This window comes from Mytilus californianus, unplaced genomic scaffold, assembly GCF_021869535.1.
Source record: "Mytilus californianus isolate M0D057914Y unplaced genomic scaffold, xbMytCali1.0.p SCAF_20, whole genome shotgun sequence".
Taxonomy (NCBI): Eukaryota; Metazoa; Mollusca; class Bivalvia; order Mytilida; family Mytilidae; genus Mytilus; species Mytilus californianus.
The window spans coordinates 10,776,785-10,848,873 of NW_026262669.1; the positions used below are offsets into that span (position 1 = coordinate 10,776,785).

At 37.5% G+C, this 72,089-nt stretch overlaps 2 long non-coding RNA genes across 17 annotated transcripts; one reads left to right on the forward strand and one right to left on the reverse strand.

The window, feature by feature from the left end:
• Positions 1–27,307: 27,307 nt before the first annotated feature.
• Positions 27,308–30,657, forward strand: LOC127731779 (uncharacterized). 3 transcript variants are annotated; one of them, XR_007995765.1, is made up of 4 exons: positions 27,308–27,894; positions 28,453–28,588; positions 29,883–30,258; positions 30,449–30,657. It is a non-coding gene; the product is annotated as an uncharacterized LOC127731779 (long non-coding RNA). The 3 variants fall into 3 exon arrangements; XR_007995763.1 differs by lacking the exon at positions 30,449–30,657 and having other exon boundaries at positions 29,883–30,293; XR_007995764.1 differs by lacking the exons at positions 29,883–30,258; positions 30,449–30,657 and adding an exon at positions 28,773–29,349.
• An 8,541-nt stretch (positions 30,658–39,198) lies between these two features.
• LOC127731780 (uncharacterized) lies at positions 39,199–46,253 on the reverse strand. 14 transcript variants are annotated; one of them, XR_007995767.1, is made up of 6 exons: positions 45,838–46,253; positions 44,417–44,933; positions 43,278–43,462; positions 41,380–41,569; positions 40,065–41,188; positions 39,199–39,487 (listed from the first exon to the last, which is right to left on the reverse strand). It is a non-coding gene; the product is annotated as an uncharacterized LOC127731780 (long non-coding RNA). The 14 variants fall into 14 exon arrangements; XR_007995766.1 differs by lacking the exon at positions 41,380–41,569 and adding an exon at positions 42,143–42,327; XR_007995768.1 differs by lacking the exons at positions 41,380–41,569; positions 45,838–46,253 and adding exons at positions 42,143–42,327; positions 45,306–45,321.
• Between the last annotated feature and the right edge of the window lie 25,836 nt (positions 46,254–72,089).

Here is a 72,089-nt window from a genome sequence, read left to right on the forward strand (position 1 = left end):
AATAAGACAGATATGTAAGGACACTGCTATTTGAGTAGATATTAACAAATAAGAACTGGTAAACATTGAAAAAGTGTCATATCTGTCACTATTAGTATCCATATGGAGTTTTCTTTGTATAACGCATATATTACTACCAGTCCAATTTGAGCTTGAATTCAGTGATATTGTGTTTTGACTAAAGCTTTATGTGTTTTTCTATGCTAGAAATAGATCATAGAAAGAAATTAAGTCAAGCAGCAGTCAATATAACAAGTTAGGTGCTGTTATAGGTATAGAACCACTAATTAAGGCCCGGTCGGAAAGAACATACAAGAAAGTAGTACATATTTTAAACAAAATAGTTCCTACGCATAGCTGTATCTTTGTCAATAGGTGGAATATTTGGGTAGTTTTAGTATCAAATGAAAGCTTGGGGACTTGGGATCACTGTAGAACCCGTGTTGAAAGTTTCTTTTGAATAATAAAGAAGTATATACAATTTTAATAGGAGGGCACATTTGCCCTGTTGTTCAGATCAGAAGTACCTGTTTTTGTACTATTAAACTTCCGGGAACCAGTACGCTCTAAAATGTAATTAAAGGTATGTTGAATTTTTCAGCACAAGTCAGGATAAGGTATAGTTTTGACATGAAATAACTGCTACTTTATTTGAACTTAAGACAAATTAGCCATTAATGCTTGAAATTGCAGAATTTAACATAGAAAGCAATGGGGCTATGAATTAGTGGTTTTATACCTACAAGCAATGCTGAGAAGGGTTTTTACAAACTCATGAATAACTCAGTGTTTGGAAAAACGATGGAGAATATTCGAAAGAGGGTCGATGTTCGACTGGTGAACAGTGAAAAACAAGCCCTAAAACTGGTGTTGAAGCCCAATTTTGATCGCCGGGTCGTATTCAATGAAAATCTGGCAGCCGTTCACATGAAAAGAACCAAGCTGAAATTCGACAATCCATAAAATTGAGAATGGAAATGGGGAATGTGTCAAAGAGACAACAACCCGACCATAGAACAGACAACAGCAGAAGGTCACCAACAGATCTTCAATGCAGCGAGAAATTCCCGCACCCGGAGGCGTCCTTCAGCTGGCCCCTAAACAAATATATATACTAGTTCAGTGATAATGATCGCCATAATAAACTCCAAATTGTACACAAGAAACTAAAATTAAAAATAATACAAGACTAACAAAGGCTAGAGGCTCCTGACTTGGGACAGGCGCAAAAATGTGGCGGGGTTAAACATGTTTATGAGATCTCAACCCTCCCTTCCCCTATACCTCTAGCCAATGTAGAACAGTAAACGCATAACAATACGCACATTAAAATTCTGTTCAAGAGAAGTCCGAGTCTGATGTCAGAAGATGTAACTAAAGAAAATAAACAAAATGACAATAATACATAAATAACAACAGACTACTAGCAGTTAACTGACATGCCAGCTCCAGACTTCAATTATACTGATTGAAAGATTATGTCTTCATCATATGAATATCAGGCACAATCCTTCCCGTTAGGGGTTTAGTATCATATCATCATAACATATATGAGAAGAACATAACCCGTGTCATGCCAACAACTGGTTTTTAAATCTCTTTTATCATATATTTTAGTATTAAGCTTTCCGTTAATGATATAGATATCAAGATCGAGGAAAGGGCAGTGGTCATTGTTAGTATTAGCTTTATTTAAAGTAAGTTCAACAGGATAAATGTCTTTAGTATACATACTGAAGTCGTCATTATTGAGAGCCAAAATATCATCCAAATATCTAAAAGTATTATTAAATTTGTGTATCAGATGTTGTTTCGATGGGTCTTTGCAGATTTTTGTCATAAATTGTAACTCATAGCAATACAAAAAAAGGTCCGCAATAAGTGGTGCACAGTTAGTCCCCATTGGAATTCCGATAACCTGACGATATACGGAATCTCCAAAGCGAACAAAAATATTATCTAGTAAAAATTCAAGGGCATATATAGTATCAAAGCATGTCCAATTGACATAGTTTTTTTGTTTCTTGCTACTAAAAAATGACCTAAAAGAGTTTGAACATATATATTCATATTCACAGTCTACTTAGGAGCATGTATCCTGGACGTCTCAAAGCTTCTGATGTATAAATTCCATTACGGTTTCATACAGGAGACGTATGGTGATAACGCCCGGCTACTGTTTACCGATACAGATAGCTTGGCCTATGAAATTCAGACCGAGGATTTTTACAAAAATGTTACCCCCATGTTCAGGAAAAAATCGATACCTCGAACTATCCAGCTGACCACCCTTCAGGAATTCCATCCGGCGTCAACAAGAAGATAATTGGAATGTTTAAGGACGAATGTGATGGTAAAAGTATGACTGGCTTCGTGGGACTTCGACCAAAATTATATGCGTACAAAATGGATGATGGAGACACTACCAAGAAAGCAAAGGGAGTTACAAAGGCTGTCATCAAGCATCATATTACCTTTGACGACTATAAGAGATGTTTTGACACCCAGCAGGAAATATACCGATCGATGAATGTTTTCCGAAGTTACCGCCATCAGATCTACACTCAGGAGATCAACAAGATTGCACTTTCGGCTAAAGATACCAAGCGACACATTCTCCCCGACGGAATTAGCACCTTTCCTCACGGACATTATAAAATTGAGGAGCAACACCGCCTGCAATAAATAAAGTATGGGTAAAACTCAGAAAAGAATGAAATACCTCGAGGTGCACAATGTAGTTCTTCCCCACAAGCCTCTGTCGAATAAGGAATTGGAGAACGCCGTCACAGCCCTAGGAATCCCAAGTTTTAGAGGGGTGTTTATGCGAGATACCCTACCACCCAGTCCGCGCCGCATCGAATGTGGAATCTTGAATCATGATAGCTGGGAGGGTCCTGGAACGCATTGGACTTGCTGGTATAAACGTGGACCGGTAAAGTATTACTTTGACTCTTATGGATTGGCACCGCCTGCAGAGATGGTGAACTACTTACAGCCTGAAATTCGATATAGCACCGACAAATTACAGCAACGAGGCTCGGTGGTGTGTGGTCACGTTTGCCTATTCGTGTTGAAAGTGTTGGCGACTGGAAAATCGCTGGAAGATACAATCTTCTCACTCTTTAAATAAAAGGATAAGTTTGGATCTCATGCAAGAAAGCGCGCATCCCTTTGGCGAATGCTACAGGATTTGGATATGAACGACAATCTCATTACTAGCCTAGGATATCCCAAGGACAGCTCGGATGCCGTGACAAAACGGTGATTGACCCAACAGTTGAACGATGGTATAAAAGACAGCAATGATCTAGAGGCTGCGCTCGAAGCAATCTCGAAAGAGCTTGAGGTGGAGAAGAAAAGTTTAAAAGGCATCGAGAAAGATGTGACGAAGTGCTTGCCTTCGACCGGGGGAAGGGTAAATGGTGAAATAGATATGCTGGGACACCCAATCACCAATCTCCCAACTCCAAAATCAGCCAATGAACCTGTGACTAAAGGCTGGTATGCAAAGAACTGGCAGGAACTTGTCATGAGCCTCACCGGTAAGATAAACGATCTCGAAAAGAAGATTAAGAGAGGAAGGTCACGGCGCGAGTTTGATGTTGCGTCTGAAGAGGATAAACACATTAATAGGATTAAGGAACTCTTGGGGTAACCTCAACAACCTTTCCCGTCCTGATTGAAAGGATGGGAAAGCTTGAAAGCTTGACATTATTGTACATCTGACTTTTTGATCCAAGAGTTACCAAGAAGATAACCCTTCCACTTCACAAACACCTCATTAATCCTGTTCTTGGTTCGCCTGCGGAGGATCTTTTCTATGCGGTAGACGTCCTGATCAGTCTTCTGAAGTTCGGGCTCATAGAAGGATCCCTGAATTTCCTCCCCATTTAAATCCTTGAGATGAGTAGTGGGTGGCTGGGTGGAAAGAACTTGAGACACCTCGAAAACTTCCTTGGTCCAGCACGGTGTGTGACCCTTCTCAAATGTGCCTTTCTTCTTGGTAATTCGAACCTTATCACCTATACGAAACCGTGCCTGCTGCATGGGAGGGAGGTCTCCATACAAATTCCAATACACCTTGTTTTCATGTTTTTTGAGGCTTGCAATCACAGGAGTCATTTTAATGGATCTATGTTTGGCGGTATTGTACTGGTGAACAAGATCATCCAACACATTGATGTAGGTGTGTGTAGAGTAGGCTGAGAAATATTTGAACATATTCTCTCTCATGGTGCGATTCCAGCGCTCGACAACACTCGACTGCTCCTCATTCTCAGTAGAGTAGAGCTCAATATCAGGCTTTTGGAGCAGCTGCTTTACATCCTTGTTGTAAAACTCAGTACCTGTGTCTGTCCACAATTTTTCAGGAACGCGCTCCTTGAACATCGCTTGAAAGGCATCCCGCACCGTCACCCCCTTCTTGTTTTGAGTGGTATCAACCAGCCATATTTGGAGAAGACATCGATGATGCTCAGGATAAACTTATTTCCCTTGTTGTCCCTGGAAAAGACACTCATATCAACAAGGTCGGCCGCCCAGGTCTCATCCACACCACCCACTACCACACGACGTTTCTGAAACTTGCGTCGAACTGGTTTGTGCAACTCCTCAGCTAAATCATCGGTCCAGCGAACTTATTTTTTTTTAATACCCAGACCAAATCGAGCTTTGGTACCGATGATGGGTCCGATGATGCTGCGGTCCATGCGTTCGCGTGTGGTAGGGTTGGGAATGGTGTTAAGCGAGGCTAGCATAGCTTTGTCACAGATGGAGTTGCGTGCGGCTGTATCCTTGTGCTGGGCATAACAGAGATCGTGGTGATATGCAGCATGGTGAACTCGATTAATGGGTTTTGACTAAGCCTTCGGGGTGCCATCGGGGAGTAGCCGCTTGCTAAGTTTAGTCCCTGGTCCGGTGAAGTTGTGTCCGGGCGGATGCATTTCCATGGGTAATCGGTTGATTAGTTTGTTCATGAACCCTGCACCGGTTGTAGCAACAAACTGAGACCTCTTGGCACCGCACACCTTGCAGTTGCCGAACTTCCTCAATCGCCCGTTGCTGGTAATTGTCTCGCCAGGGTTAACTGTGTCCGTCTTCCTACGACATTTCACGCAGAAGATCATCGCTATTTTATTTAAATAAATGAACGTCGAAGACATTTCCTTCAGTACCAACGCCCCCAAAAGGAGCAATCACTACCTCCTACCGCAGCGGTCGATCAGAGTGTTGATCATTGGGAAGTCGGACTGTGGTCAACGCTGTTGAACAACCTACTCCTGCGCGATGGATGGCTCGACTACGATCGATTGTACGTTTTCGGAAAATCGCTTCACCAGCCCATCTACCAGCTGTTGCAGCAAGCGCTGGGAAAAGGAAGATATCCGAGACCTCCTACAGTGCAAGGGCAAGTCACCCTACTCGTTGATCGATGTGGTCAACGCCTTACCACAACCACGACACCCAAATGGTATCGACACTTTTTTCGTCGAGCAAGGGAGCGATGTACCAGACCCCCGGGAACTTGACCCCAGCCGCAAGAACCTCATAGTGTTCGACGACTTGATGCTAGGCAAACAGAACACGTATGAAGATTACTACGTGCGCGGTCGCCACAACAACGTCGATTGTTTCTACCTGTGCCAGAACTACTTCAAACTGCCCCGATAATCGATCAGAGAAAATGCAAACTTTATCTGTCTCTTTCAGTAAGATGCTAAGAATCTCGATCATATCCGGCGTGACCACTGCAACGATCTAACCAAGTAACAATTTGACGCTCTGTGAAAGCATTGCTGGTCCTAACCGTATGGATTTGTAACCATCGATCTCACGAGCCCCAAGTCAGCAGGGAAATACCGATACAAATTAGATGAGTTCTATGAGGTATAAGATAAAGAATGGATCAGTTTGAAGATTTCTTCCTGCAAATGGAGTATGAAGACACAGAGGAACCCCAGCCCTACAAGTTTTAGTGGCACTGCAAATGTAAGTTCGAGTGGGACTCAGTCGATATGAGGAGTATGTGTTGGAAGTGTGGTCGCACGATCCCCCGCCCGATCGATAGCGGTGTAGGTGATTTCGACGCATGAAACTCTGGCCGCCAGTATGGTAAGGTGAGCGCTTTCCTCTACCCCAATGCCCTACCAAGACGATTCGAGGCCACCAGTGTACACACCCATGCCAACCGCGTAAAGACCTATGCCTAAGACACTTGAAGCTTTCGAAGAGAATACAACCATACTCGTTACCCCCATTGTTTCAACAACTTTTTAAACGCTAAATGAGAGATATTTTTTCAAACGCTATAAGGTGTTTGGAAAAACGTCTATAAACGCTATGGGGCGTTCACACCAACGCTATGGGGCGTTTAACAGCGTTCGCTCCTATAAATAAATGACGTTTATCAAGATTACCGACCCTAAGCAGCGTGAGGCGCTTGCCAGGGAAATGCAAGACACCAAGCGGAAAATTCAAGCCAGTGATATGCAGCATCGCCTCGACAAGATTGGACTTAGCCGAGACCTTTCCAAGGTGTTTAAGCCTGTGGTTGAGGCTCAGCGAGAGGTAGCTTCACAGATCACCAAAACGATCGCAGACCTTCCTGCAGCAGTGCCAGCCCTTCCTCCTCCACCGCCCGAGTTTGCCGACCCACTACCCATCGCACCAGCTACATACACCGTCCTTGGACCCCGAGCCCGGCAGTATTTGCAGCTCAGTATGACTGCTTCCGCCGACCACACCTTTGGATTGCGATCTGAAAACGATAGTATCTTTATCGGAAGCTCATTAGTTACTTTTGACGGTGATGATATTTTCGTGGATGGTGTGAGGTACAAAGGAACCCTTGGTCTCTGGGAACTCATGGTGAAAAAGAATCCAGAATCGTTCGAGCCCGACGACCTAGAGGACTATGCACAGATTCTAAAAAGTTCCGGTGCCATGTATCAAGGCAATTCCACCCTTTCGAGAACCCCGAAGGCGAATAAGGGTTACAAGTGGAAGGAAATCGTGTCCCACATCTACCAAAAGAATAAGTTTGGCAGTGGGCTGCAAACCGTGTTTGACCTTCAAAATTCAAGCAGCTTCTCGATCGCTTGGAACTGTGTGCCGCAGCATACCGAGCAGGAAATAATGGTGTGCGCAACGAAATTGTGTCGATTATTGATGCTATGAGAAAGGGTAGACATATCAGCATCGAGGAATATAAGGCGCTTCATCATAGCATCCTATAAATAAATGTTGCAAATCAAAAAAGGTTACGCTCGAAAGTACGCCTACGGTGGTAGAGGACTGTTTGACACAATCGCCAGTTTGGCTGGACGCATGTTTACTTCCTCTGCCGCCAAAACCCTAGGAAGTAAGGCCGTGAGTGCTGCTACCAATGCAACCTTGAAAGGTGTTGAAAATGGGGCCTTTAAAGCCGTCGACCATGTGGTTGATAAAGTGAAACGCAATAACCCCCCCCCCCTTAACAGTCAAGTGTTCAATGCAAGAAGCCAGAGCAAGTTTGGTTGAACAATCTTATCTCCGGCTCTGGTATCAAAACCATCCACGACTTCGTCCAACGCTATAAAAAATTACATTATGTCTGACATCCTTACAATTACCGAAGGGTTGACCTTCCACGAAAGTCTCCAGGAATATCAGGTTCGAGAATACGAACCACAAGCCGGTGCCCAGCTGAACAGTGCCGGTTTTGAAATCCGAATCAACATCGAAACCCAGGATTTGTTCCTACACCCCGACGAGAGTTATCTCTTGGTAGAAGGACGGCTCCTAAAGAACGACGGCACTGCATATGCCGACGCTGATCTCGTGTCCCTCGTCCATAATGGTATCATGTATCTCTTCAGAACCATCAGCTATCGACTCTCCGGCCAGCAAATCGAGCACATCAACGACCCCGGCATCGCCACCACCGTGATTGGAATGTTGACCTACCCCGACGACTTTTCCATATCACAAGGTCTCAACCAACTGTGGTTCAAGGATTCCTCCATCGACGCCCATGCAAACAACACCGTCTTTGTAGCACGCCGTGGCTACATCATTGCCAAGCCGGCAAACAAAGGGTCGTTTCATTCGCCATCCCCCTGAAGCACATTTTTTGGTTCGCTGATGACTACGACAAGATCGTGTACGGGTTCAGGCATAAAATCACACTCGTGCGCGATTCCACGCCGTCGACGTGGGAAAAGTTGTCCTGCGTAAGATCTCATGGTTCGTCCCCCACGTCACTCCTTTAGACGAAAACAAGATGCAGCTATACAACACCATTCAGAGTAAAGCGAAGATCAACTGTGGATTTCGAATGAGACAGTGCGATTCCATAGCCGTCCCCCAAGCCTCACAGTTCAGCTGTCGCTTATCTGCCAAGGGCGGTCGCGAGAAGCCCAGGAACATCATCGTTGCCTTCCAAACCGAGAGAAGTGGGAACCAGGAGCGCAAAGTTGCCGTGTTCGATTTCTGTCGATTGCAAAACATCCATGTCACTCTCAACGTTGGACTCTACCCGGCCGTCGACTACAATGCCGTTTTCACCGAAAACAGGGTAGCTAGAGTGTTCAAAGAGGCTGCTGACTTCAGGAAGAAATAACACAACATGGACACCCTCCTCAGCAACGGTGGCATCAACCCCTCTGACTTCATCGATCTGTACCCCTTGTTTGTCATTGACGAGAGTCACCAGTCCGAGTGGCTGAAAGAATCCACGGTGGACATTCTGATCCGGGCCCTGTTCGAGCGTAACGTGGAGGCAAACACCAGAGCATTTGCACTGATCATTTCCGACAGAATCCTACAGTTTGAATCCGATGGACAGAAGATGAACGTTGTGTTCTAAAAGTAAAAAATGGATAAAATTTACTCCTCTTTGCAGCCGCCCTGCCGAAGTCTATGCGATCGTGGTGAAGGCTGGTAGACAACTCAAGGAGCAGTATGACGGTATCGAAGAGTGGAAGCAAAAATATGTGACAATGGTGTACCATAAATAAATGGATAACACATTTTTGCGACGAATTGCAAACAACACTGACCCCAAACAGGGGTTCTCGTTCATCGTCTCTGGAAACGATAGTCAAATCCTTACCTGGTTCAACCCCCTACTGGAACTCAAGGAATCCAAGACCTATGAGATGGCATTAGTGAACCTGGAAACCTATAACTCCATTCCCAACATTCATACAGGTAACAATTCCTTCCGCTACTCCCCCGACGATGGTGCCAACTGGTTTCCCATCGCACTGAGCACAGGTTTCTATGACATCGAAGACATCAACAATTTGATCCAGCGGCGGCTACGGCTCAACAAACACAAAACAAAGATCATCATCGATGTCAAACGGGCGACCCTAAGAGCAACGCTAACCCTCGCCAGACACTATCAAGTATACTTCAACGTTGTCAATAGCATCAACACCGTCTTGGGATTCAAGCGGCAGATTTACACATTCGATATGATCACAGATGGCTATACAGAAGGGGAACACATTGTAAATATCATCAACATCAACAGCATTCTGCTGAATAGTGATATCATCCATGGAAGTTATGTGAATGGTACACAGCAGTCTACCATCTACAGCTTCTTTCCTGCAGACGGTCCTGGTATGAAGATAATTCAAACCCCCAAGAATCTAGTATACTTGCCGGTGACTTTGCGAACCAGCAATCGCATGCAAACGTATCTCACCGATCAAGATGGTAGGCCCATCGATTTCAGGGGTGAACATCTCACCATCCGCTTTCATCTTCGTGAGGTATAAATAAATGACTTATCACGAACATGGTTTGACCTTGACAAAAGGTCAAGCTGATAAACTACAACGGGCTGTCAAGCAAGGTTGTCCGGTCTCCATTCGTTTGTCCCACGCAAACCTGCAAGGTGAACACAAGATGTGGCTCACCTCTCGGCAGGTTCAAAAGATTATTAAGCTTCTCCAGAAAGGTACTGGTGGTATGAATCTATAGCTGAGTGCCGCCCAAATGAAGGAAAACATGCAAAAAGTAGGTGGATTCCTACCCATGTTGGCAGGGCTAGTAATGAGGGCACTTCCCATGGTAGCTAAGACAATTCTATCTGCCTTGGGTGTTGGAGCCTTGAGCGGTCTGGGTGATGTAGCCATTAACAAGGCCTTAGGGTCTGGATTGTACCTGAAACGTGGTGGGTTTGTTTATACCGTGAAACCTAATGGCAACGGTCTCTACCTCAAACCCTCAAACGCATGGATCACCTATGGTGATGGACTCTACTTAAAGCGTGGTCAACAATTCCATGACGGAGCCGGTCTGATCTTAGGTGCTAACAGCCCTTCAAAAACATTCCCCTCCTCGGTATGCTCCTATAAATAAATGGATGATTTAGATTCTGGATACCGGCAGACCAGAGTCGAATGTATGGAAGACCAACTCAACGCGGATATTCTTAAGTATCAACGTACCTTGAAGATCTACAAACGACTCGATAAAGTAGTGTCTATAGCACAGGGTGTGTGTTCCGTAGCCAGTTTGATGTTGACCAGCTGCACCATGGGTTCAGCTTTGACCGGTATAGGTATTATAGCCTCCCTTCCCCTAGGATCCCTTGCTTGATTGAGTGCCACTGGCGTGATGGTACTCACACTGATCTCAGGGCGTATCATGAAAAAGAAGAAAAAACACAGCGACACCTAGCGATTGGCACAGTCCACAAAATCCTTGGATGAACAATGTATTAGTACTGCTTTGGCTGATGATGAACAAATTGATGATGCTGAGTTGGTAAGATCGCAAGAAAATTCAGCTGCGACAACCTTCCACCACTTTTAGTGAGGACCATAATGCGCATGCGCCGTAAAAACGTCACACATCATTCCATTACGCTTCACTACACACATCGTTTCACGATGTGCTCCGTTCTGCTTCATTTCACGATGTGCTCTGTTTGAAGCATAAAAAAAAATAAAAACAAAAAAACTTTCCGATCCGGCAGAAATGTCGGATTGGAAAATTTTTTTTGTACCCCACCCACCCCATTTTTTATTTGTTTTTTTTTTTTTTTTTGAATTAATTTTTTACAAGATCGCAAGAAAAGTACTCCTGTTTGGTCTTTTTACTAACTTTTAAGCCTGTACTTCTCACGAAGGCTCCTTCCAAGGGTTCCTTCTCTCTGTTCAGACTACTGCAGGCCCATACCCTTGTCGTTTCTCCTTCTTTGTTTTTCAAGGTGAGGATCATACTCCTCCCAAACTTCCCATCTACTTCTACCACTTCTAGGATTTTATTGGTTGGGGGTTCCTTCCATTTTAGGGTTTCCAGGCTCTGGTCCTTTGCCTTTTCCTCGAAAACATTATCATTAATAAAATCGTCGTCTACGATTTTTGAAATTCTGAGTTCCTCTATCTTTTGTACGAAAGCCATATTTTTCTATCTACCCCTAGGATAACATCCCTTTAAGGTGTCTCTACCATTGTTTACAAAAAGCCATATTCTTGTTTCCACCCTTAGACTAGTTGAAACACAATGCATTTGCATTTTTTGTTTGAGGTTGGGGTCCCTATGCAGGATTTGTGCTTAAAAATGGCAAGTGCGGCAGAATCCCCCTTTTTACACTACTACCCACCATTATTTTTCTGTAGAAGCCATGGAATAGGCCAACCCCCTGTTTTTAACATTTTTTTTTTTAAATTTGAGCTCTAGTTTCAATTTTTTTAACATAGCGCCCTTCGATACCTTGAGCAAAAGATGCACCTGTTTCTCTCCTACAAGACCTATATAGTCATATCCCGTGACACTCCTCATTATTTTTCTCTAGAAGCCATGGAATAGGCCAACCCCCCTGTTTTTAATAATTTTCTTTCAAATTTTGAGCTCTAGTTTCAGATTTTTGAACATAGCGCCCTTCGATACCTTGCGCAAAAGATGCGCCTGTTTCTCCTCTACAAGACCTATATAGTTATACCCCGTGACACGCCTAATTATTTTTCTCTAGAAGCCATGGAATAGGCCAACCCCCCTGTTTTTAATAATTTTCTTTCAAATTTTGAGCTCTAGTTTCAGATTTTTGAACATTGCGTACTTCAATACCTTGCGCAAAAGATGCGCCTGTTTCTCCTCTACAAGACCTACATAGTCATACCCCGTGACACTCCTCATTATTTTTCTGTAGAAGCCATTGATTAGGCCAACCCCTGTTTTTAACATTTTTTTTCAAATTTTGAGCTCTAGTTTCAGATTTTTGAACAAAACGCCCTTCGTTACCTTGCGCAAAAGATGCGCTTGTTTCTCTTCTACAAGACCTATATAGTCATACCCCGTGACACCCCTCATTATTTTTCTCTAGAAGCCATGGAATAGGCAATTCCCCCTGTTTTTAACAATTTTTTTTCAAATTTTGAGCGTTAGTTTCAGATTTTTGAACATAGCGTCCTTCGATACCTTGCGCAAAAGATGCGCCTGTTTCTCCTCTACAAGACCTATATAGTCATACCCCGTGACACCCCTCATTATTTTTCCCTAGAAGCCATTGATTAGGCCAACCCCCTGTTTTTTAACAATTTTTTTTTTCAAATTTTGAGCTCTAGTTTCAGATTTTTGAACATAGCGCCCTTCGATACCTTGCGCAAAAGATGCGCCTGTTTCTCCTCAGCAAGACCTATTTAGACATACCCCGTGAAACCCCTCATTATTTTTCCCTAGAAACCATGGAATAGGCCAACTCCCCTGTTTTTAACAATTTTTTTTCAAATTTAGAGCTCTAGCTTCAGATTTTTGAACATAGCGCCCTTCGATACCTTGCGCAAGAGATGCGCCTGTTTCTCCTCTACAAGACCTATATAGTCATACCCCGTGACACCCCTCATTATTTTTCTCTAGAAGCCATGGTATAGGCCATTCCCCCCTGTTTTTAACAATTTTTTTTTCAAATTTTGAGCTCTAGTTTCAGATTTTTGAACATAGCGCCCTTCTATACCTTGCGCAAAAGATGCGCCTGTTTCTCCTCTACAAGACCTATATAGTCATACCCCGTGACACCCCTCATTGTTTTTCTCTAGAAGCCATGGAATAGGCAATTCCCCCTGTTTTTAACAATTTTTTTTCAAATTTTGAGCTCTTGTTTCAGATTTTTGAACATAGCGCCCTTCGATACCTTGCGCAAAAGATGCGCCTGTTTCTTTTCTAGGAGACCTATATAGTCATACCCCGTGACACCCCTCATTATTTTTCCCTAGAAGCCATGGAATAGGCCAAACCCCTGTTTTTAACAAATTTTTTTTTCAAATTTTGAGCTCTAGATTCAGATTTTTGAACATAACGCCCTTCGATACCTTGCGCAAAAGATGCGCCTGTTTCTCCTCTACAAGACCTATATAGTCATACCCCGTGACACCCCTCATTATTTTTCTCTAGAAGCCATGGTATAGGCCATTCCCCCCTGTTTTTAACAAATTTTTTTTCAAATTTTGAGCTCTAGTTTCAGATTTTTGAACATAGCGCCCTTCTATACCTTGCGCAAAAGATGCGCCTGTTTCTCCTCTACAAGACCTATATAGTCATACCCCGTGACATCCCTCATTGTTTTTCTCTAGAAGCCATGGAATAGGCAATTCCCCCTGTTTTTAACAATTTTTTTTCAAATTTTGAGCTCTTGTTTCAGATTTTTGAACATAGCGCCCTTCGATACCTTGCGCAAAAGATGCGCCTGTTTCTTCTCTACAAGACATATATAGTCATACCCCGTGACACCCCTCATTATTTTTCTCTAGAAACCATGGAATAGGCCAACCCCCCTGTTTTTAACAATTTTTTTTCAAATTTTGAGCTCTAGTTTCAGATTTTTGAACATAGCGCCCTTCGATACCTTGCGAAAAAGATGTGCCTGTTTCTCTTCTACAAGACCTATATAGTCATACCCCGTGACACCCCTCATTATTTTTCTCTAGAAGCCATGGAATAGGCCATTCCCCGTGTTTTTAACAATTTTTTTTCAAATTTTGAGCTCTAGTTTCAGATTTTTGAACATAGCGCCCTTCGATACCTTGCGCAAAAGATGCGCCTGTTTCTCCTCTACAAGACCTATATAGTCATACCCCGTGACACCCCTCATTATTTTTCTCAAGAAGCCATGGAATAGGCCAACCCCCATTTCTGCAAATGTGTATCTTAGTTCAATTAAACAATGACATCAAAGGTGCTGTATTTTACAGGGAAGGACTACTTTTACATACGTTCTAAATGGAAGTGGGTGCATTGGTGGTTTTATACCTACAAATAATCCGTTGACAGATGCAGATGTACTGTGGTACTGAATATTAGCCTAAAAAGAGATGTGACTTGTTTTATCAATGGATGGGATAAATACCATTTCATTTTTGAGTTGAAATTGCAATATTTGGACGGAATTTCTGCCTGTTTAAATATTTTTCATTTAACGGCCGTTGATGTCTTATTCATTTTTTCGGTTTTTAGATATATCGCCTTATTGTTCGCTGGCTTATTGTTCGCTAGTTATTGTTCGCTAGCTTCAGCCTGGTAAGCAAAGTCGTCCATCGTCGTCTGTCGTTACGACCATATTTATTTTATTGTCTCTCTTGTTTAACTTAAAAAATCGAATAATAAGAAGATGTTGTAAGATTGCCAGTGAGACGACTTTTCAATAGAGTCCAAATGACATGAATTTAAGCAAATAGAAGTCTGTGTTCAACAATAAAACCTAACAAAATTTGATACCATTCTAAGGAGAAAAAGCGGTTTAAATTTATTTTTACTCAAAAATTTCTAACTATTTCTTTTATTCCGTTAAACAATTAACAATAATTCTTCAGTTATATTTATTGAATGAATATTTCATTCTTAGAAATGTAGAATACTTGCTGGTATAGTCAACACAGGGTTTGGTAGGCGTAAAATAGACAATGGCGGCGTCAACACGAGATTTCAACGGAGACGGATAGACAATAAGGATGTCAACACGAGATTAGTAAGGAGACAGATAGATAATGGGGATGTCAACACGAGATTTCAACGGAGACGGATAGACAATAAGGATGTCAACACGAGATTAGGAAGGAGACAGATAGATAATGGGAATGTCAACACGAGATTAGTAAGGAGGCAGATAGATAATGGGGATGTCAACACGAGATTTCAACGGAAACGGATAGACAATAAGGATGTCAACACGAGATTAGGAAGGAGACAGATAGATAATGTGAATGTCAACAAGAGATTTGAAAGGGTGCAATTAGACAATGGCGATGTGAACACAAAATTTGAAAGAAAACAGATAAACAATGGCGACACTGATTTGTGTGAGCAGTGTTGTAACAACACAGCTTTATGTAACACTAAAGGAATTTGTGGCGTTGCAGGTCAGTCTTCTTCCAGATGTTCTATGCAAATCACGTTGCTGATTGATAAATTGATTGATTGATTGATTGATTGATTGATAGATTGGTGAAGGTTTCACGCTACGTTACAACAGATTGACATTTTGGCAGCGAGATAATTTCAAAATCAAAAGTATCTACGATTTAAAATTCAGTCGTATAGTTAGAATTGTTGTTTGAAGCAATATAAAAATTCACAAATTGTGACAACAACATCTGAAATACAGAACACGAGCAGATTTTCTCAAATAATTATAAGAAAATAAGAAAACATATTTAATTCTTGATTACCATATATTATGGATCTGCAAGTCCTGTCAATTAAGTTTGTACTCTACTACGCAAAAAATGATGTACTAATACATTTATATTAATGAAAAAACGAGTTCGATTGACTTATTGGTGTTGCTGGTCAATTTGAAAAATCACAGATATCGAAAATCAAAAAGCAAATACTACATCACATATAGCTATATTTAAAAAAAGGCGGGGAAAGGCTGACTCGGACTTTTACCTTATATTTGCATTGGTATTATTTGGGTCTAAAATCGAAAGAAAAGAAATCTAGAATCTGCTTAAATTTTGGTAAATGGCCTTTTATGAGCTATTGAAGTCTTATATGAAAAGAAAAATGTGTTTTATGGAGCAAAATATTTTACCCTGTATCGTAGGAAAAAACCCAAGGAGTTCGAACATCTGACAAAAATTCCTAAACATCACCTAAGTACATCCTTAAGGTGAATACTGTAGTTCGATTAATTGAATGACACTTAAACAGGAGTTTTTTTTATGATCAGAAGACAGTATCCACAGCAAAAGTTTGAAATTTTTTATTTTCTTATTCCGTATTTTACTGATAAATGGGCTTATCTTTTTTAGCAGTAACATTTAAATACATTTGTAGAATTTGGGGTTAAAGTTTTTATACATTATGAACTTTGTCAAAACTTCATGGACTTTTATGAAATTTTGGGAAAACCCTTTTCATGTTTAATTAAGTATCTGAGAAGCATAATTTTTCAAATATTAGTTATCTACATTTTAGAATTTACTGATAGATGAACTTAGTTTTAACCAGTTAACACTTACAACACAGTCTGGGATTAAGTTTGTAAGACAGCAATAATTTTGTCGAACCTTTTCACAATGTTATAAAAATTGAAAAGAAGTTTCTTCCAGATCACGAAATAGCATCTAAATATAAATATTTTTTCTGTTTTTTACTGTTTTACAAGTAAATGGACTTTGGTATTCAATATCTCACTTTTACTCTAACAGCAGCAATAGTAGGCCAAACATAGGCTTCCGTGGAATCTTTTAATATTTTTTTTTAATTCATTTTGGTGTATGAGAACACTCTAGTGTTGATATACACTGACGAGGATCTAGTGTCACGTGATATACACTGACGAGGAGCTATAGTCACGTGTTATAGTGGTGTATGAGAGCATTCTAGTGTTGATATACACTGACGAGGATCCAAGATTTTGAAAAAGGGGTGCACAGGGGCCCGAACTAGGCTAAGTTTAGAGTGCAACAGGTAATAAGTCTGCTTTAACCATAAATGTAGCCCCTCTCCCTCCTTGAATCCGCCTCTGAAATACCCTAGATGCGATCACGTTTGGTTTTCCGCCACTAATGAGTCAAGTGTAGACAAAACGTGCGAACTGAAGTATAGGCTAAGTGTCTTTGGTTAGTTTTTGCAGGCCTATATATATGCACTTCTGATTTATATAATTTAGTATCTTTTCAGCTGTAAAGAATCATGGTCCACTATGTTTTCAGTGCCAAGACGAAGCGACACCTGACGGTTGTGATACAATAACAATGTGCTCTCAACATCAGGTGAAGACAATACTATAATGTTATTTAAATTCATAACCCTGTTGTTTTCTATGTTACAGTCTGCAATTTCAACAATTCATAGCTGTTGTGTTATAAGTTCAAATAAAGTGACAGTCATTTCATGTCAAAACTATACTTTATCCTGACTTGTGCTGAATAATTCAATATTTGATTAATTCCATATTTGCCATATATAACACCGATCCCAGAAAGTTTGATAGTACAAATAAAGATACTTCTGATCTGAGCAACAGGCCCTCCTATTTATTTTCATATATGTGTTTTATTAATCAAGAACAAGTTTCAACAAGAGTTTACAGTGATCCCAAGTCATTAAGCTTTCATTTGATACCAAAAACTTCTCAAATGTTATTACTTTTTGACAAAATTATGCGTAGGAACTATACTTTGTGAAATATAAGTACTACCTTCTATGTTATTTGTGACCGGGCCCGAATTAGTGGCTCTATACCTTAAAATATAGATTGTACAACACCTCCATATGTTTTATATACTAGTAAAGTTCAATTTGTCCAGCTGAACATTCTCAGGACAGCTGGTTTTGTTCTGACTATGGAGGTGTAATGTTATATAATGTATGAATACTAACTATATATCAAGTTACATCTGTCTTGTTACAATAGTTCAGTTAAATCAGGTTTATATTTTGAGCTAGGTTCGTTGACAGGTCTCACAGTAAAAGCTTCTATTTGAAGTGTGTTTCAGTGTATTGACGGGTCTCATATAATAAGTTCCTATTTAATGCAGGATGCGGTTTTGACAGATCTCACGGTAAAATTTTCTTTTTTAAGCAGCGTTTTGGTGTAGACTGGTCTAACAGCAATAAGTTTCTATTTTAAGTAGACATGTCTAACGGAATAAGTTTTTTTTTATTTTAAGCAGGTTTACGTGTAGACAGATCCCAGGGTAAAAGTTTCTTTTTTTTCAGCTAGGTTTGATGTAAATATTTCTAACAGTATAAGTTTCTTTTCTAACAGTTTTCGGTGCGTACAGATTCCAATATATAAATTCCGTTTTACTTAATGTTATATGTAGACAGATCTCCAGGTTTAAGTTTTCTTCGGAAGCAGGGTCCGGTTTAGACAGATCTCACTGTATAAATTTCTGTTATAATATTTTTTTTTAAATTTTATCCACAGAAATGTTTCTTGCAACGTAAACTGAATTCCTTGATTCATGAGTTCCAGTGGTCTTCTGGATGTGCTTCTGAACAACAGGTTAGTGTAACTTTATACGCAAACAATTCACAGTCTGTCTAGCATTTCATTTGTCCGTCTGTTTGTCTGTCTGTCCGAAATAACTTTTCAGTTTAAATCAGACTTTGTACAGTACAGATTAAGGTCTGTCAACTTTGCAACACTCAAGCTTTTTTTTCCATTTAGTATTTCCGGAGTTGTGCCCTGAACTTAACAAAATAGATACTGTTGTGGACGAAAGTCCAAGTACATGCTTTATCAGGTTTTCGTGAAACTTTGTGCATTGTAAGATTCTGACATACAAACGCGCATAATAAGTCCTTTAACTAATGATTGAATTTATTCAATGTAGACGAATGAATGCAGGAATAAACATCAGCAACATTTGAATTTCCAAACAATTTATCGAAAGCAGGTACTAAAATAAATGCATACTTATTTTTGAAAAATACAACACAAATAATATCTTCCACACCGATGTAATAATTACTTTTGTATTGTTCCGTTCGTTAATTTTCAGTTCATTCAATTTGATTTTAATCATCTTTATATTACTTTATCATTATATATTCAATTATAAACTTTAATTTCCAGTGTAAAATATTTGAGTTGTATCAGTCCGGTGGACAGTTGTGTAATTATTGCTGTGGCGATGACATATGTAATGTCAGATGTAGGTCTGGAAATTCTTCGTCATTTATCACTATGTCAACCACCAAAATCTCTACAATAAAGCCAACCACAATATCTACAATGTCAACCACTAAAGTCTCTACAACTATTCCGGCCACTACAATCCGTACACCTTTGCCAACCACCGTACATACAATACAAATTAATACAGCAACTACATCATCTGCTAAACCACCAATAGTTATAACTTCACTTTCACCTACGCTTTCTTGTGTTGAAAATGCTCTCATTTGTGGTTCACCCTCACTTATTCACACCATTTGCACGGACGTTAAACTTCGACTTGAATGTCCTGTATCCTGTGGATTATGTTGTAAGTATTCTATGAATACCATGTATACTGTATGTAATTAAACCATTTTGATAAGAATAGATAAAACGTACCGGAAGTTGATAATAAATGTCTCATGTCATTTCACGCTATATCCATTCGAAACATGCTAGACTCAAGCTAGCAGCCACTCGCTAGCAGCCACTCCGCTAGCAGCCAGTTTTCAGGTATGTCTATAAACCCAAAAGTTGCATAAGATTCAAACTAACTAAAACTTTTTAATTTTATATTACCACTACAATATTCGAAACATTGAAGTTGCCATTTTTCATTAAATCGGTTATAAACTTCCACTTTTACCCATGACTAAAATACTTATCAACTATTTTTTTTAAATCTTAAAATGCTTAAAAAACCTCTCACTTTTTCGAAATTTGAAAATATGACTGCACACATATCATAAGCAACGGGGTATAACTAGTGTAGAATTCATTATTTTAGATTAATCAATATGATAATTATTTATTTCATTTCTTCCGGTACATTTTATATGAAACATCCATAGACATACATTCTCTTCCACATAAAATGTTTGTATCCCCTCTTCCTCGAACTCATAGACTTTTGTCTGTTGGTCACATTGTCATGTAATCTCTAATATGATTTTATTTTGAAAATATTGTTACTTGGAATATATAAAGTAAACATCCCCAAGTTATTTGGCAATGTAATATGATAAATTGATGACTGTTTAATGTCCAGTGACAAATATAACATGAATGCTTAAGACAACAACATGTCAATGTCACATGGTATACTCAGCTTTGTACTAAACGGACAAATTGGGTTGAATCTTTAACATGCAAGTTTGCAATCAGACAGAAGATATGTCACCCTTCTAATGTTATTGGGTTGTTGTCCTATTATCGTTTCTGCAGCACATCCCTTGAAACACATTTATGTATATTTTAATGGATAAATATAACCACAGTAATACTGACTGCATGTAACATCTGGTTTTATGTGAAATTGTTCAATGTAACCACCATTAAACATGAACGACCGAATACCGATCTATATAAACCATTGTAAGCGGTAATATCAATTCTGTGATACTTTATGATGACTTATTAGATATAAGAAGATGTGGTATGAGTGCCAATGAGACAACTCTCCATCCAGGTCAAAATTTATAAAAGTAATGACCAGATCTAATTTTTTTATAGAAATATCCAAATGCTTAGCTATCAAATATGCTATCTCAACGGCAAAAAGAACAAACACAATTTAAATCTTGGTATCGATTGATTGATTGATTGATTGTCTTTATTTCCTCCAATATATGAAGATTGACATATAGTTAATACATACAAATGGAAATTAACAAGCTATATACAACATATTATGAACACAATATGACAATAAGGTCATTACACTACATGATGTTTATAATGTCCAACACATAATAAATACAAAAAAGAGAGAACAAATGCACATACAACTTTGCCTATTTAGTGACCAAAATTAAAATTATGGTAAAATAAAACACTTTTGAAGTGATTGTACAATTTCAACTTAGTAAGGGCCACTTCGTTTTTTTTCTGATACAAAGCCTAATCATAATTTCCATCTGCGGTTGTAAATTAATAACCACGTGACTTGATACAAACTTTTCCTTATAGTCTGAACCAGTAATGTAATAACCACGTGACTTGATACCAACTTTTCCTAATCGTCAAAGCCAGTAATGTAATAACCACGTGACTCTATACAAATATTTTTCTATCGCCAAAATCATTAGTGTAATAACCACGTGACTTGATACGATTTTTCCTTATTGTCAAAGCCCGTAATGTAATAACCACGTGACTTGATACAAACATTTTTCTATCGCCAAAATCATTAGCGTAATAACCACGTGACTTGATACGATTTTTCCTTATTGTCAAAGCCAGTAATGTAATAACCACGTGGCTCGATACAAACATTTTTCTATGTCAAAATCATTAGTGTAATAACCACGTGACTTGATACGATATTTTCCTTATTGTCAAAACCAGTTTATAGCAAGTAATGTAACGACGTGACTCGATATAAACCAGAGCCATTAATGTAATAACCACGTGACTTGTAATAAACCTTTCCCTTTCGTCAAACCAGTAATGTAATAACCACGTGACTCGATATTAACCCGTTCATTTTGTCAATGTAATACAAATTTTTCTATCGCCAAAATCATTAGTGTAATAACCACGTGACATGAAACAACAACCCATGGACACATTTAAGGAAAGAACGTCTATCAACTTGTAGACTCATCAGTTAGGGCGTAAATAACTCCCAAATATGAAAAATAATATAACTACTGTAATATGTTATCTTTCTTGCAAATACCAATTTATAAAACTTTTATACTTATGGGAATTAAACTGGACTTTCATACACGTTTTCATAACACTTTCATATCTTCCATACCAAGATAAGACTAATATAAAGAATATAACGGACCTGAATATAAAGAATGGTTTCCAGAATAAGAATCATATATATATCACAAAAAAGTGCCAGTGTTCAATATCTCTGCAATGAAATTGAAAAGAGTGCCTCAGTCTTAAAGGAGGGAGTTCACAGAGTAACCAATCGGAATAAAGAAATAGAAAACTCAGGATGTAAATATCAACGTGAATAGAAAATCAAAATACTGTCATACTATATACTCTGTCAAAGTCATTCAATGTTAATGCATGAACAAATATAAATGAATACTATGCTACAATAAATTATCTAATTCAACCTGTACTTCAAAATAGACTACTAGTCTTGTGGGCCCATCTATCATCTAAAATATATGTGTTGCCCTATTGTGGGCCCATCTGTCATCTAAAATATATGTGTTGCCCATCATCAAAGTTTCCTTCAAATGGCAAGTTGGTCAACATCCGTACGTTATGGGTCAATGTGATATAACTCTTTGATTGACCATATAAAGTTTTGTACCATGTTAATATAAAATTTTACTTAGTACTAATTATACAAAATGTGTGCTCGAAACAGTAAATCTTATATTTTGATTAGTTGATTTCTGAGTCTGAGTACGATACGCATACTCAAAATTTTTATGAATGTAACCCCAGATATCAGTGTATTTATATAGTTCAGCATAGAACAACAATAGTACAAACAAGCACACACGCACAATCAGGAAATCCTTGGACAACAGGATCGACAACTCCTGCACAAACAAGCAAGATCGATCCTTTCTCAGCATGTAACGGACAAGTACCAAAAGGTATACTCTGAATCATATATTGTCCACATATATTATGTCCATTTAAGTTAGCAACAATTCTGGAAGTGCCGAATAGTTAAATTCACTTTTAAATTATGGACTTTGTTTCCAATTTGAGAAATGCTGGCATGAGAAGACAACTGTTAGGTAAGTGTACATGTAGCTCTAATTGTGTCATAAGTGATATTTATTTTGTTAGTTGCATGGTACCACGTTTTGGAGATCGTCCTGTATTGGCGTCTGCTATGATAACCTTTTTTGCAATTGTTAATTGACTGTGATCTATACTTTTATCCCTTCTTAATCTCCACACGTTTAGAATGCATGTTTGTTCATCTTTGACGCAGATTGAATTTTGACTGAAGATTGAAAGCTGTCATGGGAAGCACGTGCAGTCGTGAGTGTTGTACTTTATTTGAAAATAAAGTATACTTTTGGAATACCTCGTGAATGTTGTTTAATTGATTATATACCTATGACGTGGATGGGTACTTATACATCCCGCCATTGTGTTATTGTGCTATGGTCAATTTTGATTTCTTGTCTTTCATTTTTGCTTATGTACTTTGTCTATAGAGTGTCTTTATGCCATTTTGTTGTTTCTTTGTTGAAACAGTTATTTGTTTTTATAGTGATTAAGATTATAACACAATGTTGACTGCTGTACCCCAATTTTTGACGTTTTTACCTATTATGTCTGTTAGTTTTGCTCACACATTGTTGTCAATATAATGGAATTATAGGCGACTGCCATACAAGTGAGAGGTTTAGCTAGCTATAAAACCAGGTTTAATCCACCATTTTCTACATAAGGAAATGTCTGTATCAAGTCAGGAATATGACAGTTGTTTTCCATTCGTTTGATGTGTTTGAGCTTTTGATTTTGCCATTTTCCCTTGGAGTTCGGTATTTTTGTTATTTTACTTTTGTCTCCCAATAATAAATACGGATTTTAATGAAACACACATATCCTTTCTTTTTTATTATATTAACGGAGTTTGTCTCTCGTGCTTTGTGGAGGCCGTAGAAAGTTTCCCCGTGCTTGAGGTGTAATGAAATGGCGTATTTATTCTTGAGATAACTTCTCTGATGTGTGCTGCAACATTCTCAATTTAAGACAACCGGTGTAAATAAAATTTTGATAAGACACACACCATCTGTTCTTGGCCCCGTTGCTTTCTTCGTTAAATGTTTCCCTTTCAAACATTTATGGAGGGCGGGGTCAATGAACCGATATTTACACATCAGACCGTACTGGTTATCGGAACTTTGGATACACCAAACCAGGTACTTCATATGTGAGAAACAACTGACTATACGGTATGGGTTTGGCTCATTGTTGAAGCCGTACGGTGACATATAGTTGTTAACTTCTATGTCATTTGGTCTGTGGTGGAGAGTTGTCTCATTGGCAATTATACCACAATCTTCTTATTTTTATAAATATATGCCCTCAATTTTAGAATTCATTCATACACTTTTGTATTATTCAAAATCATCAGTCAAAATGTGTTCTACAAGGATCACCAGTCCTTCGCCTTTCAATTGATACCTAAATTACCAAAATATATTCTACATAGTTTGATTTTTACACCTATCCGTGCAACTTGACTCAAGCTAGCGAACAATTGTAGCGAACAATTAGCCAGCGAACAATTAGGAGGTATAACTAAAAACCACAATTTCACATAAGACAATCACGTTTTTTCGAGCTAGCGAACAATTACAGAGACCTAGCGGACAAATATGAGAATACTCAAAATATTAAACAAAAACGAATAAAAAAAATTAAAACAAAAGGGATACCATAAAGATTTTGACCAATTTATAGAGATTGTGACAGGCAACGACTGTAAAGGTAACATATTGGAGACATTATCGTATCTAATAAGACAAACTCCAGAATGGTATACGTTTAAAAATCTGAAGTTAAGTTTAAAAAAACTGAAATTGTAAAAACGAAAAGGGAGGAGGGGGCATACATTAAGTTGATTTTTGACCCATTTATAGAGATTGTGACGGTACACGACTGCATAGGTGATGCAGCTGAGACATTAGCGTATCTATTAAGACAAACTCCAGGATGATTTATGTTAAAAAAATCTGAAGTTAGGTTGAAAAAATTGTAATTAAAACCGAAAAGGGGGGATACCTTAAGTTGATTGTTGACCCATTTATAGAGATTGTGACGGGCAACGACTGCTGAGGAGACATTGGCGCAACTTTTAAGAAAATCTCCAGAGTGGTTTATGTTCGAAAATCTGAAGTTACGGTTAAAAAACTGAAATTGTGAAAGTGACAAAATGAGATTAGGGGGGTAGGGCACTAAAACAAAATTTTGGACCAATTTGAAGAGATTGTAACGGGCAACGACTATATAGGTTTTGTAGAGGGGACATTGGCGCAACGTGTAAGAAAATCTCCAGAGTGGTTTATGTTCGAAAATCTGAAGTTACGGTTAAAAAACTGAAATTGTGAAATTGACAAAATGAGATTAAGGGGGTAGGCTAATTTAAGTTAATTTTGGACCATTTTAAAGACATTGTGACGGGTAAAGACTATATAGGTGTTGTAGAGGAGATATTGGCGCATCGTTTAAGAAAATCTCCAGAGTGGTCTATGTTCGAAAATCTGAAGTTACGGTTAAAAAACTGAAAATGTGAAATTGACAAAATGAAATTAGGGGGTAGGCCAATTTAAGTTAATTTTGGACCAATTTAAGAGATTTTGACGGGAAACGACTATATAGGTGTTGTAGAGGAGACATTGGCGCATCGTTTATGAAAATATTCAGAGTGGTTTATGTTCGAAAATCTGAAGTTACGGTTAAAAAACTGAAAATTTTGTTGTGAAATTGACAAAATGAGTTTAGGGGGGTAGGGCACTAAAAGAAAAATTTGGACCATTTTAAAGAGATTGTGACGGGCAACGACTATATAGGTGTTGTAGAGGAGACATTGGCGCATCGTTTAAGAAAATCTCCAGAGAGGTTTATGTCGAAAATCTGAAGTTACGGTTAAAAAACTGAAATTGTGAAATTGACAAAATGAGATTAGGAGGGTAGGCCAATTTAATTTAATTTTGGACCGATTTAAAGAGATTGTGACGGGCAACGACTATTTGGTAGTGTAGAGAAGACAGTGGCGCATCGTTTAGGAAAATCTCCAGAGTGGTTTATGTTCGAAAATCTGAAGTTACGGTTAAAAAACTGAAATTGTGAAATTGACAAAATGAGATTGGGGGTTAGGCCAATGAAAGTTAATTTTGGACCTATTTCAAGAGATTGTGACGGGCAACGACTATATAGGTGTTGTAGAGGAGACATTGGCGCATCGTTTAAGAAAATCTCCAGAGTGGTCTATGTTCGAAAATCTGAAGTTACGGTTAAAAAACTGAAAATGTGAAATTGACAAAATGAAATTAGCGGGTAGGCCAATTTAAGTTAATTTTGGACCAATTTAAGAGATTTTGACGGGCAACGACTATATAGGTGTTGTAGAGGAGACATTGGCACATCGTTTAAGAAAATATGCAGAGTGGTTTATGTTCGAAAATCTGAAGTTACGGTTAAAAAACTGAAAATTTTATTGTGAAATTGACAAAATGAGTTTAGGGGGGTAGGGCACTAAAAGAAAAATTTGGACCATTTTAAAGAGATTGTGACGGGCAACGACTATATAGGTGTTGTAGAGGAGACATTGGCGCATCGTTTAAGAAAATCTCCAGAGTGGTTTATGTTCGAAAATCTGAAGTTACGGTTAAAAAACTGAAATTGTGAAATTGACAAAATGAGATTAGGAGGGTAGGCCAATTTAATTTAATTTTGGACCAATTTAAAGAGATTGTGACGGACAACGACTATATAGGTAATGTAGAGGAGACATTGGCGCATCGTTTAGGAAAATCTCTAGAGTGGTTTATGTTCGAAAATCTGAAGTTACGGTTAAAAAACTGAAATTGTGAAATTGACAAAATGAGATTGGGGGTTAGGCCAATTAAAGTTAATTTTGGACCTATTTCAAGAGATTGTGACGGGCAACGACTATATAGGTGTTGTAGAGAAGACATTGGCGCATCGTTTAGGAAGATCTCCAGAGTGGTTTATGTTCGAAAATCTGAAGTTACGGCTAAAAAACTGTAATTGTGAAATTGACAAAATGAGATGGGGGGTAGGCCAACTTTAGTTAATTTTGGACCATTTTCAAGAGATTCTGACGGGCAACGACTATATAGGTGTTGTAGAGGAGACATTGGCGCATCGTTTAAGAAAATCTCCAGAGTGGTCTATGTTCGAAAATCTGAAGTTACGGTTAAAAAACTGAAATTGTGAAATTGACAAAATGAGATTAGGGGGGGTAGGCCAATTTAAGTTAATTTTGGACCAATTTAAGAGATTTTCACGGGCAACGACTATATAGGTGTTGTAGAGGAGACATTGGCGCATCGTTTAAGAAAATCTCCAGAGAGGTTTATGTCGAAAATCTGAAGTTACGGTTAAAAAACTGAAATTGTGAAATTGACAAAATGAGATTAGGAGGGTAGGCCAATTTAATTTAATTTTGGACCGATTTAAAGAGATTGTGACGGGCAACGACTATTTGGTAATGTAGAGAAGACAGTGGCGCATCGTTTAGGAAAATCTCCAGAGTGGTTTATGTTCGAAAATCTGAAGTTACGGTTAAAAAACTGAAATTGTGAAATTGACAAAATGAGATTGGGGGTTAGGCCAATGAAAGTTAATTTTGGACCTATTTCAAGAGATTGTGACGGGCAACGACTATATAGGTGTTGTAGAGGAGACATTGGCGCATCGTTTAAGAAAATCTCCAGAGTGGTCTATGTTCGAAAATCTGAAGTTACGGTTAAAAAACTGAAAATGTGAAATTGACAAAATGAAATTAGGGGGTAGGCCAATTTAAGTTAATTTTGGACCAATTTAAGAGATTTTGACGGGCAACGACTATATAGGTGTTGTAGAGGAGACATTGGCACATCGTTTAAGAAAATATGCAGAGTGGTTTATGTTCGAAAATCTGAAGTTACGGTTAAAAAACTGAAAATTTTATTGTGAAATTGACAAAATGAGTTTAGGGGGGTAGGGCACTAAAAGAAAAATTTGGACCATTTTAAAGAGATTGTGACGGGCAACGACTATATAGGTGTTGTAGAGGAGACATTGGCGCATCGTTTAAGAAAATCTCCAGAGTGGTTTATATTTGAAAATCTGAAGTTACGGTTAAAAAATTGAAATTGTGAAAGTGACAAAATGAGATTAGGGGGGTAGGCTAATTTAAGTTAATTTTGGACCATTTTAAAGACATTGTGACGGGTAAAGACTATATAGGTGTTGTAGAGGAGATATTGGCGCATCGTTTAAGAAAATCTCCAGAGTGGTCTATGTTCGAAAATCTGAAGTTACGGTTAAAAAACTGAAAATGTGAAATTGACAAAATGAAATTAGGGGGTAGGCCAATTTAAGTTAATTTTGGACCAATTTAAGAGATTTTGACGGGCAACGACTATATAGGTGTTGTAGAGGAGACATTGGCGCATCGTTTAAGAAAATATTCAGAGTGGTTTATGTTCGAAAATCTGAAGTTACGGTTAAAAAACTGAAAATTTTATTGTGAAATTGACAAAATGAGTTTAGGGGGTAGGGCACTAAAAGAAAAATTTGGACCATTTTAAAGAGATTGTGACTGGCAACGACTATATAGGTGTTGTAGAGGAGACATTGGCGCATCGTTTAAGAAAATCTCCAGAGAGGTTTATGTTCGAAAATCTGAAGTTACGGTTAAAAAACTGAAATTGTGAAATTGACAAAATGAGATTAGGAGGGTAGGCCAATTTAATTTAATTTTGGACCAATTTAAAGAGATTGTGACGGGCAACGACTATATAGGTAATGTAGAGAAGACAGTGGCGCATCGTTTAGGAAAATCTCCAGAGTGGTTTATGTTCGAAAATCTGAAGTTACGGTTAAAAAACTGAAATTGTGAAATTGACAAAATGAGATTGGGGGTTAGGCCAATGAAAGTTAATTTTGGACCTATTTCAAGAGATTGTGACGGACAACGACTATATAGGTGTTGTAGAGGAGACATTGGCGCATCGTTTAAGAAAATCTCCAGAGTGGTCTATGTTCGAAAATCTGAAGTTACGGTTAAAAAACTGAAAATGTGAAATTGACAAAATGAAATTAGGGGGTAGGCCAATTTAAGTTAATTTTGGACCAATTTAAGAGATTTTGACGGGCAACGACTATATAGGTGTTGTAGAGGAGACATTGGCGCATCGTTTAAGAAAATATTCAGAGTGGTTTATGTTCGAAAATCTGAAGTTACGGTTAAAAAACTGAAAATTTTATTGTGAAATTGACAAAATGAGTTTAGGGGGGTAGGGCACTAAAAGAAAAATTTGGACCATTTTAAAGAGATTGTGACGGGCAACGACTATATAGGTGTTGTAGAGGAGACATTGGCGCATCGTTTAAGAAAATCTCCAGAGTGGTTTATGTTCGAAAATCTGAAGTTACGGTTAAAAAACTGAAATTGTGAAATTGACAAAATGAGATTAGGAGGGTAGGCCAATTTAATTTAATTTTGGACCAATTTAAAGAGATTGCGACGGGCAACGACTATATAGGTAATGTAGAGGAGACATTGGCGCATCCTTTAGGAAAATCTCTAGAGTGGTTTATGTTCGAAAATCTGAAGTTACGGTTAAAAAACTGAAATTGTGAAATTGACAAAATGAGATTGGGGGTTAGGCCAATGAAAGTTAATTTTGGACCTATTTCAAGAGATTGTGACGGGCAACGACTATATAGGTGTTGTAGAGAAGACATTGGCGCATCGTTTAGGAAGATCTCCAGAGTGGTTTATGTTCGAAAATCTGAAGTTACGGCTAAAAAACTGTAATTGTGAAATTGACAAAATGAGATGGGGGGTAGGCCAACTTTAGTTAATTTTGGACCATTTTCAAGAGATTCTGACGGGCAACGACTATATAGGTGTTGTAGAGGAGATATTGGCGCATCGTTTAAGAAAATCTCCAGAGTGGTCTATGTTCGAAAATCTGAAGTTACGGTTAAAAAACTGAAATTGTGAAATTGACAAAATGAGATTAGGGGGGTAGGCCAATTTAAGTTAATTTTGGACCAATTTAAGAGATTTTCACGGGCAACGACTATATAGGTGTTGTAGAGGAGACATTGGCGCATCGTTTAAGAAAATCTCCAGAGTGGTTTATGTTCGAAAATCTGAAGTTACGGTTAAAAAACTGAAAATTTTATTGTGAAATTGACGAAATGAGTTTAGGGGGGTAGGGCACTAAAAGAAAAATTTGGACCATTTTAAAGAGATTGTGACGGGCAACGACTATATAGGTGTTGTAGAGGAGACATTGGCGTATCGTTGAAGAAAATCTCCAGAGTGGTTTATGTTCGAAAATCTGAAGTTACGGTTAAAAAACTGAAATTGTGAAATTGACAAAAAGAGATTAGGGGGGTAGGCCAATTTAATTTAATTTTGGACCAATTTCAAGAGATTGTGACGGGCAACGACTATATAGGTGATGTAGAGGAGACATTGGTGCATCGTTTAAGAAAATGTACAGAGTGGTTTATGTTCGAAAATCTGAAGTTACGGTTAAAAAACTGAAAATTTATTGTGAATTTGACAAAATTAGATTAGGGGGGTAGGGCACTAAAACAAAAATTTGGACCATTTTAAAGAGATTGTGACGGGCAACGACTATATAGGTGTTGTAGAGGAGACATTGGCGCATCGTTTAAGAAAATCTCCAGAGAGGTTTATGTTCGAAAATCTGAAGTTACGGTTAAAAAACTGAAATTGTGAAATTGACAAAATGATATTAGGGGGGTAGGCCAATTTAAGTTAATTTTGGACCAATTTCAAGAGATTGTGACGGGCAACGACTATGTAGGTGTTGTAGAGGAGACTATGGCGCATCGTTTTAGAAAATCTTCAGAGTGGTTTATGTTCGAAAATCTGAAGTTACGGTTAAAAAACTGAATATTTTATTGTGAAATTGACAAAATGAAATTATGGGGGTAGGGCACGAAAAGAAAAAATTGGATCATTTTAAAGAGATTGTGACGGGCAACGACTATATAGGCGTTGTAGAGGAGACATTGGCGCATTGTTTAAGAAAATCTCCAGAGTGGTTTATGTTCGAAAATCTGAAGTTACGGTTAAAAAACTGAAATTGACAAAATGAGATTAGGGGGTTGGCCAATTTAAGTTAATTTTGGACCAATTTCAAGAGATTGTGACGGGCAACGACTATATAGGTGTTGTAGAGGAGACAATGGCGCATCGTTTAAGAAAATCTCCAGAGCGATTTATGTTTGAAAATCTGAAGTTACGGTTAAAAAACTGAAAATGTGAAATTGACAAAACGAGATTAGGGGGGTAGGCCAATTTAAGTTAATTTTGGACCAATTTCAAGAGATTGTGACGGGCAACGATTATATAGGTGCTGTAGAGGATACATTGGCGCATCGTTTAGGAAAATCTCCAGAGTGGTTTATGTTCGAAAATCTGAAGTTACGATTAAAAAATTGAAATTGTGAAATTGAGAAAATTGAAAAAGGAGTAGGGGCATTAAGGCCCGGTTTTGGCCCAAGAAATAAAATATTTGACAACTATTTCAAATTTGCACATATTGTTTTGAAATGCATAGAGTCAGGAAATATAAATGAAAAACATAAGATTTTTTTATCTGATGACGTCACAATTACGTCAAAATATGTACCGTTTTCATGAAAATGATGAAAAATACAGAATTTATGCAGTTTTCCATTGTTATTTCCATTGTGGAAACATCGTGCGCAGCCAAGAAACAACAAAATTATTTAAGAGAAGCTTTATTTTAACTATTGACATAATCTTACCAAATATAAAGTTGTTTCTTGTATGCGCGCATACTTTGCCAATCTAAAATATACCTAAAACTTGATGAAAAACTAGGAAAATTTAGAAGTTTTACAAAATATACAAGTTTCGTCATGGTTTGTTGCCATGGTAACTCGTTAAACGTGACATTTGTTTCTATTTTCTGAATACCTTGTACCTTAGTCTAGTTTTGACAAGTTAAAGTATATGTATGATAACTTTTAAATTTGCAGTAATATTTGGGCCAAATAAGGGCCTTATTGCCCCTACTCCTTTATGAAATTTTCGTTTCCGTTCTCTCACTTCAGTTTGCCTCAACCAAATGTTATGAAACTTAAACACAATGCTTATTACCACAAAACGGTCTCAACTGTATGTGGAAGTTGACTTATGCATATTTAAAATCTTGAAAAATAGACCAACACTCATGCTTAATGTTTAAAATTAATTATTTCCCAATTAATCAAAGTGACAATTTATATACCTTCAGACATTTATTGACATGTACAATATATTTCAGATCACTTGAAGTAGTATTGGCAGTAATTTTAAAGTGATCATTTGATTAAGCATTTGAATGGGCTTGATAGTGCTTTCTTTTTTCGATATCTCACTTTTTGTAGTAGTCATTCAAAATTCGTAATTTGTCTAAATAAACATATCTTTAATAAAAAAAATATCACAAAATAATAAAGAAAAAACATACGGAAACAGAAGAGGGCAAGTGGCCGAAAATGGTTTATTTATTACAAAAACAAAAATAGACATAATTTGAAAGTCACAATTATGAAATGCTTACGTTTTACCTTTTCTTTAGATTACTACGTATTCGTGAACATATACATGCAAACAAATAAATATTTTCCTCTCATTCTACGTTTAGAATTAACAATGGGAATGGAATTAAATGAGGTTTTTCTAAACATTTAATTATGTATACTTCTGTTAATATTTGAAATGTATGTTCTTATTATTTAGTTACTTTTTGTTGGGTTGCTTAATGATTGACATTTGCACTTCATTTGGTTTTATTTATACCAAATGAATACTCATTCATTTTACAATAACAATAACAATAGGTCTTGACAGATACAAGTTCTTAATTACTTCATTTAATTTAAGGATGAAAATGCAAAGGGATACTGAATTGCACATAACTATTACATCTTATTTACTTTTGTTTGAATGAGTTTGGACAGATGGGCATAAATCCTTCATTTGAAACAATTAAACTTGTTATAAAATATTGTAAGAGGAAATCTGTCACTGAAACCAATTAATCCACCTTAAAATTTGATGGTTCACACAATAAAATTATAACTTTAGAGATTTGGTAAATTGTTTTAAATGGCTTTCTATAATCATTATCATGATAATCTATCATGCGTCTCTAGATTTCAATTCATGTTTTATTAAAGGGGGGGGGGACACACACATTGAATGAAAAGTGATATTACATGTTTAATATAACATAACAAAATAACAAAACATTTAACATAAATAGTTTAAGAAAGGTCGTAATGGAATTGTAGCAAACTTTGCACACTTTTAAATGACTTTGTTAATCAACAAAAAATACTCCGGCGTTATGGTCATTATTTTGGTGTCATCCTGGTTTGCCCACTTTTAATCACATGCATATGTAAACATAGGGTGGATTGTTGTTTTAACAATTATAGTTTATTTCTGAATTATAGTCATATTTTTTACCTTTTATTTTACCTGTAAAATTTTATCAAATACTATATTATGCTATTAAATCAATGAAAATGTTCAAAATTTTTAATATAGTTTTTATCAGGAAAATGTATTGAATTTGACAATAAATAACTCAGCCCTGATAATAAGAAAAAATAATGGTTTGTCCTGCAGTAGTTTGAAAATAAATAAACTGACTTAAAATGTATTGAAAATAAATAACTCGGCAGGTCTTTTAAGCCATTTCATAAATGCTATTCTAAAGTATGAGATGGCACCAGATTCTTCCAAAATTTGATTTTTTTTCATTTTTTTAGGGAAAAACTTCCCAAATCTTAGTGTTGCTTTCCATTTGTATTTTAGTAAAAAAAAAATTTAACTTGACTTTTATTTTTTTTAAGGATTTTTTATCTAAAAAAAAAATAGCAGCTACATCCATAAAACTATATGTGAACTACATGTTTTTGCTTTCTCCTACATATTTTTCTTATTAATACGGTTGAGTTATTTATTTTCAAAATCCCCCCCCCCACCCCCCTTCCTTCCACTACAATATCAAATGGTCGTCACCGATGTTTACATATGCATGTTTAGGGCAAAACTTCCCAAATCTTTAAATAATATAATGTATAAATATTAATTTACTTGAATTAAATGTCTGAAAATGGGTTTCATTTAACTTAGGTATATTGTCTAAGGAACATTTACTTTATTCTCTTAGTGTTGCTTTCCATTTGCATACATTTTTCTATAGCTTCTTCAGGCCTTCAGCGGCCCCAAAACCCTGCACACGAAGTTTGTTTAGTTTTTTTTTATATACTTTATATTACTTTTAAAACAGGCTAGTGTCATTATTTTACATGTATGTTAAATTATTGAGAGAAAAAATATATGATTTATTTATAATGTATCTATACATTTATGAAAATGGAATTACAAAATAAAAAAATACCTGAATATATATAGAAAACACTGATAAACTATATACCTAAGTTGGAAATTACTATATAATTGTATGCTCATTAAACCTTTTGTCTTTTTTGTTTTCTTTACTAATAAATAATTGGTGTAATTAAAAGTGGGCAAACCAGGAGTAAACCCATTATTTTTCATAACAATTCTTTCAGTGGAATTTTGATAAAGTCGTGAATTTCTTCCTGAAAAGGTTCTGTTTCGTACACATCGCTATGTGTGATTTCTCGAAATTTCTACATTTTCTGCTATTTATCCGTAGCAAGTTAACTTCTCCAGCTAAAATTTTACCGCTGGTAAATCATTTGTTATTTGTCTCATAATTGTTAAATTCATATAATGGCACTCATACATATAAGTTTTATAATATAAAGAATCAATTTCAAATAAATTTCAAACCTTCGTTCAGTTTAATAAAGGAAATAAAATACGAAACATTCTTACACATTTTTCAAATATTCACAAATTGAACCTTATATACCCGTATATATAATGTTTTGGTGAAACACTTATATTTTCTTTCCTCCTTCATATTCAACTGACTTGCCGATTGCAGCCCGCAACCAACAGTCCGCTCCGGTATCACTTGGTCCAACTCTTTATTGGAATGATTGAAATCTACATTGTAATCACAAGTCAATTTATCTACAAAACTACTTTTGAAATACCAAATGGTTCTTTTTTCAAATCTTGATTTTCATCCTTATGATACTTTACTTCAGAACTTGTTCCTGTATTGTTATGAATTTGAGTTAATGGCCAATTTCTTAGTGAAGATTCGTCTAAATTCCAATTAATAGATACATTTAATAACGCTTACCGTTACCTTGATGGCATTTTTGCTTCAAATAATAAAGAATTCCCTAATCATACTGCTGAAATTTACCCCAGAGAACTTACTTTAAATAAAAGTAATACTTGTATAAACAGCAATACTTTTGCTTTTTGCAGATTTTGACATATGATTACATTTCAGTTTCATACGAAAAAAATCGTAAGGGTTCCGTGGAACCCAGTGTCTCGCCTACTTTTGCTGTTAGTCGCAGGCTCAACAAAAATGGGGAAATAATTATTACAAATTTTCCTCTAGATACTATCTTTTGATTGTAAGAAGCTTCTGTTCAAGTTTGAAAGGAATCCAGGATGGTTTATGAATCTAATAAATGTTTTAAAAACATTAACTGCAGACTGTATGTAATGTTAACTGGAAGAAAAACTAAGTCCATTTATAAGTATTATACGGAAAAACAGGAAATTTCTTTTTACAAAATTTCCTTCTAGATACTAGCTTTTGATCATAAACAAGCTTCTGTCCAAGTTTGGTACAAATACAGGATAATTTAAGAAAGTTATTAAAAGTTTGAAAACTTTAACCACAGAGTGAATGTAATGTTTCCTGGCAGAAAAACTAAGTCCAGTTACATGTATGAGTAAAATACGGATAAACAGGATTTATTTTTTACAAAATTTTCTTCCGGATACTATCTTATGATTATAAACAAGCTTCTGTCCAAGGTTGGTACAAATCCAGGATAGTTTAAGAAAGTTATTAAAATTTGAAAAACTTTAACCACAGAGTGAATGTAATGTTAACTGGCAGAAAAACTAAGTCCATTTATGAGTAAAATACGGATAAACAGGATTTGTTTTTACAAAATTTACTTCTGGGTTCTATCTTATGATCATAAACAAGCTTCTGTCCAAGTTTATTAGAAACCCAGGATAGTTTAAGAAAGTTATTAAAATTTCAAAAACTTTAACAACAGAGTGAATATTTGTGGACGCCGCCGACGACGCCGGACGACGACGACGACAACGCCGACGACGGAATGTAGGATCGCTATGTCTCGCTTTTGCGACAAAAGTCTCAGGCTCGACAAAAATCAAAAGAAAACTTCACGACGACAAAATAGACGATTTTGTGCCCTGGATCGTTTTAAAGCGTGAATTGATCGGTCTTTTTCGAGTGTTATCATGTTTTTTTCGTGTGAATATGGTGTAAAATGTTTACAAACAGATTTCTTCTCTTTTCGTAAGACGGGAAACAAAAGTTTAAAAAAAAACGTCAAAGGTAATAACATCAATTGAAGTTATACACGTTGAATAAAAAATTATCCTTAGAATGCTCTTTTTGAATATTAAAAAATGTGTAATAAAGCCATCTGTAGGGTGTAGGTAGGTGAAATTCTAACATAAAGACCGATCTAAAATTGATACTTTAACTCAGAAGAGCATAAATTTATGGAACAAAATAACATTTGGTTGAGACAAATTGGAGTTAAAGAGAACGGAAATGAAAATTTTAGCAATTTTTCTATTTGTAAAGGAGTATAACTCTAGAACGGTAAAAGTGACGCCACCAAAATTAAAATTTGATCTGTGTTTTGTGGTAATAAGCATCGTTTGTTGATGTGGTTCATAAGTGTTTCTCGTTTCTCGTTTTTATACAGATTAGACCGTTGGTTTTCCCGTTTGAATGGTTTTACACTAGTAATTTTTGGGGCCCTTTATAGCTTGCTGTTCGGTGTGAGCTAAGGCTCCATGTTGAAGACCGTACTTTGACCTATAATTGTTTACTTTTATAAATTTTGACTTGGATGGAGAGTTGTCTCATTTGGCACTCATACCACATCTTCTTATATCTATATATTGTGTATAAGTTTTATGACAATTGGTTGAGGCAAACTAATTTATAAAAGTTAGAGAACGGAAACCAATTTTGGGACGTACGGACACAGGGACGTTCAGACGGACAAGGGTAAAGTTTAATGCCCCTCTGCTACGGCGGGGGCATAATAAGCTAAAAAATATTGATAGGTTTTCGAGTTCCTTTTTGTGATATATGATTTTTTTTTAAATGGGGCGAAAAGGATGACTCGGACTTTTACATTAAATTTAGCATTGACATTATTTGGGACATACGGATGCACGGACGTACAGACGGACAAGGGTAAAGTTTAATGCCCCTCCGCTACGGCGGGGGCATAATAAGCTAAAAAAATTTGATAGGTTATCGAGTTCCTTTTTGTGATATATGATTTTTTTTTTAAATGGGGGAAAAGGATGACTCGGACTTTTACATTATATTTAGCATTGGCATTATTTGGGACATACGGATGCACGGACGTACAGACGGACAAGGGTAAAGTTTAATGCCCCTTCGCTACGGCGGGGGCATTATAAGCTAAAAAAAAATGATAGGTTATCGAGTCCCTTTTTGTGATATATGATTTTTTTTTAAATGGGGGGAAAAGGATGACTCGGACTTTTACATTATATTTAGCATTGACATTATTTGGGACGTACGAATGCACGGACGTACAGACGGACAAGGGTAAAGCTTAATGCCCCTCCGCTACGGCGGGGCATAATAAGCTAAAAATATTGATAGGTTATAGAATTCCTTTTTTTGATATATGTTTTTTTAAATGGGGGGAAAAGGATGACTTGGACTTTTACCTTATATTTAGCATTGGCATTATTTGGGACGCACAGACGCACGGACGTACGGACGTACAAGGGTAAATCTTAATGCCCCTCCGATACGGCGGGGGCATAATAACCTAAAAATATTGATAGGTTATAGAATTCCTTTTTGTGATATTTTTTCACTAGAATTATTTCACACGCGAGTAAATGTAAATATATTTATTTTCTAAAAAAATATAAGTTCGATATCGCACAGCTAATTCTTCTAAAATCTTGAAACAACAGATTAACATAAAAGTTGACAAACATTAAAATTGGAACACGTGCAACCTAGTTCACGAGAAAGATAATAAACCGTTATTAGCTACCACAGACGAACATCTATAAACTCTTGCCATAAACTTGCGTATCGTCCCCATAACATTTATGAATTTGACAGATGCTGAGTTCGGACAGAGAAAACAATAAACATTGATATAAACATCTATTAAAATTTTAAATTTAAATCAAAGTAAATCAAATTAAATTTCGTTTTTGTATTACTGTTCTCTCATATTTTCCATTATTTTGTGAAAAAAAAAATGAAATTGTCTCAGCCAAATAATTTGACAAAGTTTATCAGAAGTTTAGCTATTACCCTATTATACTCAACGAAGCTCGGCGATAAATGTACGTTCACCCGTTAGAACGTTTAACGACCGTTGACTCGTCGAAAAAAGGGAAGGGGTGTGGTTTGGTCATTCAACAAGATAATTCCAAAGCTTTCAGACAAATTACTTCTTTATTTCAGCAATCACTTCTATTTTATTAGTAAAATAAAATTAATAGGACTATATTATATTTCTTTCCATTTTTGGGATCAATTATGTTGTGTGCAGTATACAAATATGTAATAATGTGCACGTTTACAATCATCCATGTTTTATGTGGATGGCGAAGGAGTTGACAGAAAGAGATATGTAAAAAGAATATAAAATGACATTGTCAAAGTTTTAGGACCCTGTCATTTCAATATAAAAAATTACTTACTTCATTGTCGTGTTTGTGGACTACCGACTCAAGAGAATGTTGATTTCAAACGTGTGTTGTAAACGGTAAAATTGAGAATGGAAATGGGGAATGTGTCAAAGAGACAACAACCCGACCATAGAGCAGACAACAGCCGAAGGCCACCAATGGGTCTTCAATGCAGCGAGAAACTCCCGCATCCGGAGGGTCCTTCAGCTGGCCCCTTAACAAATATGTATACTAGTTCAGTGATCATGGATGCCATACTAAACTCCAAATTATACACAAGAAACTAAAATTAAAAATGATACAAGACTAACAAAGGCCAGAGGCTCCTGACTTTGGACAGGCGCACAAAATGCGGCGGGGTTAAACATGTTTTTTGATATAAACATCTATTAAAATTTTAAATATACATAAATTTCGCGGGAAAAATATTGATGTACTTTTTTATACAAGTATAAAAAGTAACATCATTCCATTATACAAGGTAACCCCCCCCCCCTATTTTTTTTTAACCTAACTTCAGATTTCCAAACATAAACGATTCTGGAGTTTTTCTAAATAAATACGCCATTGTCTTCTCTAATGTCTCCTCTACGTGATATATACAAACGTTGCCCGTCACAATCTCTATGAATTGGTCTTCAATCATCTTAAGGTACGCCATCCCTCGTTTTTACAATTTCAGTTTTTTAACCGTAACTTCAGATTTTCGAACATAAACCACTTTGGAGATTTTCTTAAATGATGCGCCAATGTCTCCTCTACAACACCTATATAGTCGTTGTCCGTCACAATCTCTTGAAATTGGTCCAAATTTTTCGTTTAGTGCCCTACCCCCCCCCCCCCCCCCCTAATCTCATTTTGTCAATTTCACAATAAAATTTTCATTTTTTTAACCGTAACTTCGGATTTTCGAACATAAACCACTCTAGAGATTTTCTTAAACGATGCGCCATTGTCTCCTCAACAACACCTATATAGTCGTTGCCCGTCACAATCTCTTGAAATTGGTCCAAAATTAACTTAAATTGGCCTACCCCCCTAATCTTATTTTACCATTTTCACAATTTCAGTTTTTTAACCGTAACTTCAAATTTTCTAACATAAACCACTCTTGAGATTTTCCTAAACGATGCGGCAATGTCTCCTCTACAACACCTGTATAGTCGTTGCCCGTCACAATCTCTTAAAATGGTCCAAATTTTTCTTTTAGTGCCCTACCCCCTTATCTCATTTTGTCAATTACACAATAACATTTTCAGGTTTTTAACCGTAACTTCAGATTTTCGAACATAAACCACTCTGGAGATTTTCTTTAACGATGCGCCAATGTCTCGTCTACAATACCTATATAGTCGTTGCCCGTCACAATCTCTTTAAAATGGTCCAAATTTTTCTTTTAGTGCCCTACCCCCTAATCTAATTTTGTCAATTTCACAATAAAATTTTAAGTTTTTTAACCGTAACTTCAGATTTTCGAACATAAACCACTCTTGAGATTTTCTTAAACGATGCGCCAATGTCTCCTCTACAACAGCTATATAGTCGTTGCCCGTCACAATCTCTTTAAAATGGTCCAAATTTTTCTTTTAGTGCCCTACCCCCTAATCTCATTTTGTCAATTTCAGAATAAAATTTTCAGATTTTTAACCGTAACTTCAGATTTTCGAACATAAACCACTCTGGAGATTTCCTTAAACGATGCGCCATTGTCTCCTCTACAACACCTATATAGTCGTTGCTCGTCACAATCTCTTGAAATTGATCCAAAATTAACTTAAATTGGCCTACCCCCTAATCTCATTTTGTCAATTTCACAATTTCAGTTTTTTAACTATAACTTAAGATTTTCGAACATAAACCACTCTGGAGATTTTCTTCAACGATGCGCCATTGTCTCTTCTACAACACCTATATAGTCGTTGCCCGTCACAATTTCTTGAAATTGGTCCAAAATTAACTTAAATTGGTCTACCCCCCTAATCTCATTTTGTCAATTTCACAATTTCATTTTTTTAACCGCAACTTCAGATTTTCGAACATAAACCACTCTGGAGATTTTCTTAAACGATGCGCCAATGTCTCCTCTACAACACCTATATAGTCGTTGCCCGTCACAACCTCTTTAAAATGGTCCAAATTTTTCTTTTAGTGCCCTACCCCCTCATCTCATTTTGTAAATTTCACAATAAAATTTTCAGATTTTTAACCGTAACTTCAGATTTTCGAACATAAACCACTCTGCAGATTTTCTTAAACGATGCGCCCATGTCTCCTTTACAACACCTATATAGTCGTTGCCCGTCACAATCTCTTGAAATTGGTCCAAAATTAACTTAAATTGGCCTACCCCCCTAATCTCATTTTGTCAATTTCACAATTTCATTTTTTTAACCGTAACTTCAGATTTTCGAACATAAACCACTCTGGAGATTTTCTTAAACGATGCGCCAATGTCTCCTCTACAACACCTATATAGTCGTTACCAGTCACAATCTCTTTAAAATGGTCCAAATTTTTCTTTTAGTGCCCTACCCCCCTAATCTCATTTTGTCAATTTCACAATAAAATTTAAAGTTTTTTAACCGTAACTTCAGATTTTCGAACATAAACCACTCTGGAGATTTTCTTAAACGATGCGCCATTGTCTCCACTACAACACCTATATAGTCGTTACCCGTCACAATCTCTTTAAAATGGTCCAAATTTTTCTTTTAGTGCCCTACCCCCTAATCTCATTTTGTCAATTTCACAATAAAATTTTCAGTTTTTTAACCGTAACTTCAGATTTTCGAACATAAACCACTCTGGAGATTTTCTTAAACGATGCGCCAATGTCTCCTCTATAACACCTATATAGTCGTTGCCCGTCACAATCTCTTTAAAAGAGTCCAAATGTTTCTTTTAGTGCCCTACCCCCCTAATCTAATTTTGTCAATTTCACAATAAAATTTTCAGATTTTTAACCGTTACTTCAGATTTTCGAACATAAACCACTCTGGAGATTTTCTTAAACGATGCGCCAATGTGTCTTCTACAACACCTATATAGTCGTTGCCCGTCACAATTTCTTTAAAATGGTTTAATTTTTTCTTTTAGTGCCCTACCCCCCTAATCTCATTTTGTCAATTTCACAATAAAATTTCAGTTTTTTAACCGTAACTTCAGATTTTCGAACATAAACCACTCTGGAGATTTTCTTAAACGATGCGCCAATGTCTCTTCTACAACACCTATATAGTCGTTGCCCGTCACAATCTCTTAAAAGTGGACCAAATATTTCTTTTAGTGCCCTACCCCCCTAATCTAATTTTGTCAATTTCACAATAAAATTTTAAGTTTTTTAACCGTAACCTCAGATTTTCGAAAATAAACCACTCTTGAGATTTTCTTAAAACGATGCGCCATTGTCTCCTCTACAACACCTATATAGTCGTTGCCCGTCACAATTTCTTGAAATTGGTCCAAAATTAACTTAAATTGGCCTACCCCCCTAATCTCGTTTTGTCAATTTCACAATTTCAGTTTTTTAACCGTAACTTCAGATTTTCGAACATAAACCACTCTGGAGATTTTCTTAAACGATGCGCCAATGTCTCCTCTACAACACCTATATAGTCGTTTCTCGTCACAATCTCTTTAAAATGGTCCATTTTTTTCTTTTAGTGCCTTACCCCCCTAATCTCATTTTGTCAATTTCACAATAAAATTTTCAGTTTTTTAACCGTAACTTCAGATTTTCGAACATAAACCACTCTGGAGATTTTCTTAAACGATGCGCCAATGTCTCCTCTACAACACCTATATAGTCGTTGCCCGTCACAATCTCTTTGAAATGGTCCAAATTTTTCTTTTAGTGCCCTACCCCCTCAACTCATTTTGTCAATTTCACAATAAAATTTTCAGTTTTTTAACCGTAACTTCAGATTTTCGAACATAAACCTCTCTGGAGATTTTTTTCTTAAACGATTCGCCAATGTCTCCTCTACAACACCTATATAGTCGTTGCCCGTCACAATTTCTTGAAATTGGTCCAAAATTAACTTAAATTGGCCTACCCCCCTAATCTCGTTTTGTCAATTTCACAATTTCAGTTTTTTAACCGTAACTTCAGATTTTCGAACATAAACCACTCTGGAGATTTTCTTAAACGATGCGCCAATGTCTCCTCTACAACACCTATATAGTCGTTTCTCGTCACAATCTCTTTAAAATGGTCCATTTTTTTCTTTTAGTGCCTTACCCCCCTAATCTCATTTTGTCAATTTCACAATAAAATTTTCAGTTTTTTAACCGTAACTTCAGATTTTCGAACATAAACCACTCTGGAGATTTTCTTAAACGATGCGCCAATGTCTCCTCTACAACACCTATATAGTCGTTGCCCGTCACAATCTCTTTGAAATGGTCCAAATTTTTCTTTTAGTGCCCTACCCCCTCAACTCATTTTGTCAATTTCACAATAAAATTTTCAGTTTTTTAACCGTAACTTCAGATTTTCGAACATAAACCACTCTGCAGATTTTCTTAAACGATGCGCCCATGTCTCCTTTACAACACCTATATAGTCGTTGCCCGTCACAATCTCTTGAAATTGGTCCAAAATTAACTTAAATTGGCCTACCCCCCTAATCTCATTTTGTCAATTTCACAATTTCATTTTTTTAACCGTAACTTCAGATTTTCGAACATAAACCACTCTGGAGATTTTCTTAAACGATGCGCCAATGTCTCCTCTACAACACCTATATAGTCGTTACCAGTCACAATCTCTTTAAAATGGTCCAAATTTTTCTTTTAGTGCCCTACCCCCCTAATCTCATTTTGTCAATTTCACAATAAAATTTAAAGTTTTTTAACCGTAACTTCAGATTTTCGAACATAAACCACTCTGGAGATTTTCTTAAACGATGCGCCATTGTCTCCACTACAACACCTATATAGTCGTTACCCGTCACAATCTCTTTAAAATGGTCCAAATTTTTCTTTTAGTGCCCTACCCCCTAATCTCATTTTGTCAATTTCACAATAAAATTTTCAGTTTTTTAACCGTAACTTCAGATTTTCGAACATAAACCACTCTGGAGATTTTCTTAAACGATGCGCCAATGTCTCCTCTATAACACCTATATAGTCGTTGCCCGTCACAATCTCTTTAAAAGAGTCCAATTTTTTCTTTTAGTGCCCTACCCCCCTAATCTAATTTTGTCAATTTCACAATAAAATTTTCAGATTTTTAACCGTTACTTCAGATTTTCGAACATAAACCACTCTGGAGATTTTCTTAAACGATGCGCCAATGTGTCTTCTACAACACCTATATAGTCGTTGCCCGTCACAATTTCTTTAAAATGGTTTAATTTTTTCTTTTAGTGCCCTACCCCCCTAATCTCATTTTGTCAATTTCACAATAAAATTTCAGTTTTTTAACCGTAACTTCAGATTTTCGAACATAAACCACTCTGGAGATTTTCTTAAACGATGCGCCAATGTCTCTTCTACAACACCTATATAGTCGTTGCCCGTCACAATCTCTTAAAAGTGGACCAAATATTTCTTTTAGTGCCCTACCCCCCTAATCTAATTTTGTCAATTTCACAATAAAATTTTAAGTTTTTTAACCGTAACCTCAGATTTTCGAAAATAAACCACTCTTGAGATTTTCTTAAAACGATGCGCCATTGTCTCCTCTACAACACCTATATAGTCGTTGCCCGTCACAATTTCTTGAAATTGGTCCAAAATTAACTTAAATTGGCCTACCCCCCTAATCTCGTTTTGTCAATTTCACAATTTCAGTTTTTTAACCGTAACTTCAGATTTTCGAACATAAACCACTCTGGAGATTTTCTTAAACGATGCGCCAATGTCTCCTCTACAACACCTATATAGTCGTTTCTTGTCACAATCTCTTTAAAATGGTCCATTTTTTTCTTTTAGTGCCTTACCCCCCTAATCTCATTTTGTCAATTTCACAATAAAATTTTCAGTTTTTTAACCGTAACTTCAGATTTTCGAACATAAACCACTCTGGAGATTTTCTTAAACGATGCGCCAATGTCTCCTCTACAACACCTATATAGTCGTTGCCCGTCACAATCTCTTTGAAATGGTCCAAATTTTTCTTTTAGTGCCCTACCCCCTCAACTCATTTTGTCAATTTCACAATAAAATTTTCAGTTTTTTAACCGTAACTTCAGATTTTCGAACATAAACCTCTCTGGAGATTTTTTTCTTAAACGATTCGCCAATGTCTCCTCTACAACACCTACATAGTCGTTGCCCGTCACAATTTCTTTAAATTGGTCCAAAATTTTCTTTGAGTGCCCTACCCCCCTAATCTCATTTTGTCAATTTCACAATTTCAGTTTTTTAACCTTAACTTCATATTTCGAACATAAAACTCTCTGGAGATTTTCTTAAACGATGCGCCAATGTCTCCTCAACCACACGTATATAGTCGTTGTCGGTCACAATCGCTTCAAATTGGTCCAAAAGTAACTTAAATTGGCCTACCCCCCAAATCTCATTTATTCAATTTCACAATTTCAGTTTTTTAACCGTAAGTTCAGATTTTCGAACATAAACCAATCTTGAGATTTTCTTTAACGATTCGTCAATGTCTCCTCTACAACACCTATATAGTCGCTGCCCGTCACAATCTCTATTAATTGGTCCAAAATTAACTTTGAGTGCCCAACCCCCAAATCTCATTTTGTAAATTTCAGTTTTTTAACCCTAACTTCAGATTTTCGAACAACAAGTGATCTGGATTTTTTTTCTACACGATGCGCCAATGTCTCCTCTACAACAACTATATAGTCGTTGCCCGTCACAATCTCTATAAATTGGTTCAACATTAACTTTTAGTACCCTACCCCCCTAATCTCATTTTGTCAATTTCAGTTTTTTTACCGCAACTTCAGATTTTCGAACATAAACCTCTCTGGAGATTTTCCTAAACGATGCGAAAATGTCTCCTCTAAAACACCTATATAGTCGTTGCCTGTAACAATCTATTCAAATTGTTCAAAAAATAACTTAAAATGTCCTATACCCTAATTTCATTTTATTAATTTCAGTTTTTTTCTACCACAATTTAAGATTTTCGAACATAAACCACTCTGGAGATTTTCCTAAACGATGCGGCACTATCTCCTCTTAAACACCTATATAGTCGTAACCTGTCACAATCTCTATTAATCGGACCAAACAACATAAAGTGCACCCCCATTCCCTAAAAATGCATTGTGTCAATGTGTTACCTTATGGTCATTGTAATCCAGCTGTCTATTGAATGCCTTATGTGGACTTATTTAGTTAGGAAAGAAAGGCTTTGTATTCTTTATATATGAAGTATGGTTTCCCTTTTGTTTTAAGTTAGTTTTTTCGTTTTCGTTTAAGATTGTATGTATTCTCATAATTGTTCGCTAGCTCGAAAAAACGTGATAACCTTATGTGATATTGTGGTTTTTAGTTATACCTCCTAATTGTTCGCTAGCTAATTGTTCGCTACAATTGTTCGCTAGCTTGAGTCAGGTATCCGTGCATGAACTATTTTGTTTTATATATGTTCTACTTTCCGGTACGTTCTTTTTGGTCGGGCCTGAGTTGGTGGTGTTATATCGTGTATAGTCGATCCGAATTATTTGCTCTATTTATAAGTTATTTTCTGCCAAGTTATCTAACATATATTTCGGTGTGCCCCATGGTTGCCTAAATTTTTGTATTGGTGTTGTTTTTTGTTTTTGTTTTTTTTTTTGTTTTGCACGCTTCAGTGTGATTATAACATGACAGTACATTTTAGATTCATATTACTCCATGGCTTTGTTCTTTAATTCACAGTTGTGGCGTGATCGTCAGTTTGCAAAGAACTCTGCACAAAAAGGTGCTAGATGCCGTCTTAAAAATTGCAGTGAGGTGAGAATTTTTATTCCCGTGTTGAAGGCCTCACTGTGAATATGAGATGAAGACCAGCAATAAAGCGCTGTTCCTTTGCTTTTTGTGTTTTTGGGTGTTCATATACTGATTTTTGTCGAGGATGGATACCCCAATTCCTTTCTTTTCTATTATGTTATGTAATTATAGGATATTATTTGTTTGTAGACGCTGTTGAGTTCTATCTGATACGTACAAAAGGATTTCTACCGGACTTTTCGAATTTTAAATTTATCCTATCCTCGTCTGATATACAATGGCTTGTACTATTTAATCAAGACATTGGAATTTGTCATAACATTACAGTTTACAACACCTCACAGACAATTGATGTTCCGAAGGCATTTCAAGTTAACCGAAATAAGATTGAAACAAAAGGAATATATGTTATTACTTCTTCAAGGACCAGCCTACAAGCAATATACAAGGATCCAGTTACTACTGAGGGTTATTCCGTTATTCCGAAGGGTCAACTCTCAACAGTATATATAGTACCGTCTTACATACCAAATAACGGAGAAGCCTTCGTTGGTATCGTGTCTACGACAATAAATACTAGCGTTAATATTACCCTGAAAATGCCGACGTCAGAAAAAATAATAATCAATAACACGAGATACGGAAACGGTGACGTCATCAGTATCATTTTACCTGAAAGAGGCACGTTTGAACTTTCGAGTCAAAGTGATCTGACTGGAACACTTATTGAGGCAAGCAATAATATTGGTGTGGTAACAGGAGCTGATGGGTCAAAGGTTCCAGTAAATAGCGGGTCAATGAATATGCTAATTGAGATGATTCCACCAATAACAGAATTGGGAACCGAATTCCATATTCCACCATTGTTTGAAAATATGAGATTTATCATCAGAATCATTGCAGCATTTGCAAGCACTTCAGTACGCATTGCTTACAGTAATTACTCGGGAACACAACTTTCTTCGTTAACAATTTCCATTCTGCAGTTTACCAACTATGAAATCAATATAAACTCTACAGTTAAAATTATTGCCGACAGACCTATTATGGTAGTGTACTATCAAAGTGGTGACAGTAAACCAGTCGGACCGTTAATGACAATAATGAAACCAGTAGACAATCTAGGAGATATTCACCACCTTACAGTCCCGGATGATGGAATGAGACATCATATCTTAATCACATGTAAAGCTCACCAATATCTATTCCTGATGGTGGATGGGAAAAGTGTATTATATAAAGCCCCTTATGTATATGATACACAAAATCTGAACTCAAGTTACATGGTGGCACGGATTGATGTCAGCCCCGGTGACCATACGATAGGTTCTCTTTACCCATCAATTGTGCAAGTAAATCCTGGAGTTATTTTATATGCTGATTCTGACCAATACGTAGCATACGGATATACTCTTTAAGAATATTCGATGTCATATTTATAATCAAAGTGTTTTCTCTTATTCAAATTAATCACAGATTCGCTAAAACTGACAAATTCATATATTACCTTGTGTCAAAAATAAATGTATCATAGCAGACCAGATTACAAAGGCTTTATTTAAATTGTCTTGCTTAGAAAAAAAAGTGTTCCTTATCAACAATTATTTTGATTTCTTCATGATAAAACTCTCTGACGTTAGCGGAACGTGTCATTTTTTTTAACGTTTTCGTATATATGGCATACCTTAGATTGACATACCATGCGACCAAACTATTGGAGCGACCCCTAAAAATGGATATTCTTCGCTAGCACAATACCATGGCAAAAAAATTATAACAGTAGCGGTGTGCACTACCGTAACAACTTTCGGCATTTAGCACACTTCGGAGAAAATAGCTATGACAACATTTTCGGTCGTCTCCGTTTAATTCGAAAGTAAGGCATACCTGCTAAAGACTTGCGATGCGGACAAAATATTTAAACGATCCCCCAAAAATTGCGATGGAACGCTAGCATATTACCATGGCAACAAATTAATAACACAAAAGTTGCGTTCTGCAGTAAAACTTTTCAGCATTTAGCACAAGTCGGCGAATTTATGATAAAACTCTCTGACGTTAGCGGAACGTGTCATTTTTTTGACGTTTTCGTATATATGGCATACCTTAGATTGACAGACCATGCGACCAAACTATTGGAGCGACCCCCTAAAAATGGATATTCTTCGCTAGCACAATACCATGGCAACAAATTTATAACAGTAGAGGTGTGCTCTACCGTAACAACTTTCGGCATTTAGCACAATTCGGAGAATCTATGACAAAATTTTTGATCGCTTCCGTTAAATTCGAAAGTAAGGCATACCTGCTAAAGATATTGCGATGCAGCCAAAATATTTCAGCAATCCCCCAAAAATTGCCGTGGAACGGTAGCATAATACCATGGCAAGAAATTAATAACACAAAAGTTGCGCTCTGTCGTAAAACTTTTCAGCATTTAGCAAAAGCTGGCGAATTTATGATAAAACTCTCTGACGTTAGCGGAACGTGTCATTTTTTTTAACGTTTTCGTATATATGGCATACCTTAGATTGACAAACCATGCGACCAAACTATTGGAGCGACCCCCTAAAAATGGATATTCTTCGCTAGCACAATACCATGGCAACAAATGTATAACAGTAGAGGTGTGCTCTACCGTAACAACTTTCGGCATTTAGCACAAATCCGAGAATCTATGACAAAATCTTCGATCGCTTCCGTTAAATTCGAAAGTAAGGCATACCCATTACAGAATTGCGATGCGGACAAAATAATTAAGCGAAACCCCCAAAATTGCGGTGGAACGCTAGCATAAGACCATGGCAAGATATTAATAACACAAAAGTTGCGCTCTGTCGTAAATCTTTTCAGCATTTGGCAAAAGTTGGCGAATTTATGATAAAACTCTCTGACGTTAGCGGAACGTGTCATTTTTTAAACGTTTTCGTATATATGGCATACCTTAGATTGACAGACCATGCGACCAAACTATTGGAGCGACCCCCTAAAAATGGATATTCGTCGCTAGCACAATACCATGGCAACAAATGTATAACAGTAGAGGTGTGCTCTACCGTAACAACTTTCGGCATTTAGCACAATTCGGAGAATCTATGACAAAATTTTCGGTCGCTTCCGTTATATTCGAAAGTAAGGCATACCTGCTAAAGAATTGCGATGCGGACAAAATATTTAAGCGATCTCCCAACAATTGAGGTGGAACGCTAGTACAATACCATGGTAACAAATTTATAACAGTAGAGGTGTGCTCTACCGTAACAACTTTTGGCATTTAGCACAATTCGGAGAATCTATAACAAAATTTTCGGTCGCTTCCGTTAAATTCGAAAGTAAGGCATACCTGCTAAAGAATTACGATGCGGACAAAATATTTAAGCGATCCCCCAAAAATTGCGGTGGAACACTAGCATAATACCATGGTAACAAATTAATAACACAAAAGTTGCGCTCTGCCGTAAAACTTTTCAGCATTTAGCAAAAGTCGGCGAATTTATGATAAAACTCTCTGACGTTAGCTGAACGTGTCATTTTTTAAACGTTTTCGTATATATGGCATACCTTAGATTGACAGAACATGCGACCAAACTATTGGAGCGACCCCCTAAAAATGGATATTCTTCGCTAGCACAATACCATTGCAACAAATTTATAACAGTAGAGGTGTGCTCTACCGTAACAACTTTTGGCATTTAGCACAATTCGGAGAATCTATGACAAAATTTTTGATCGCTTCCGTTAAATTCGAAAGTAAGGAATACCTGCTAAAGAATTGCGATGCGGACAAAATATTTAAGCGATCCCCCAAAAATTGCAGTGGAACGCTAGCATAATACCATGGTAACAAATTAATAACACAAAAGTTGCGCTCTGCCGTAAAACTTTTCAGCATTTAGCAAAAGTCGGCGAATTTATGATAAAACTCTCTGACGTTAGCGGAACGTGTCATTTTTTTTTAACGTTTTCGTATATATGGCATACCTTAGATTGACAGACCATGCGACCAAACTATTAGAGCGACCCCCTCAAAATGGATATTCTTCGCTAGCACAATACCATGGCAACAAATTTTTAACAGTAGAGGTGTGCTCTAACGTAACAACTTTCGGAATTTAGCACAATTCGGAGAATCTATGACAAAATTTTCGGTCGCTTCCGTTAAATTCGAAAGTAAGGCATACCTGCTAAAGAATTGCGATGCGGACAAAATATTTAAGCGATCCTCAAAAAATTGCAGTGGAATGCTAGCATAATACCATGGTAACAAATTAATAACACAAAAGTTGCGCTCTGCCGAAAAACTTCTCAGCATTTAGCAAAAGTCGGCGAATTTATGATAAAACTCTCTGACGTTAGCGGAACGTGTCATTTTTTTAACGTTTTCGTATATATGGCATACCTTAGATTGACAGACCATGCGACCAAACTATTAGAGCGACCCCCTCAAAATGGATATTCTTCGCTAGCACAATACCATGGTAACCAATTTATAACAGTAGAGGTGTACTCTACCGTAACAACTTTCGGCATTTAGCACAATTCGGAGAATCTATGACAAAATTTTCGGTCGCTTCCGTTAGATTCGAAAGTAAGGCATACCTGCTAAAGAATTGCGATGCGGACAAAATATTTAAGCGATCCCCCAAAAATTGCAGTGGAACGCTAGCATAATACCATGGTAACAAATTAATAACACAAAAGTTGCGCTCTGCCGTAAAACTTTTCAGCATTTAGCAAAAGTCGGCGAATTTATGATAAAACTCTCTGACGTTAGCGGAACGTGTCATTTTTTTAACGTTTTCGTATATATGGCATACCTTAGATTGACAAATCATGCGACCAAACTATAAGAGCGACCCCCTAAAAATGGATATTCTTCGCTAGCATAATACCATGGCAAAAAATTTATAACAGTAGAGGTGTGCTCTACCGTAACAACTTTCAGCATTTAGCACAATTTGGAGAATCTATGACAAAATTTTCGGTCGCTTCCGTTATATTCGAAAGTAAGGCATACCTGCTAAAGAATTGCGATGCGGACAAAATATTAAAGCGATCCCCCAAAAATTGCGGTGGAACGCTAGCATAATAATACCATGGTAACAAATTAATAACACAAAAGTTGCGCTCTGCCGTAAAACTTTTCATCATTTAGCAAAAGTCGGCGAATTTATGACAAAACTCTCTGACGTTAGCGGAACGTGTCATTTTTTTAACGTTTTCGTATATATGGCATACCTTAGATTTACAGACCATGCGACCAAACTATTGGAGCGACCCCCTAAAAATGGATATTCTTCGCTAGCACAATACCATCGCAACAAATTTATAACAGTAGAGGTGTGCTCTACCGTAACAACTTTCGGCATTTAGCACAATTCGGAGAATCTGTGACAAAATTTTCAGTCGCTTCCGTTATATTCGAAAGTAAGGCATACCTGCTAAAGAATTGCGATGCGGACAAAATATTTAAGCGATCCCCCAAACATTGCGGTGGAACGCTAGCATAATACCATGGTAACAAATTAATAACACAAAAGTTGCGCTCTGCCGTAAAACTTTTCAGGATTTAGCAAAAGTCGGCGAATTTATGATAAAACTCTCTGACGTTATCGGAACGTGTCATTTTTTTAACGTTTTCGTATATATGGCATACCTTAGATTGATAGACCATGCGACCAAACTATTAGAGAGACCCCCTCAAAATGGATATTCTTCGCTAGCACAATACCATGGCAACAAATTTATAACAGTAGAGGTGTGCTCTACCGTAAAACTTTTCAGGATTTAGCAAAAGTCGGCGAATTTATGATAAAACTCTCTGACGTTATCGGAACGTGTCATTTTTTTAACGTTTTCGTATATATGGCATACCTTAGATTGATAGACCATGCGACCAAACTATTAGAGAGACCCCCTCAAAATGGATATTCTTCGCTAGCACAATACCATGGCAACAAATTTATAACAGTAGAGGTGTGCTCTACCGTAACAACTTTCGGCATTTAGCACAATTCGGAGAATCTATGACAAAACTTTCGGTCGCTTCCGTTAAATTCGAAAGTAAGGCATACCTGCTAAAGAATTGCGATGCGGACAAAATATTTAAGCGATCCCCCAAAAATTGCAGTGGACTGCTAGCATAATACTATGGCAACAAATTAATATTACAAAAGTTGCACTCTGCCGTACAACTTTTCAGCATTTAGCAAAAGTCGGCGAATTTATGATAAAACTCTCTGACGTTAGCGGAACGTCTCATTTTTTAAACGTTTTCGTATAAATGGCATACCTTAGATTGACAGACCATGCGACCAAACTATTAGAGCGACCCCCTCAAAATGGATATTCTTCGCTAGCACAATACCATGGCAACAGATTTTTAACAGTAGAGGTGTGCTCTACCGTAACATCTTTCGGTATTTAGCACAATTCGGAGAATCTATGACAAAATTTTCGGACGCTTCCGTTATATTCGAAAGTAAGGAATACCTGCTAAAGAATTGCGATGCGGACAAAATATTTAAGCGATCCCCCAAAAATTGCGCTGGAACCCTAGCATAATACCATGGTAAAAATGAATAACACAAAAGTTGCGCTCTGCCGTAAAACTTTTTAGAATTTAGCAAAAGTCGGTGAATTAATGATAAAACTCTCTGACGTTAGCGGAACGTGTCACTTTTTTAAAGTTTTCGTATATATGGCATCCCTTAGATTGACAGACCATGCGACCAAACTATTAGAGCGACCCCCTCTAAATGGATATTCTTCGCTAGCACAATACCATGGCAACAAATTTATAACAGTAGAGGTGTGCTCTAACGTAACAACTTTCGGCATTTAGCACAATTCGGAGAATCTATGACAAAATTTTCGGTCGCTTCCGTTAAATTCGAAAGTAAGGCATACCTTCTAAAGAATTGCGATGCGGACAAAATATTTTAACGATCCCCCAAAAATTACGTTGGAACGCTAGCATAATACCACGGTAAAAATGAATAACACAAAAGTTGCGCTCTGCCGTAAAAAATTTTCAGCATTTAGCAAAAAATGGCGAATTGATGATAAAACTCTCTGACGTTAGCGGAACGTGTCATTTTTTTTAACGTTTTCGTATATAAGGCATACCTTAGATTGACAACCATGCGACCAAACTATTGGAGGGACCCCTAAAAATGGATATTCTTCGCTAGCACAATACCATGGCAACAAATTTATAACAGTAGAGGTGTGCTCTACCGTAAAAACTTTCGGCATTTAGCACACCTCGGAGAATCTATGACAAAATTTTCGGTCGCTTTCGTTAAATTCGAAAGTAAGGCATACCTACTAAAGAATTGCGATGCGGACAAAATATTTAAGCGATCCCCCAAAAATTGCCGTGGAACGCTAGCATAATACCATGGTAACAAGTTAATAACACAAAAGTTGCGCTCTGCCGTAAAACTTTTCAGCATTTAGCAAAAGTCGGCGAATTTATGATAAAACTCTCTGACGTTAGCAGAACGTGTCATTTTTTTTAACGTTTTCGTATATATGGCATACCTTAGATTGACAGACCATGCGACCAAACTATTAGAGCGACCCCCTGAAAATGAATATTCTTTGCTAGCACAATACCATGGCAACAAATGTATAACAGTAGAGGTGTGCTCTACCGTAACAACTTTCGGCATTTAGCACAATTCGGAGAATCTATGACAAAATTTTCGGTCGCTTCCGTTAAATTCGAAATTAAGGCATACCTGCTAAAGAATTGCGATGCGGACAAAATATTTAAGCGATCCCCCAAAAATTGCCGTGGAACGCTAGCATAATACCATTGTAACAAATTAATAACACAAAATTTGCGCTCTGCCGTAAAACTTTTCAGCATTTAGCAAAAGTCGGCGAATTTATGATTAAACTCTCTGACGTTAGCGGAACGTGTCATTTTTTTTTACGTTTTCGTATATATGGCATAATTTAAATTGACAGACCATGCGACCAAACTATTGGAGCGACCCCCTAAAAATGGAGATTCTTCGCTAGCACAATACCATGGCAACAAATCTATAACAGTAGAACTATGCTCTACCGTAACAACTTTCGGCATTTAGCACAATTCGGAGAATCTATGACAAACTTTTCGGTCGCTTCCGTTAAATTCGAAAGTAAGGCATACCTGCTAAAATATACCGATGCGGACAAAATATTTAAACGATCCCCCAAAAATTGCGGTTGAACGCTAGCATGATACCATGGTAACAAATTAATAACACAAAAGTTGCGCTCTGCCGTAAAACTTTTCAGCATTTAGCAAAAGTCGGCGAATTTATGATAAAACTTTCTGACGTTAGCGGAACGTGTCATTTTTTTTTACGTTTTCGTATATATGGCATACCTTAGATTGACAGACCATGTGACCAAACTATTGGAGCGATCCCCTAACAATGGATATTCTTCGCTAGCACAATACCATGGCAACAAATCTATAACAGTAGATGTGTGCTCTATCGTAACGACTTTCGGCATTTAGCACAATTCGGAGAATCTATGACAAAATTTTCGGTCGCTTCCGATAAATTCGAAAGTAAGGCTTACCTGCTAAAGAATTGCGATGCGGACAAAATATTTAAGCAATCCCCCAAAGAATGCGGTGGAACGCTAGCATAATACCATGGTAACATATAAATAACACACAAGTTGCGCTCTGCCGTAAAACTTTTCAGCATTTAGCAAAAGTCGGCGAATTTATGATAAAACTCTCTGACGTTAGCGGAACGTGTCTTTTTTTTTTACGTTTTCGTATATATGGCTTACCTTAGGTTGACAGACCATGCCACCAAACTATAGGAGCGACCCCCTTGAAATGGATATTCTTCGCTAGCACAATACCATGGCAACAAATCTATAACAGTAGAGGTGTACTCTACCGAAACGACTTTCGGCATTTAGCACAATTCGGAGAATCTATGACAAAATTTTCGGTCGCTTCCGTTAAATTCGAAAGTAAGGCATACCTGCTAAAGAATTGCGATGCGGACAAAATATTTAAGCGATCCCCCAAAAAATGCGGTGAAACGCTAGCATAATACCATGGTAACAAATTAATAACACAAAAGTTGCGCTCTGCCGTAAAACTTTTCAGAATTTAGTAAAAGTCGGCGAATTTATGATAAAACTCTCTGACGTTAGCGGAACGTGTCATTTTTTTTTACTTTTTGCGTTTTCGTATATATGGCATACCTTAGATTGACAGAACATGCCACCAAACTATAGGAGCGACACCCTTGAAATGGATATTCTTCGCTAGCACAATACCATGGCAACAAATCTATAACAGTAGAGGTATGCTCTACCGTAACAACTTTCGGCATTTTGCACAATTCCGAGAATCTATGACAAACTTTTCGGTCGCTTCCGTTAAATTCGAAAGTAAGGCATACCTGCTAAAGAATTGCGATGCGGACAAAATATTTAAACGATCCCCCAAAAAATGCGGTGGAACGCTAGCATAATACCATGGTAACATATAAATAACACACAAGTTGCGCTCTGCCGTAAAACTTTTCAGCATTTAGCAAAAGTCGGCGAATTTATGATAAAACTCTCTGACGTTAGCGGAACGTGTCTTTTTTTTTTACGTTTTCGTATATATGGCATACCTTAGGTTGACAGACCATGCCACCAAACTATAGGAGCGACCCCCTTGAAATGGATATTCTTCGCTAGCACAATACCATGGCAACAAATCTATAACAGTAGAGGTGTGCTCTACCGTAACGACTTTCGGCATTTAGCACAATTCGGAGAATCTATGACAAAATTTTCGGTCGCTTCTGTTAAATTCGAAAGTAAGGCATACCTGCTAAAGAATTGCGATGCGGACAAAATATTTAAGCGATCCCCCAAAAAATGCGGTGAAACGCTAGCATAATACCATGGTAACAAATTAATAACACAAAAGTTGCGCTCTGCCGTAAAACTTTTCAGAATTTAGCAAAAGTCGGCGAATTTATGATAAAACTCTCTGACGTTAGCGGAACGTGTCATTTTTTTTTACTTTTTGCGTTTTCGTATATATGGCATACCTTAGATTGACAGAACATGCCACCAAACTATAGGAGCGACACCCTTGAAATGGATATTCTTCGCTAGCACAATACCATGGCAACAAATCTATAACAGTAGAGGTGTGCTCTACCGTAACGACTTTCGGCATTTAGCACAATTCGGAGAATCTCTGAAAAAATTTTCCGTCGCTTCCGTTAAATTCGAAAGTAAGGCATACCTGCTAAAGAATTACTATGCGGACAAAATATTTAAGCGATCCCCCAAAAATTGCAGTGGAACGCTAGCATAATACCATGGTAACAAATTAATAACTAAAAAGTTGCGCTCTGCCGTAAAATTTTTCAGCATTTAGCAAAACTCGGCGAATTTATGATAAAACTCTCTGACGTTAGCGGAACGTGTCATGTTTTTTTTCGTTTTCGTATATATGGCATACCTTAGATTAACAGACCATCCGACCAAACTATAGGAGCGACCCCCTAAAAATGGATATTCTTCGCTATCACAATACCATGGCAACAAATCTATAACAGTAGAGGTGTGCTCTACCGTAACAACTTTCGGCATTTAGCACAATTCGGAGAATCTATGACACAATTTTCGGTTGATTTCGTTAAATTCGAAAGTGAGGCATACCTGCTAAAGAATTGCGATGCGGACAAAATATTTAAGCGATCCCCCAAAAATTGCGGTGGAACGCTACCACAAGACCATTGTAACAAATTAATAACACAAAAGTTGCGTTCTGCATGCCGTAAAACTTTTCAGCATTTAGCAAAAGTCGGCGAATTTATGATCAAACTCTCTGATGTTAGCGTAACGTGTCATTTTTTTTAACGTTTTCGTATATATGGCATACCTTAGATTGACAGACCATGCGACCAAACTATTGGAGCGACCCCTAATAATGGATATTCTTCGCTAGCACAATACCATGGCAACAAATGTATAGTAGTAGAGGTGTGCTCTACCGTAACAACTTTCGGCATTTAGCACAATTCGAAGAATCTATGACAAACTTTTCGGTCGCTTCCGTTAAATTCGAAAGTGAGGCATACCTGCTAAAGAATTGCGATGCGGACAAAATATTTAAGCAATCCCCCAAAAATTGCGGTGGAACGCTAGCAGAAGACCATTGTAACAAATTAATAACACAAAAGTTGCGTTCTGCATGCCGTAAAACTTTTCAGCATTTAGCAAAAGTCGGCGAATTTATGATAAAACTCTCTGACGTTAGCGGAACGTGTCATTTTTTTTTACTTTTTGCGTTTTCGTATATATGGCATACCTTAGATTGACAGAACATGCCACCAAACTATAGGAGCGACACCCTTGAAATGGATATTCTTCGCTAGCACAATACCATGGCAACAAATCTATAACAGTAGAGGTATGCTCTACCGTAACAACTTTCGGCATTTTGCACAATTCCGAGAATCTATGACAAAATTTTCGGTCGCTTCCGTTAAATTCGAAATTAAGGCATACCTGCTAAAGAATTGCGATGCGGACAAAATATTTTAGCGATCCCCCAAAAATTGCAGTGGAACGCTAGCATGATACCATGGTAACAAATTAATAACACAAAAGTTGCGCTCTGCCGTAAAACTTTTCAGAATTTAGCAAAAGTCGGCGAATTTATGATAAAACTCTCTGACGTTAGCGGAAAGTGTCATTTTTTTTTACGTTTTCGTATATATGGCATACCTTAGATTGACAGAACATGCCACCAAACTATAGGAGCGACACCCTTGAAATGGATATTCTTCGCTAGCACAATACCATGGCAACAAATCTATAACAGTAGGGGTGTGCTCTACCGTAACGACTTTCGGCATTTAGCACAATTCGGAGAATCTCTGACAAAATTTTCGGTCGCTTCCGTTAAATTCGAAAGTAAGGCATACCTGCTAAAGAATTACTATGCGGACAAAATATTTAAGCGATCCCCCAAAAATTGCGCTGGAACGCTAGCATAATACCATGGTAACAAATTAATAACTAAAAAGTTGCGCACTGCCGTAAAATTTTTCAGCATTTAGCAAAACTCGGCGAATTTATGATAAAACTCTCTGACGTTAGCGGAACGTGTCATGTTTTTTTTCGTTTTCGTATATATGGCATACCTTAGATTAACAGACCATCCGACCAAACTATAGGAGCGACCCCCTAAAAATGGATATTCTTCGCTATCACAATACCATGGCAACAAATCTATAACAGTAGAGGTGTGCTCTACCGTAACAACTTTCGGCATTTAGCACAATTCGGAGAATCTATGACACAATTTTCGGTCGATTTCGTTAAATTCGAAAGTGAGGCATACCTGCTAAAGAATTGCGATGCGGACAAAATATTTAAGCGATCCCCCAAAAATTGCGGTGGAACGCTACCACAAGACCATTGTAACAAATTAATAACACAAAAGTTGCGTTCTGCATGCCGTAAAACCTTTCAGCATTTAGCAAAAGTCGGCGAATTTATGATAAAACTCTCTGACGTTAGCGTAACGTGTCATTTTTTTTAACGTTTTCGTATATTTGGCATACCTTAGATTGACAGACCATGCGACCAAACTATTGGAGCGACCCCTAATAATGGATATTCTTCGCTAGCACAATACCATGGCAACAAATGTATAGTAGTAGAGGTGTGCTCTACCGTAACAACTTTCGGCATTTAGCACAATTCGAAGAATCTATGACAAAATTTTCGGTCGCTTCCGTTAAATTCGAAATTAAGGCATACCTGCTAAAGAATTGCGATGCGGACAAAATATTTTAGCGATCCCCCAAAAATTGCAGTGGAACGCTAGCATGATACCATGGTAACAAATTAATAACACAAAAGTTGCGCTCTGCCGTAAAACTTTTCAGAATTTAGCAAAAGTCGGCGAATTTATGATAAAACTCTCTGACGTTAGCGGAAAGTGTCATTTTTTTTTACGTTTTCGTATATATGGCATACCTTAGATTGACAGAACATGCCACCAAACTATAGGAGCGACACCCTTGAAATGGATATTCTTCGCTAGCACAATACCATGGCAACAAATCTATAACAGTAGGGGTGTGCTCTACCGTAACGACTTTCGGCATTTAGCACAATTCGGAGAATCTCTGACAAAATTTTCGGTCGCTTCCGTTAAATTCGAAAGTAAGGCATACCTGCTAAAGAATTACTATGCGGACAAAATATTTAAGCGATCCCCCAAAAATTGCGGTGGAACGCTAGCATAATACCATGGTAACAAATTAATAACTAAAAAGTTGCGCACTGCCGTAAAATTTTTCAGCATTTAGCAAAACTCGGCGAATTTATGATAAAACTCTCTGACGTTAGCGGAACGTGTCATGTTTTTTTTCGTTTTCGTATATATGGCATACCTTAGATTAACAGACCATCCGACCAAACTATAGGAGCGACCCCCTAAAAATGGATATTCTTCGCTATCACAATACCATGGCAACAAATCTATAACAGTAGAGGTGTGCTCTACCGTAACAACTTTCGGCATTTAGCACAATTCGGAGAATCTATGACACAATTTTCGGTCGATTTCGTTAAATTCGAAAGTGAGGCATACCTGCTAAAGAATTGCGATGCGGACAAAATATTTAAGCGATCCCCCAAAAATTGCGGTGGAACGCTACCACAAGACCATTGTAACAAATTAATAACACAAAAGTTGCGTTCTGCATGCCGTAAAACCTTTCAGCATTTAGCAAAAGTCGGCGAATTTATGATAAAACTCTCTGACGTTAGCGTAACGTGTCATTTTTTTTAACGTTTTCGTATATTTGGCATACCTTAGATTGACAGACCATGCGACCAAACTATTGGAGCGACCCCTAATAATGGATATTCTTCGCTAGCACAATACCATGGCAACAAATGTATAGTAGTAGAGGTGTGCTCTACCGTAACAACTTTCGGCATTTAGCACAATTCGAAGAATCTATGACAAAATTTTCGGTCGCTTCCGTTAAATTCGAAATTAAGGCATACCTGCTAAAGAATTGCGATGCGGACAAAATATTTTAGCGATCCCCCAAAAATTGCAGTGGAACGCTAGCATGATACCATGGTAACAAATTAATAACACAAAAGTTGCGCTCTGCCGTAAAACTTTTCAGAATTTAGCAAAAGTCGGCGAATTTATGATAAAACTCTCTGACGTTAGCGGAAAGTGTCATTTTTTTTTACGTTTTCGTATATATGGCATACCTTAGATTGACAGACCATGCGACCAAACTATTGGAGCGACCCCTTAAAAATGTAGATTTTTCGCTAGCACAATACCATGGCAACAAATCTATAACAGTAGAGGTGTGCTCTAACGTAACAACTTTCGGCATTAAGCACAATTCGGAGAATCCATGACAACATTTTCGGTCGCTTCCGTTAAAATCGAAAGTAAGGCATACCTGCTAAAGAACTGTGATGCGGACAAAATATTTAAGCGATCTCCCAAAAATTGCGGTGGAACGCTAGCATAATACCATGGTAACAAATTAATAACACAAAAGTTGCGCTCTGCCGTAAAACTTTTCAGCATTTAGCAAAAGTCGGCGAATTTATGATAAAACTTTCTGACGTAAGCGGAACGTGTCAGTTTTTTTTTACGTTTTCGTATATATGGCATACCTTAGATTAACAGACCATGCGACCAAACTATTGAAACGACCCCTAAAAATGGATATTCTTCACTAGAACAATACCATGGCAACAAATCTATAACAGTAGAGGTATGCTCTACCGTAACAACTTTCGGCATTTTGCACAATTCGGAGAATCTATGACAAACTTTTCGGTCGCTTCCGTTAAATTCGAAAGTAAGGCATACCTGCTAAAGAATTGCGATGCGGACAAAATATTTAAACGATCCCCCAAAAATTGCGGTGGAACGCTAGCATAATACCATGGTAACAAATTAATAACACAAAAGTTGCGCTCTGCCGTAAAACTTTTCAGCATTTAGCAAAAGTCGGCGAATTTATGATCAAACTCTCTGACGTTAGCGGAACGTGTCATTTTTTTTTAACGTTTTCGTATATATGGCATACCTTAGATTGACAGACCATGCGACCAAACTATTAGAGCGACCCCTAAAATGGATATTCTTCACTAGCACAATACCATGGCAACAAATCTATAACAGTAGAGGTGTGCTCAACCATAACAACTTTCGGCATTTAGCACAATTCGGAGAATCTATGACAAAATTTTCGGTCGCTTCCGTTAAATTCGAAAGTAAGGCTTACCTGCTAAAGAATTGCGATGCGGACAAAATATTTAAGCGATCCCCCAAAAATTGCGATGGAACGCTAGCATAATACCATGGTAACAAATTAATAACACAAAAGTTGCGCTCTGCCGTAAAACTTTTCAGCATTTAGCAAAAGTCGGCGAATTTATGATAAAACTCTCTGACGTTAGCGCAACGTGCAATTTTTTTTACGTTTTCGTATATATGGCATATTTAGATTGACAGACCATGCGACCAAACTATTGGAGCGACCCCTAAAAATGGATATTCTTCGCTAGCACAATACCATGGCAACAAATCTATAACAGTAGAGGTGTGCTTTACCGTAACAACTTTCGGCATTTAGCACATTTCGGAGAATCTATGACAAAATTTTCGGTCGCTTCCGTTAAATTCGAAAGTAAGGCATACCTGCTAAAGAATTGCGATGCGGACAAAATAATTAAGCGATCCCCCAAAAATTGCGGTGGAACGCTAGCATAATACCATGGTAACAAATTAATAACACAAAAGTTGCGCTCTGCCGTAAAACTTTTCAGCATTTAGCAAAAGTCGGCGAATTTACGATAAAACTCTCTGACGTTTGCAGAACGTGTCATTTTTTTTACGTTTTCGTATATATGGCATACCTTAGATTGACAGACCATGCGACCAAACTATTGCAGCGACCCCCGAAAAATGGATATTCTTCGATTGCACAATACCATGGCAACAAATCTATAACAGTAGAGGTGTGATCTACCGGAACAACTTTCGGCATTTAGCACAATTCGGAGAATCTATGACAAAATTTTCGGTCGCTTCCGTTGAATTCGAAAGTAAGGCATACCTGCTAAAGAATTGCGATGCGGACAAAATATATAAGCGATTCCCCAAAAACTGCGGTGGAACGCTAGCATAATACCATGGTAACAAATTAATAACACAAAAGTTGCGCTCTGCCGTAAAACTTTTCAGCATTTAGCAAAAGTTGGCGAATTTATGATAAAATTCTCTGACGTTATCGGAACGTGTCATTTTTTTAACGTTTTCGTATATATGGCATACCTTAAATTGACAGACCATGCGACCAAACTATTGGAGCGAACCCCTAAAAATGGATATTCTTCGCTAGCACAATACCATGGAAACAAATCTATAACAGTAGATGTGTGCTCTACCGTAACAACTTTCGGCATTTAGCACAATTCGGAGAATCTATGACAAAATTTTCGGTCGCTTCCGTTAAAATCGAAAGTAAGGCATACCTGCAAAAGAATTGCGATGCGGACAAAATATTTAAGCGATCGCCCAAAAATTGCGGTGGAACGCTAGCATAATACCATGGTAACAAATTAATAACACAAAAGTTGCGCTCTGCCGTAAAACTTTTCAGCATTTAGCAAAAGTTGGCGAATTTATGATAAAATTCTCTGACGTTAGCGGAACGTGTCATTTTTTTAACGTTTTCGTATATATGGCATACCTTAAATTGACAGACCATGCGACCAAACTATTGGAGCGACCCCTAAAAATGGATATTCTTCGCTAGCACAATACCATGGCAACAAATCTATAACAGTAGATGTGTGCTCTACCGTAACAACTTTCGGCATTTAGCACAATTCGGAGAATCTATGACAAAATTTTCGGTCGCTTCCGTTGAATTCGAAAGTAAGGCATACCTGCTAAAGAATTGCGATGCGGAAAAAATATTTAAGCGATCCCCCAAAAATTGCGATGGAACGCTAGCATAATACCATGGTAACAAATTAATAACACAAAAGTTGCGCTCTGCCGTAAAACTTTTCAGCATTTAGCAAAAGTCGGCGAATTTATGATAAAACTTTCTGACGTTACCGGAACGTGTCATTTTTTTTTAACGTTTTCGTATATATGGCATACCTTAGATTGACAGACCATGCGACCAAACTATTAGAGCGACCCCTAAAATGGATATTCTTCACTAGCACAATACCATGGCAACAAATCTATAACAGTAGAGGTGTGCTCAACCATAACAACTTTCGGCATTTAGCACAATTCGGAGAATCTATGACAAAATTTTCGGTCGCTTCCGTTAAATTCGAAAGTAAGGCTTACCTGCTAAAGAATTGCGATGCGGACAAAATATTTAAGCGATCCCCCAAAAATTGCCTTGGAACGCTAGCATAATACCATGGTAACAAATTAATAACACAAAAGTTGCGCTCTGCCGTAAAACTTTTCAGCATTTAGCAAAAGTGGGCGAATTTATGATAAAACTCTCTGACGTTAGCGCAACGTGTAATTTTTTTTACGTTTTCGTATATATGGCATATTTAGATTGACAGACCATGCGACCAAACTATTGGAGCGACCCCTAAAAATGGATATTCTTCGCTAGCACAATACCATGGCAACAAATCTATAACAGTAGAGGTGTGCTTTACCGTAACAACTTTCGGCATTTAGCACATTTCGGAGAATCTATGACAAAATTTTCGGTCGCTTCCGTTATATTCGAAAGTAAGGCATACCTGCTAAAGAATTGCGATGCGGACAAAATATTTAAGCGATCCCCCAAAAATTGCGGTGGAACGCTAGCATAATACCATAGTAACAAATTAATAACACAAAAGTTGCGCTCTGCCTTTAAATTTTTCAGCATTTAGCAAAAGTCGGCGAATTTATGATAAAACTCTCTGACGTTAGCGGAACGTGTCATTTTTTTTTACATTTTCGTATATATGGCATACCTTAGATTGACAGACCATGCGACCAAACTATTGGAGCGACCCCCTAAAAATGGATATTCTTCGCTAGCACAATACCATGGCAACAAATCTATAACAGTAGAGGTGTGCTCTACCGTAACAACTTTCGGCATTTAGCACATTTCGGAGAATCTTTGACAAAATTTTTGGTCGCTTCCGTTGAATACGAAAGTAAGGCATACCCGCTAAAGAATTGCGATGCGTACAAAATATTTAAGCGATCCCCCAAAAATTGCGGTGGAACGCTAGCATAATGCCATGGTAACAAATTAATAACACAAAAGTTGCGCTCTGCCGTAAAACTTTTCAGCATTTAGCAAAAGTCGGCGAATTTATGATAAAACTCTCTGACGTTAGCGGAACGTGTCATTTTTTTTACGTTTTCGTATATATGGCATACCTTAGATTGACAGACCATGCGACCAAACTATTGGAGCGATCCCATAAAAATGGATATTCTTCACTAGCATAATACCATGGCAACAAATCTATAACAGTAGAGGTGTGCTCTACCGTAACAACTTTCGGCATTTAGCACAATTCGGAGAATCTATGACAAAATTTTCGGTCGCTTCCGTTAAATTCGAAAGTAAGGCATACCTGCTAAAGAATTGCGATGCAGACAAATTATTTAAGCGATCCCCCAAAAATTGCGGTGGACGCTAGCATAATACCATGGTAACAAATTAATAACACAAACGTTGCACTCTCCCGTAAAACTTTTCAGCATTTAGCAAAAGTCGGCGAATTTATGATAAAACTCTCTGACGTTAGCGGAACGTGTCATTTTTTTTACGTTTTCGTATATATGGCATACCTTAGATTGACAGACCATGCGACCAAACTATTGGAGCGATCCCATAAAAATGGATATTCTTCACTAGCATAATACCATGGCAACAAATCTATAACAGTAGAGGTGTGCTCTACCGTAACAACTTTCGGCATTTAGCACAATTCGGAGAATCTATGACAAAATTTTCGGTCGCTTCCGTTAAATTCGAAAGTAAGGCATACCTTCTAAAGAATTGCGATGCAGACAAATTATTTAAGCGATCCCCCAAAAATTGCGGTGGACGCTAGCATAATACCATGGTAACAAATTAATAACACAAACGTTGCACTCTCCCGTAAAACTTTTCAGCATTTAGCAAAAGTCGGCGAATTTATGATAAAACTCTCTGACGTTATCGGAACGTGTCATCTTTTTTTTTACGTTTTCGTATATATGGCATACCTTAGATTGACAGACCATGCGACCAAACTATTGGAGCGATCCCCTAAAAATGGATATTCTTCGTTAGCACAATACCATGGAAACAAATCTATAACAGTAGAGGTGTGCTCTACCGTAAAAACTTTCGGCATTTAGCACAATTCGGAGAATCTATGACAAAATTTTCGGTCGCTTCCGTTAAATTCGAAAGTAAGGCATACCTGCTAAAGATTTACGATGCGGACAAAATATTTAAGCGATCCCCCAAAAATTGCGACGTAACGCTAGCATAATACCATGGTAACAAATTAATAACACAAAAGTTGCACTCTGCCATATAACTTTTCAGCTTTTAGCAAAAGACAGCGAATTTATGATAAAACTCTCTGACGTTGGCGGAACGTGTCATTTTTTTTGACGTTTTCGTATATATGGCATACCTTAGATTGACAGACCATGCGACCAAACTATTGGAGCGACCCCCTAAAAATGGATATTCTTCGCTAGCACAATACTATGGTAACAAATTTATAACAGTAGAGGTGTGCTTTACCGTAACAACTTTCGGCATTTAGCACAATTCGGAGAATCTATGACAAAATTTTCGGTCGCTTCCGTTAAATTCGAAAGTAAGGCATACCTGCTGAAGAATTGCGATGCAGACAAAATATTTAAGCGATCCCCCAAAAATTGCGGTGGAATGCTAGCATACTACCATGGTAACAAATTAATAACACAAAAGTTGCAGTCTGCCGTATAACTTTTCAGCATTTAGCAAAAGTCGGCGAATTTATGATAAAACTCTCTGACGTTAGCGGAACGTGTCATTTTTTTTTTTACGTTTTCGTATATATGGCATTCCTTAGATTGACAGACCATGCGACCAAACTATTAGAGGGATCCCCTACAATGGATATTCTTCACTAGCACAATACCATGGCAACAAATCTATAACAGTAGAGGTGTGCTCTACCGTAACAACTTTCGGCATTTAGCACAATTCGGAGAATCTATGACAAAATTTTCGGTCGCTTCCGTTAAATTCGAAAGTAAGGCATACCTGCTAAAGAATTGCGATGCGGACAAAATATTTAAGCGATCCCCCCAAAATTGCGGTGGAACGCTAGCATAATTCCATGGTAAAAAATTAATTACACAAAAGTTGCGCTCTGCCGTAAAACTTTTCCGCATTTAGCAAAAGTCGGCGAATTTATGATAAAACTCTCTGACGTTAGCGGAACGTGTCATTTTTTTCACGTTTTCGTATATATGGCATACCGTAGATTGACAGACCATGCGACCAAACCATTGGAGCGACCCCCTAAAAATGGATATTCTTCGCTAGCACAATACCGTGGCAACAAATCTATAACAGTAGAGGTGTGCTCTACCGTAACAACTTTCGGCATTTTGCACAATTCGGAGAATCTATGACAAAATTTCCGGTTGCTTCCGTTAAATTCGAAAGTAAGGCATACCTGCTAAAGAATTGCGATGCGGACAAAGTATTTAAGCGATCCCCCCGAAATTGCGGTGGAACGCTAGCATAATACCATGGTAAAAAATTAATAACACAAAAGTTGCGCTCTGCCGTAAAACTTTTCAGCATTTAGCAAAAGTCGGCGAATTTATGATAAAACTCTCTGACGTTAGCGGAACGTGTCATTTTTTTTACGTTTTCGTATATATGGCATACCTTAGATTGACAGACCATGCGACCAAACTATAGGAGCGCCCCCCTAAAAATGGATATTCTTCGCTAGCACAATACCATGGCAACAAATCTATAACAGAAGAGGTGTGCTATACCGTAACAACTTTCGGCATTTAGCAAAATTCGGAGAATCTATGACAAAATTTTCGATCGCTTCCGTAAAATTCGAAAGTAAGGCATACCTGCTAAAGAATTGCGATGCGGACAAAATATTTAAGCGATCCCCCCAAAATTGCGGTGGAACACTAGCATAATACCATGGTAACAAATTAATAACACAAAAGTTGCGCTCTGCCGTAAAACTTTTCAGCATTTAGCAAAAGTCGGCGAATTTATGATAAAACTCTCTGACGTTAGCGGAACGTGTCATTTTTTTTACGTTTTCGTATATTTGGCATACCTTAGATTGACAGATTATGCGACCAAACTATTAGAGCGACCCCCTAAAAATGGATATTCTTCGCTAGCACAATACCATGGCAACAAATCTATAAAAGTAGAGGTGTGCTCTTCCGTAACAACTTTCGGCATTTAGCACAATTCGGAGAATCTATGACAAAATTTTCGGTCGCTTCCGTTAAATTCGAAAGTAAGGCATACCTGCTAAAGAAACAAAAGTTGCGCTCTGCCGTAAAACTTTTCAGCATTTAGCAAAAGTCGGCGAATTTATGATAAAACTCTCTGACGTTAGCGGAACGTGTCATTTTTTTTACGTTTTCGTATATACGGCATACCTTAGATTGACAGACCATGCGACCAAACTATTGGAGCGACCCCCTATAAATGGATATTTTTCGCTAGCACAATACCATGGCAACAAATCTATAACAGTAGAGGTGTGCTCTACCGTAACAACTTTCGGCATTTAGCACAATTCGGAGAATCTATAACAAAATTTTCGGTCGCTTCCGTTAAATTCGAAAGTAAGGCATACCTGCTAAAGAATTGCGATGCGGACAAAATATTTAAGCGATCTCCCCAAAATTGCGGTGGAACGCTAGCTTAATACCATGGTAACAAATTAATAACACAAAAGTTGCACTCTGCCGTAAAACTTTTCCGCATTTAGCAAAAGTTGGCGAATTTATGATAAAACTCTCTGACGTTAGCGGAACGTGTCATTTTTTTTACGTTTTCGTATATATGGCATACCTTAGATTGACAGACTATGCAACCAAACTATTAGAGCAACCCCCTAAAAATGGATATTCTTCGCTAGCACAATACCATGGCAACAAATCTATAACAGTAGAGGTGTGCTCTTCCGTAACAACTTTCGGCATTTAGCACAATTCGGAGAATCTATGACAAAATTTTCGGTCGCTTCCGTTAAATTCCAAAGTAAGGCATACCTGCTAAAGAATTGCGATGCGGACAAAATTTTTAAGCGATCCCCCCAAAATTGCGGTGGAACGCTAGCATAATACCATGGTAACAAATTAATAACACAAAAGTTGCACTCTGCCGTAAAACTTTTCAGCATTTAGCAAAAGTCGGCGAATTTATGATAAAACTCTCTGACGTTAGCGGAACGTGTCATTTTTTTAACGTTTTCGTATATATGGCATACCTTTGATTGACAGACCATGCGACCAAACTGTTGGAGCGACCCCCTAAAATGGATATTCTTCGCTAGCACAATACCATGGCAACAAATCTATAACAGCAGAGGTGTGCTCTACCGTAACCACTTTCGGCATTTAGCACAATTCGGAGAATCTATGACAAAATTTTCGGTCGCTTACGTTAAATTCGAAAGTAAGGCATACCTGCTAAAGAATTGCGATGCGGACAAAATATTTAAGCGATCCCCCCGAAATTGCGGTGGAACGCTAGAATAATACCATGGTAACAAATTAATAACAGAAAAGTTGCGCTCTGCCGTAAAGCTTTTCAGCATTTAGCAAAAGTCGGCGAATTTATGATAAAACTCCCTTACGTTAGCGGAACGTGTCATTTTTTTTACGTTTTCGTATATATGGCATACCTTAGATTGATAGACCATGCGACCAAACTATTCGAGCGACCCCCTAAAAATGGATATTCTTCGCTAGCACAATACCATGGCAACAAATCTATAACAGTAGAGGTGTGCTATACCGTAACAACTTTCGGCATTTAGCACAATTCGGAGAATCTATGACAAAATTTTCGGTCGCTTCCGTTAAATTCGAAAGTAAGGCATACCTGCTGAAGAATTGCGATGCGGACAAAATGTTTAAGCGATCCCCCCAAAATTGCGGTGGAACGCTAGCATAATACCATGGTAACAAATTAATAACACAACAGTTGCGCTCTGCCGTAAAACTTTTCAGCATTTATCAAAAGTTGGCGAATTTATGATAAAACTCTCTGACGTTACCGGAACGTGTCATTTTTTTTACGTTTTCGTATATATGGCATACCTTAGATTGACAGACCATGCGACCAAACTATTAGAGCGACCCCCTAAAATGGATATTCTTCGCTAGCACAATACCATGGCAACAAATCTATAACAGTAGAGGTGTGCTCTACCGTAACAACTTTCGGCATTTAGCACAATTCGGAGAATCTATAACAAAATTTTCGGTCGCTTCCGTTAAATTCGAAAGTAAGGCATACCTGCTAAAGAATTGCGATGCGGACAAAATATTTAAGCGATCCCCCCAAAATTGCGGTGGAACGCTAGCATAATACCATGGTAACAAATTAATAACACAAAAGTTGCGCTGTGCCGTAAAACTTTTCAGCATTTAGCAAAAGTCGGCAAATGTATGATAAATCTCTCTGACGTTAGCGGAACGTGTAATTTTTTTTACGTTTTCGTATATGGCATACCTTAGATTGACAGACCATTCGACCAAACTATTGGAGCGACCCCCTAAAAATGGATATTCTTCGCTAGCACAATACCATGGCAACAAATCTATAACAGTAGAGGTGTTCTCTACCGTAACAACTTTCGGCATTTAGCACAATTCGGAGAATCTATAACAAAATTTTCGGTCGCTTCCGTTAAATTCGAAAGTAAGGCATATCTGCTAAAGAATTGCGATGCGGACAAAATATTTAAGCGATCCCCCCAAAATTGCGGTGGAACGCTAGCATAATACCATGGTAACAAATTAATAACACAAAAGTTGCGCTGTGCCGTAAAACTTTTCAGCATTTAGCAAAAGTCGGCAAATGTATGATAAATCTCTCTGACGTTAGCGGAACGTGTAATTTTTTTTACGTTTTCGTATATATGGCATACCTTAGATTGACAGACCATGCGACCAAACTATTGAAGCGCGACCCCCTAAAAATGGATATTCTTCGTTAGCACAATACCATGGCAACAAATCTATAACAGTAGAGGTGTGCTCTACCGTAACAACTTTCGGCATTTAGCACAATTCGGAGAATCTATGACAAAATTTTCGGTCGCTTCCGTTAAATTCGAAAGTAAGGCATACCTGCTAAAGAATTGCGATGCGGACAAAATATTTAAGCGATCCCCCAAAAATTGCTGTGGAACGCTAGCATAATACGATGGTAACAAATTAATAACACAAAAGTTGCGATCTGCCGTAAAACTTTTCAGCATTTAGCAAAAGTCGGCGAATTTATGATAAAATTCTCTGACGTTAGCGGAACGTGTCATTTTTTTTACGTTTTCGTATATATGGCATACCTTAGATTGACAGACCATGCGACCAAACTATTGGAGCGACCCCCTAAAAATGGATATTCTTCGTTAGCACAATACCATGACAACAAATCTATAACAGTAGAGGTTTGCTCTACCGTAACAACTTTCGGCATTTAGCACAATTCGGAGAATCTATGACAAAATTTTCGGTCGCTTCCGTTAAATTCGAAAGTAAGGCATACCTGCTAAAGAATTGCGATGCGGACAAAATATTTAAGCGATCCCCCCCAAAATTGCGGAGGAACGCTAGCATAATACCATGGTAAAAAATTAATAACGCAAAAAATGCTCACTGCCGTAAAACTTTTCAGCATTTAGCAAAAGTCGGCGAATTTATGATAAAACTCTCTGACGTTAGCGGAACGTGACATTTTTTTTAACGTTTTCGTATATATGGCATACCTTAGATTGACAGACCATGCGACCAAACTATTGGAGCGACCCCCTAAAAATGGATATTCTTCGCTAGCACAATACCATGGCAACAAATCTATAACAGTAGAGGAATGCTCTACCGTAACAACTTTCGGCATTTAGCACAATTCGGAGAATCTATAACAAAATTTTCGGTCGCTTCCGTTAAATTCGAAAGTAAGGCATACCTGCTAAAGAATTGCGATGTGGACAAAATATTTAAGCGATCCCCCCAAAATTGCGGTGGAACGCTAGCATAATACCATGGTAACAAATTAATAACACAAAAGTTGCGCTGTGCCGTAAAACTTTTCAGCATTTAGCAAAAGTCGGCGAATGTATGATAAATCTCTCTGACGTTAGCGGAACGTGTAA